We start from the raw sequence: 59148 nt of genomic DNA, 5'->3' as shown, positions 1-59148 counted from the left end.
AGTTTGTTAGGCTCTTTGTTTAAGTGAGCTTCGATGTCTTAAGTGAATGGTGCATGATTCCCGTTTCTGGGAAATTTGTAAGTGTCGTTCTGGCCTGTGATTATCAATGAAATCTTCATTTACTCAAAAAGCATTTGTTTCCGTTTTGTTTGTTTGAGTTTACTCACACAAGCCTCAAAAGCTTACCAAGTTTGTTTGTGGCAACTTAGTGCACTATTCAATGGTGTATTGGTTATCTTGCAGGTTAGGGTAAACGTGGTTGAAGCTGAGAGGTCCCTTGCTATTGCAATAGTAGGTTTAGAAACTTAATTGTTGATTCGCACTTGTTGGTCTTCTATTGTGTAGTGTGCGTGGTGGGTGTGTTTACCTATTGAATTGTTGTTTCAGTTTAATTTGTAAACTTGGTGGAATGTAATATGTGACTCTAAAGAATGAGTCTGTATTGACATTATGGATTTAGTGCATCATCTTATACTTATTTTAAAAGAATAAAAAATTCAAGTTCTTAGTGTTGATGTCTGAATCATCACTCCCAATGTATTTGTGTTTGTTTAACTTGTTTATTATTTGCGCTTGAAAATCGGGGCGTTACAAATTTATATTACAATAAAAATACTTATTTGAAAGCTGATAATTTCAAAAACCAAAATATCAAATTGGTAGAAATAATTATAGCAATTACCGATTTGTATTTATCTTGCTTGATACCACTTTCTAAAAAAAAAAAAAAAAAAAAAAAAAAAAAATAATAATAATAATAATAAAAGGTATCAAAGACAGAGAGACACTTCTTGGCTGGTATGCCGTTGAAATGTGACCTACGGTTATCCTGGTGGGTTGAGTTTAACCTGAGAACAGGTTAATAACTTTTGGTTCTCTAGTAGTAGCTTCTCAATTTATCAACAGTAGATTTTTGGTTCGTCGATAATTGCTTTTCGAAAGATGCAAATAACTTTTCAAAAGATTATCATGAATGACAGTAACTTTCTTGAAAAATAACAATAACTTTTCAATTAATCGACAACAGCTTTTCGAAAGATGGCAGTGACTTTTTCAATGAATGACAATAATTTTCGGAAAAATCACAATAGCTTTTTGGTTCATCTATGGTAGCTTTTTCGTTCTTAAAAAGTAGTTTGTTTGTTCATTAGCAGTATCTTTTCAATTAATGACAATAATTGTTTGAACGCAGTGCCATTTTCACAAATAATGAAATTTAAAATGTGGTGACATTTTTATAAATATTAATATTTCTTATATCACTACTAAAAACAATTGCATTTGCTTTGGAAATTTGCTATGGACTTTTGTCGCGAAAAGTCAGTTTTTGCAACGGCATGTGCTACGACTATTTTACCATCACACATCGGAAAGTTTTTGCAACAGACATAACATTACCGTCGCATAATTATACATCAATTGCGACGGTATGGTCATGCCGTCGCTTTTATAAATATCAAAAACTTTGGTTAGTAATTGACAACTCAATTTTAGAACCAAAAACTTTAGTTTTAAAGTTTTTTTTTTTTTTCCTTATCGAGATCACACGGTATCCACTGTTTAGCTCCAAAACTGGTCTGACTAGCAAACAGTCTCTTTTGTGTGCGCGACTGTGCCACCATCTTTCGGTGTAGTCGTCAGGGCGTCCCTTGACCTAACTTCTAAACCAAACGCTGTGGACGAGGAGAGCACTGATCTCGTCACCAGGTTCTTTTCTCTGCCTTTCGGAAAAGGACTTTCGCCTTGCGGGTAAGGACTTGTGGTGTGATCCCTTGCATCACTGAGTTGATACTTATTGTTGTAGACTAAGCAGAGCAATCACCGGGAAGTAGGAGAAAGCACGGGTTTTGCTAAAGCGTGACTTTAGCTTCGCTGGGTTGCGAGAGCATTACCCTTGCTTCGCTGGATTCAACTAGGTTGAAGGTTTGCTCCGGAGAGACTTTGGATAATCGTTGAGATTGATTGATTGAAGAGTTGTGTCTTGTTTACCCTTGAAACCTGGTGTTTATACTTTGGGTTTCGGCTGTTCCTTGCCATAGAAGGATTATTGATTGAAGATTCCTAATTGGTCTCTGCTACTCGAATCCTATAAGGGCTCGTTTTTCCTTATGGATTCCGGAATGGGCGAAGCTATAACCCAAAACCAAGTAGACTCATTTTTTGGGCCGCATGTATTGGCCCCCTATGCGCAATCCTCTTACAGGATATTGCCAAAAATAGTTTTGGGCTCAAACATCAGCGTCGGCGTAATTCGAACTGAAGTGTAGGGTTCCACACTTGGAATGTCTTACCAACTCAACCACCTGTTGTTCTTGTTTTTAAGGTGATAATGCCAATAACTATTCAAATCCTCGTAACTCTTTAGAGTAACTCCCTGATTGATGACATGGATGAAAGGAAAGGGAAGGGGACGTGGAACTGGATATATATACTTATGAAAATCTTTGAATTAACGTGATCCTCTGTTAGTATCTTGTTAGTTAATTATAATTAATTTAGATAGACTATCTTTGCTAGCTCCTATGTAGCAGAAGGATGGCCCAGACGGTTGTGCCAGAGAGAGGAATGAACGGTTGTGAGAGCATGAGGAATTGTTGGGTCGGACGACAAAAGAAGGGGATGTAGCCAATCTTTACAAGGGCCCTGAAAAAGGAGACAACTAGTGCGTAAGCAACGAATTTGATAAAAATCATGAGCAAATAAGAAAAAGACAAGATTATCCTTAGTGAAGCAAGCAACAGATAAGAGATTTTTACGAATGGAAGGTACACGCAAGACATTTGCTAAGGAGAATTTATAATTTCTTACAGAGAAGGGGAGGTTACCAGAATGAGTGACTGGAATAGAATCACCATTACCCATATAAACATTATAAGGACCACCATAAGGCTGAGAATTTTGAAGTGGCATTGCCGTCATGTGATGAGTAGCGCCAGTATCAGGATACCAATTGGGATCACCTAAATCATGTGCACCAGCTAAGGGAGGGGCAGTGGTTAGGCCAGCGAAACGATATGGACACTGAGAGAGAGGATGCTGAGTGGTGTGACAATTCGTACACCACTGTGGACCTGGGCCTAAAAGCCCACTCTACCAATTAGGACGTGTTGGCCATGAAGAAGAAGAAGACCCGTGTTGGGGAAACACGGGCAGCGATGGCACAGTGGGAAAAGGGCGAGACACACCTCCACGACGGTGCTGGTAGTGGTGACCGCCGGTGAAGGCTCGTCGGCCATCACGATATGGCGAAGGACCACGGGATTGGAAATCCGTGCCAGATCTGGGTTGGGCTTTGACAGTGGAGCCATGGGGCTGGGCTTCAACAGCAGAACCGTGATGAAACAAGACCGAAGCATGAGAAGCAGAGGAATGGACATTTTGCTGAGCTTTGAAGGCTAAAATCCTTGCAAGAAGATCAGAAAAATCCGAGAGCGTAGACTGGGCAAGGGTCGTACGCAGCATGAGATATTCTTGACCAAGGCCATGGAGTATAGCGACGACAAAATTGACATCAGAAACTGGTAGATTGATGGAGGTCAGAGAGTCAGCAATTGACTTTGCTTGTTGGAGATAAGCATCAACAGTTTGGGTGCCCTTTTGGAGATCGAATAGCTGAAGCTTAAGACTTGTAGCACTAGCAACAGACCACTGAGCAAAATGGCGAGACAAGCAGTCCCAGATGGATTTGGAAGTGTCGAATTGTCACGCCCCTGATTTTTAACAGAATAAAAATCGATATATAATCTCATACTTATATATGCGCGATTGTTTAGCCATCAATACAAAATACATGAAAACTTTTTCCTTTTAACCCAAGTACAAATTGATGACCTGAACCCACAATAATAACATATACTCGCCCTCCACAAAGTTATGAATACAACAGCTTACGAATTAAATTACCACAACAAAATAAAATGTAAATGCTCCTTAGAGCTCACTACAAGCGGAAGTCTTAATAATGGTAAAGTCACATGAATGGCATCCTACCATTAAGCTGCAAGCATGCTACCTCAGCATCAGGCACGATTATCCTGACCTGCAACAATAACCCCTACACCATTTGAATGGTGCACCGGGTTGCCACACAACAAACTCGGTAAGCTTTTGCAAGCTCGTATGAGTAACTCAAAACACACACGCACAACTCACCGAACAAGGAAACCCATCAACTCGTAAAAAGGGACACACACCCTGTTTTCCCAAAACAGCACATTCTTTTCCCAAAAGAAACAAATAAAAGTCACCCCGTGACCGAATCATGTTAATTGAAACTCTGACAATTTAAATATGGTACACAAGTCCTCCCCGGACATTTAAAAGAAAGCATCCCCAAAACTCCCTTTTAAAAACATGTACTTATGAGCATCAAATAGCTCCCCGCTACCCCCCATGATGTACCAACAACAAATCAGTCCAATCTAGACACACAGCAGATCAACACATCCTCAATCATATCTATCGTTAACCTAACAAATAGAATATGATTCACAAGTCCTCCCAGGACATTTAAAAGAAAGAATCCCCGAAACTCTCTTTTAAAAACACGTACTCATGAGCATCAAATAGCTCTCTGCTACCCCCCATGATGTACCAACAACAAATCAGTCCAATCTAGACACACAACACATCAACACATCCTCAATCACATCTATCATTAACCTAACAAATAGAATATGATTCACAAGTCCTCCTAGGACATTTAAAAGAAAGAATCCCCGAAACTCTCTTTTAAAAACACGTACTCATGAGCAGTAGATAGCTCCCTGCTACCCCCCATGATGTACCAACAACAAATCAGTCCAATCTAGACACACAACACATCAACACATCCTCAATCATATCTATCGTTAACCTAACAAATAGAATATGATTCATAAGTCCTCCCAGGACATTTAAAAGAAAGAATCCCCAAAACTCTCTTTTAAAAACACGTACTCATGAGCATCAGATAGCTCCCCGCTACCCCTCATGATGTACCAACAATAAATCAGTCCAATCTAGACACACAACACATCAACACATCCTCAATCATATCTATCGTTAACCTAACAAATAGAATATGATTCACAAGTCCTCCCAGGACATTTAAAAGAAAGAATCCTCGAAACTCTCTTTTAAAAACACGTACTCATTAGCATCAGATAGCTCCCCGCTACCCTTCATGATGTACCAACAACAAATCTTGACACTTCCTAAACAAGAGGAATTCCCAATACCTAATACTTTGTCTCCTGAAAAATCAAGCCTCAAGCAATAGAATGAAACCCATCAATCCCTATTGCAAAAATCACCCCTCTACCCATAAGAATATACATATTTCACTTAAATATATATATATATACACACACGTGGTAATTCACTCAGGAATGCTACTAATACCAACAATAGTTTGCAGTTAACTAAATAACTCTCAAAACAATAAAGGTATTCCGTTCATTAATGAACCTTGTGAGATTACTCACCTCGAAACTCCCGTTGCGTCTTCAATACAGAATATGATTCATAAGTCCTCCCAGGACATTTAAAAGAAATGTTAATGCTCAAGTCCGGCGGTAGCCGATTCCTTGCTTAACGCGGGTCCGGTGGGCGGACCGCTACTCCTAGGATTAGGTGATTCCTGTTACTACAACATGATAGACAGGGCGTCAGAGGGAGACAGCGTTGGGCGGTCTTCACTTCTCCGATGCCTAAGTCAGTCACTGTATATGCGCAGCATAACAATAAATGAGTAGTAATTGCGTAATTAATGAGGAGAGAGGAGAGAACCTTTTATAGGTGAGGAAGAGGTTGATCTTCTTCTTGTTTCCGATGTGGGACTGATGTGCTTCGATTCCCAGCATCTGGAGCTTCTGAAGCTATCTTGACGCGATGCGTCAGCGGTGATCTGGGGCCGATCCAGGGCTCGAGTGGTAGCCCGCCTGGCCGTGACTTCGCAGGTCATCCCCTTGGTGAGAGTCGGTACCTCTGGCGGTACAATGAGCGTGGCTCATTATATCTAATTATGCTCGTTCTAGTACATGTAGGTACAAGAAACAATCCCCAAAACTCTCTTTTAAAAACACGTACTCATGAGCATCATATAGCTCCCCTCTACCCCTCATGATGTACCAACAATAAATCAGTCCAATCTAGACACACTACACATCAACACATCCTCAATCATATCCATCGTTAACCTAACAAATAGAATATGATTCACAAGTCCTCCCAGGACATTTAAAAGAAAGAATCCTAGAAACTCTCTTTTAAAAACACGTACTCATGAGCATCAGATAGCTCCCCGCTACCATTTGTTGATATCTGAAAGTCCAGCGGTAGCTGGACCCTAGCTAACGCTGATCCGGTGGGCGGATTGGTACTTGTGTAGTTCTTGAAGCTCCCGTTACCTGTCAAGTGAAATACAACGGACGTCAGAGGGAGACCGCGCCGGGCGGTCTTCTGCTCTCCGATGCCTAAGTTAGTCAATGTATTTGTGTTGACAAAGTAACACAAGATAAGTATTGAATGCGTAATCAATGAGGAGAGAGGAGAGAACCTTTTATAGGTGAGGAAGAGGTTGATCTTCTCTTTGTTTTCAATGTGGGACTGATATGCTTCAGTTCCCAGTTTCAGAAGCTTCTGATGCCATCTCTGCGTGGCGAGTGGCGGCGCGTCGACGGTGATCTGGAGATGGTCCGACGCTGAGGCTGTAGTCTGCCTGGCGGTGTGTCTGCGTGTCATTCCTTTAGTTGGAATTAGTACCCTCGGCGGTACAATGAGCGTGGCCCATTATAGCTAATTATGTTTGCAAATGTACATGTATGTACACCATTCATAGTGTACCAACAACAAATCTTGACACTTCCTAAACAAGAGGAATTCCCAATACCTAACACTTTGTCTCCTGAAAAATCAAGCCTCAAGCAATAGAATGAAACCCATCAATCCCTATTGCAAAAATCATCCCTCTACCCACAAGAATATACATATTTCACTTAAATATATATATATATATACACACACGTGGTAATTCACTCAGGAATGCTACTAATACCAACAATAGTTTGCAGTTAACTAAATAACTCTCAAAACAATAAAGGTATTCCGTTCATTAATGAACCTTGTGAGATTACTCATCTCGAAACTCCCGCTGCGTCTTCAATACAGAACAAGACAGCCACACCACAAAACAACCGTCCAAGGATACCAAGTACCTAATCACATACGGTTTTAACTTAGCAACAATCCACAAACGATTTAAGTCCGAAACCACTGTTTAGAACTAAAATCCACAAAGTGACGCCAATCGAGGCTAAACCACATCCGAGACCACCCAATGTTTCCGGAATACTTCTACGATCGATATGCCAAAACCACAAGTCTATCGGAAGCTCGAATCCTCACGGATCGAAACTTCGAATGGTCTGAAACCGTAAAAACCCTAACATGTTCATACGATCTCCAAAAATTACAAACAAGATATCGAAATGCTCGCATTGACAAGTAGATCGAATTCAGGAACAAAAACTATCCCTGAGGTGGCCGAAAACCATCGGAAAACACCACCACAGTGGTGGCGCCGCCGCCGGCCCAAAGTTAGAATTTGACAAAACTCCCAACACCAAAGTTCTTCATCTCAACTCTAATTTAAACTTTCATAACTACACCAAAGTCCAATTATGAACCAATTGATCGAATTTTACCTTAGAACAAAACAGCTCGATGGAAACCCTAGAATTTCAAAGCTTCGATTTGTCCTCCACAAGTGAAATCGCTCCAAGCCACTTTGAGAGAAGCATCTACGTCCTCCGAGCTCCAAAAGCCCTCAAGAATTACCGACAGAGGTGGCCAGAATCAAAAGTTCCGATCTGGGTTCGAAGCATCGCTGCCGCCAAACTTCCTGGCCTTGTAGCGCCATCTACGGTGCTTCCCATGGCGAATCACCACCACAGACTTGTAGAGGGGACTGAGGCGAGCAGGATTCCCTTTGGAATCGGGCCGATTGGTGGCCGGACGGTGAAGAAATCGGCCGGCGAAGGGAGAGGCAAAACTGAGGTCGGGACCGAAGAGAGAGAATATTTCCCAAAATGGAAATCTGACTTTTTCTGATATTGTTCGAGAAAAATCTCATATATACCAAAATTGAAACTTTTTCCGATGGCCATAACTTCTTCATACGAACTCCAATTTCCGCGTTCCACATATCCACGAACTCGTATCGACGCACTCTACAACTTTTGTGAAGGAAGTTTTCGGAGAATCTCAAGAAATAAAAAGTCAACCCTTGCGCTCCCCCCCCCCCCTAAATGACGCTTCCTGAATAATTATTCCCCCGAAACACTTCCGCTCCATCCAAGAGCCACGAAACCATCCGATACCCACAATTTAAATTCCGGAAAATCCTCGGAAAATAAATATGAATTTCCGGGGCATCAAATTCTACCCCACTTAAGGAAATTTCGTCCCAATATTTAAACATACAAAACCAACTAGTACGAATAAACTCATCCCCACATCCAATTCTCATTCCTCAACAACCTGTTCCCACCTCGCTGCACAACACACCTAGCTCAATAATGGATACAGGTACCCTACCTAGTATCGCAACACTAGGAATCTTTACCACATCGCTTGGTGGTAAACCAATCATTTCATGGATCTCATCCATGCACACCACCCAACAAAGACTCTGTGACTGCAGCACTACACACAGACCACACACGAGTCCAGAATCCTGTCATCACAACAGTATCTGCATCATTTCCTCGATAATGCAACCCTTGCATTACAAGAATTGAAAATGAAACCTTCACCTCTACTCGAATCAACAAAAGCCCAAGCATCACAACTCAATAAGTGTCTACCCAACTTGAGACACAAATTAAGCTAAGGTCTTGCCCCGCCTGACCCATACATAAATCATCACTTGTCATTGTAATCACAATCAAGGTGGTATAGACCCTCTACTACCACAACAATGAAGGATGCACCACACAACATGCTACACTGGCTTTTCCTAGAATTGAAAATGACAACATCACTTCAACTCAAGCATGAATCATCACATATCAGCTTAAGGGAACCATGCAACCATGATTCCTTCTAACACTCCATAACTTTTCCATCGAAAGGACAACATAAATCACCGCTGTGACAATGTTCTATTTGCTAACTTAACCATCAAGAAGCAATTCAAGTCTCATCTAGACAATAAAAGTAGAATACTCTCGGAACTCTCCTTTAAACTACATACTTATGAGTCTCCAGCAACCTCGACCGTTACTCCCATAAGCTATAATGGTAGACAGACTAGAACTCTGACTAAAATCGCAACCACTCGTCCTGTCAAGGACGCGATTACCTATTTCCTACCTTGGTCACCATCTACGACCTGTCACTATCTGTGACACATGATCTTTAGACCCCGTTTGGTCTCAAAGTCAAACGTTAAGTAAGTCACACCTGACCTACAACATTACAAACATCTAGTTTTGGCTTTCCCCCTCCCTGCTCACCATCTGTGACTCTTGGTACAAGGACCAATACATTTAAAATGAGTCACGCTTGACTCAAAAATGTAACATCAAACTCAATACTTTTCAAACAATAGAAAACATCTTTTTCCACAATATTGTTTCCTGAAAAGTCTCCTTCAACAATAATATGAACTCATCATGCATATTATTCATAACACATCATCCACACTCAAAGTCTAACTCTAGACAACAGGGAAAACCCAACACAACACACGGAAAGAAGTACACAACTATCCCACATCATTCTAGCACACAAGCAGAATTAGATAAGGTACCTTCTTACCCTCACACAGAGCACAATCACCAAACTAATCATCACACAGATTCGCCGGTTGTCACACAAATCACGGCGGACAGACTAGTCCTCTAACTTATCGTAACCACTCACCCGGCCAAAGGTGTGGTTCCCGATAACATGCCTTTGTCATCATCTGTGACCAAATCTCGATCACCATCTGTGATCCGTCACCCTCTGTGATTCAATATCGATCACCATCTATGATCATTCACCATCTGTGACTAATATAGATCACCATCTGTGATCCATCACCATCTGTGACTCAATATCGATCACCATCTGTGATCCATCACCATTTGTGATCAGTCACCATCTGTGACTCAATATCGATCACCATCTGTGATCAGTCACCATCTGTGACTCAATATCAATCACCATCTGTGATCAGTCACCATCTGTGACTCAATATCGATCACTATCTGTGATCCATCACCATCTGTGATTCAACATCGATCACCATCTGTGATCAGTCACCATCTGTGACTCAATATCGATCATCATCTGTGGTCCATAACCATCTGTCATCAGTCACCATCTGTGACTTAATATCGATCACCATCTGTGATCCATCACCATCTGTGATCAGTCACCATCTGTGACTCAATATCGATCACTATCTGTAATCAGTCACCATCTGTGACTCAATATCGATCACCATCTGTGATCAATCACCATCTGTGATTCAATATCGATCACCATCTGTGATCAGTACTTCCCTTGAAAAAGACTGCTCCCAGCCTCGAAATCTCCCTTACCAACTTCGACAAACGAGTAGCATCAGCAACATTGACAACCTCCACAACAGGTGGAACGGGCAGCTCAACATTCGATGTCTCAACCTCATTCTCGAATATCTCTTCAACAGGAGGAGGAATCCTGCCCCTACCTCGAGCTCTACTCCTACCCCTGGGTCTCCCTCGACCCCTAGCTCTACCTCCTTGTGAATCCATCACCTACGGAGCATAACACTATGTCCTTAATACTTGTACAACTCCCAACCACAAGTATAAGTCAAACAACATGACTTCAACAATCTAACAACTAAGCTCGTATGAAAGGAAACAGTTTTCCCCGAAAACAATTCTCATCACCCCACCAGAGTTCAATCCAGAGGTTCCCATTCCTTAAATGACTGCAACTCAAAGAACCAACACCTAGGTTCACAACTTCACTAACAGAGCAAACCAATGCTCTGATAATTCTACACTCTAACTCACAACTAGCACTCCTACATACCCAGTGATTATATCAATACTGAAAAGCATCATATGGGGATCCGCTGCAGACATGCCATCACTCGGGTAGTGCTGATTATCACCAAATATGTACCTTAGGCTCTGCTACCAAACTATCACGCACGCCCCTGATTTTTAACAGAATAAAAATCGATATATAATCCCATACTTATATATGCGCGATCTTTCAGCCATCAATACAAAATACCTGGAAACTTTTTCCTTTTAACCCAAGTACAAATTGATGCCCTGAACCCACAATAATAACATATACTCGCTCTCCACAGAGTTATGTAATACAACAGCTTACGAATTAAATTGCCACAACAAAATAAAACGTAAATACTCCTTAGAGCTCAGTACAAGCGGAAGTCTTGATAACGGTAAAGTCACATGAATGGCTTCCTACCGTTAAGCTGCAAGCACTCTACCTCAGCATCAGCCACGATTATCCTGACCTGCAACAATAACCCCTACACCGTTTGAATAGTGCACCAGGTTGCCACACAACAAACCCGGTAAGCTTTTGCATGCTCGTATGAGTATCTCAAAACACACACGCACAACTCACCCAACGAGGAAACCCATCAACTCGTAAAAAGGGACACACATGCACCCTGTTTTCCCAAAACAGCACATTCTTTTCCCAAAAGAAACAAATACAAGTCACCCTGTGACCGAATCATATTAATTGAAACTCTGAGAATTTAAATATGGTACACAAGTCCTCCCAGGACATTTAAAAGAAACCATCCTCAAAACTCCCTTTTAAAAACACGTACTCATGAGCATCAGATAGCTCCCCTGCTACCCCCCATGATGTACCAACAACAAATCAGTCCAATCTAGACACACAACACATCAACACATCCTCAATCATATCTATCGTTAACCTAACAAATAGAATATGATTCACAAGTCCTCCCAGGACATTTAAAAGAAAGAATCTCTGAAACTCTCTTTTAAAAACACGTACTCATGAGCATCAGATAGCTCCCCGCTACCCCCTATGATGTACCAACAACAAATCAGTCCAATCTAGACACACAACACATCAACATATCCTCAATCATATCTATCGTTAACCTAACAAATAGAATATGATTCACAAGTCCTCCTAGGACATTTAAAAGAAAGAATCCCCAAAACTCTCTTTTAAAAACACGTACTCATGAGCATCAGATAGCTCCCTGCTACCCCCCATGATGTACCAACAACAAATCAGTCCAATCTAGACACACAACACATCAACACATCCTTAATCATATCTATCGTTAACCTAACAAATAGAATATGATTCATAAGTCCTCCCAGGACATTTAAAAGAAAGAATCCCTGAAACTCTCTTTTAAAAAAACGTACTAGTGAGCATCAAATAGCTCCCCACTACCCCCTATGATGTACCAACAACAAATCAGTCCAATCTAGACACACAACACATCCTCAATCATATCTATCGTTAACCTAACAAATAGAATATGATTCACAAGTCCTCCCAGGACATTTAAAAGAAAGAATCCTCGAAACTCTCTTTTAAAAACACGTACTCATGAGCATCAGATAGCTCCCCGCTACCCTTCATGATGTACCAACAACAAATCTTGACACTTCCTAAACAAGAGGAATTCCTAATACCTAACACTTTGTCTCCTGAAAAGTCAAGCCTCAAGCAATAGAATGAAACCCATCAATCCCTATTGCATAAATCACCCTTCTACCCACAAGAATATACATATTTCACGTAAATATATATATACACACACGTGGTCATTCACACAGAAATTCTACTAATACCAACAATAGTTTGCAGTTAACTAAATAACTCTCAAAACAATAAAGGTATTCCGTTCATTAATGAACCTTGTGAGATTACTCACCTCGAAACTCCCGCTGCGTCTCCAATACAGAACAAGACAGCCACACCACAAAACAACTGTCCAAGGATACCTCGTCAAGTACCTAATCACATACGGTTTCAACTTAGCAACAATCCACAAACAATTTAAGCCCGAAACCCCTGTTTTGAACTAAAATCCCCAAAGTGACGCCAATCGAGGCGAAACCACATCCGAGACCACCCAATGTCTCCGGAATACTTCTACGATCGATATGCCAAAACCACAAGTCGATCGGAAGCTCGAATCCTCACGGATCGAAACATCAAACGGTTCGAAACCGTAAAACCCCTAACATGTTCATACGATCTCCAAAAATTACAAACAATATATCGAAATATTCGTATCGAAGAGTAGATCGAACTCAGGAACAGAAACTATCCCTGAGGTGGCCGGAAACCGCAGGAAAACACCACCACAGTGGCTGCGCTGCCGCCGGCCCAAAGTCAAAATTTGACCAAACTCCCAACACCAAAGTTCTTCATCTCAACCCCAATTTAAACTTTCATAACTACACCAAAGTCCAATTATGAACCAATTGATCGAATTTTACCTTAGAACAAAACAGCTCGATGGAAACCCTAGAATTTCAAAGCTTCGATTTGTCCTTCACAAGTGAAATCGCTCCAAGCCACTTTGAGAGAAGCATCTACGTCCTCTGAGCTCCAAAAGCCCTCAAGAATCACCGGCAAAGGTGGCCGGAATTGGAAGTTCCGATCTGGGTTCGAAGCATCGCCGCTGCCAAACTTCCCGGCCTTGTAGCGCCGTCTATGGTGCTTCCCACGACGAATCACCACCACAGACGTGTAGAGGGGACTGAGGTGAGCTGGATTCCTTTTGGAATCACGCTGATTGGTGGCCGGACGGTGAAGAAATCGGCTGGAAAAGGGAGAGGCGAAACTGAGGTCGGGACCGAAGAGAGAGAAAATATTTCCCAAAATGGAAATCTGACTTTTTCTGATATTTTTTCCGGAAAAATCCCATATATACCAAAATAGAAACTTTTTCCGACGACCATAACTTCTTCATACGAACTCCGATTTCCACATTCCACATATCCACGAACTCGTATCGACGCGCTCTACAACTTTCATGAATGAAGTTTTCAGAGAATCTCAATGGATAAAAAGTCAACCCTTGCACCCCCCCTAAATGACGCTTCCTGAATAATTATTCGCCCGAAACACTTCCGCTCCATCCACGAGCCACGAAACCGTCCAATACCCACAATTTAAATTCCGGAAAATCCTCTGAAAATAAATACGAATTTCCAGGGCATCACATGAATCCAACGGTATGACGGGCAATGTTTTCAGTTAAGGAAGTATTGAGAATGCTCACAATTTGTTGATCAACTGTTACCGATTTGGCATGCTCAGGATTGGAAACAGTCTTAGCCGGAGTGTCGTTGGTGGCAGGAGTGGTGATGGTGGCGTCGGGCTCTTGAATGGTTCCATCCATATAGCCCCAGAGATTTGCACCACGGAGGTAAGGTTTGATCTGTTGTAGCCATACTAAGTAATTGGTTTCATTAAGTTTGATGGACTGGGAAGTGTTTTGGGTGGGGGTAGGGGTGTTGGAAGAGCATGAAGTAGCCATGGATGACAAGAAAGAAGACACAAAATGAAGAAGAGGAAAGGAAATACAGGTTAGGATCCGAGACCTAGTCTGATACCATGAAAAAATTGATTTTCATTTATTTGTCCAATTGCACTCTTTACAATATATAGCTGTATACATGGTTACATTTACAGAAACCATTCAACTGTAATTATAACAATATGAAGCTGCTCAATCCTAGCCTTGTAACCGATACTAAACTCTAGCCATAACAGAACCTTGACAATAGCAATATCAAGCTGAAGATAAATCAATTAATGGCGGAGACTTGATTGTTGTAACTGAAGCTTGATTGGAGAAAGAATCTGTGGTTCTAACAAGTGAGCATGTACAAGCCATGAACAATGATAATGCAAACGCATAACAAAACAAATTGCGAGAAGCCAGAATTAGTGACATTATTTGTTTCAAAATAGATTTCATGTGACATATGGATCAGCAAACACAAAAAATAACAGAATTCTGACAAAGTCAGAAGGATTACCTGATACCAAACACAGGCTGCAATCACATGTATAAATATGATGAAAACCTGCCATGCCACCTGAGACATCACTGCAATAATTCCTAAAAGCTGTATCATTGAGAAGGCAAAGGCCCCAATTTGATTTGAAATGTTCATGTCCACTGCATTTTGGTCTGTAGAAGCCTGCAAGAAAATTATAACAGTCAGTTTACTACATTAAAAGGGCATGAAATTGGGGTTGAAAAAAAAATGTAGACTATATAAAGTTCAATAGATCCTCTTTTCATCACCCAATCAAGCAATATATTAAATATGTTTTGCTTACTCTGTTTAAGATTCGTCTACTTGGAGTGGCATCGGAGAATGACATGGGAGCACGGAATATGCACAAGTGCATTTTATAAAAGATTATAGTGGCTGTCTTGTACCCAGCTGTTGCAAGAAGCAGAGATCTAAAAAGGATACAAAAAGAACTTCCAACAGCCAAAGCCACATAGACAATTATAAGCGTAGAGCTTGTAACAGTTGGTTTCACATCTGCAGACACAAGAGTTGTCCAAGCCATCCAGGAATTGCTTCCAATTTGAAGGAGTTGAAAGAGAATCTGTGCAAGTAATATAAAAGGCAAGAGAGCTCCTCCATGCGCTGTGGTAATGTATTTCCAGTACACTGAAAACCCAACCTTACCTTTCTCTCTCTCTTCTTCTTGAACAAGCTGCCCTTTTGGCACGCCTAAATCATCTATTTTACTATCTTGAACATCTCTGTTGTCTACTTTTTGGACAGCCCCAGTAGTACTAGCCGAATTGTTATCTTCTTTGCTGATGCTTGTTTTTTCAACCGGCCCTACCCCAACAGAATCAAGCGCAGACAAAGCTTCATTGTGTGCTCCCACAAGATCCATAAAATCAGTTCCTAAATTAAGAATGTCATTGAACTTTCCAGCTTGAGTGAACTTTCCGTCTTTCATGACCTAATAACAAGGAATAAGTTTGAGTAGACACAAACCAAACAGAGGAAAACACATCTTATCAGTTGAAATCATAAGAAAAACACTACAAAATTACTCACGAAGACAATATCAGCAACATGTAAGAACTCCACTTGATGAGTGACATAGATTACTATTTTGGAACTCAAGAGGCCCATCAAGCATTCCTGCAATGCAAGTAGGAAGTAAAGTTTTTATTATGAAGTTTCAACTTGTCCAAATTTGAAAAGAAGCATTTAAATTGAGTTGCATAAGTCAGTAGTTCAATGAAGTGAATAATTTTGAAGGCTTAATTTAGATTGAAATGTAGTGGCCCCAAAATAGAGAAAGGAAATACCTTGAAAATGTGAGATCATGTATGAGCATCAACAGCACTAAAAGGATCATCAAACAGATAGATATTAGCATCTTGGTACAAAGCTCGTGCAATTTGTATTCTTTGCTTCTGACCTCCACTTAAATTGATTCCCCTTTCCCCTATAACCATCTGATCACCAAATGAAAGAATTTCCAGGTCCTTCTTCAACGAACATGCTTCAAGAACCACCTCGTACCTTTCTCTGTCCATCTCTTTACCAAACAAAATGTTTTGTTCTATCTTACCACTCTGTATCCATGGTGACTGAGAAACATAGGCCTTTGTCCCACACAACTTAAGAGTCCCATATATCTTGGGAACTTCTCCCATAATACAAGAAAGTAAGCTTGATTTGCTGGGCTTGATTTTCCTGAGCCAACAGTACCACAAACAGCAACCTTCATACCATGGCTAACTTTCAGATTTATATCCTTCAATGTAGGGTTAGGAAAGTGTTAATGCTTGGATCCGTGGGGATCTAATTAACGATAAGTAAAGAGAGAGAGAGAGATTGACACAAGGTGTATAGTGGTTCGCCTCCGCATGAGCGGGAGACTACGTCCACTTGAAAGCTTATACTAGTGTGTCGAGCCTTGCGGCCTAACAAGATTACAAGAGATGTAATGAATGTGTTGAGTTGTGGGAGGAGGCATTCCTTTTATAGATGAAGGAATGCTTCTCATTTACTTGTTCTTCGATGTGGGACAAGCAAAGCTACTATTCTAGTCTATTTAACATGTAGAAAGCTATGTTATGGGGGCATCTTGGCAAGGGCGGAAAGGTGGCTTCCCGGTGGCGGATTTGCGACTTCCGGATACCGCCGCGTAGCCTGAACATAGGGCTACACGATGCATGTCTCGGTTGGGCCTCACCATGGCTTGTGGGTGTCTCAAAGAGGGTGTTACTTATGCTTGGTGATGTAGAGAACTAGCTTGCTAGTGTAGGTATGAACAAGTCCCCGAAGTCCCCGAGTAAGAGTAGCTTCTTGGTTGGGGAGTTCAAATCATGAAGTCATCAAGCATAAGTAATATCCGAGAGGCGCACGGCCCCTACAAGTCCCCGAGCTCCGCAAGCAAGAAGGGACTCGCCATCCTGTATCACAAAAGACAAAAATTCGTATATGTAGTTACATCGGAGGTGCACTAATGTATGAAGTGCATGAGATAATGGGGCGTCGCCCTGCCGCATGGCGGTAGGTCGTAGACCATATACTCGTGGAGCCCGGAGGCTAGACCATACGTAAGAAAACGTGAAAAAATGTGGTGCCCGGAGGCTAGACCATATGTATGAAGCATTGTGAACCGAGAGCGTAACTAAAGCATGTTGGATAAGTGGAGCGAGTTAGGTGTTCGAGCAAGTTGGGTGTAGGCGCTATATGAGCGAGCGGGGCGTAGCCCAAGCGAGTCGCGGCCATGCTTTGATACCCAAGCGAGTCATAACCGTTTCGCAAGCATTTATCCGAGCATGTTTAATTGAGCGATAAGTGTCACAAGGTTCTAGATGAATGTCACATGAAAGTGATTTTAAGCATGTATGTGTGTAGCATGTACTTGTAGGAAAGTTGCTAATAACATGTTGTAGGCATGCTTAAGGGTTATAGAGACACGTATAGTCATGGCATCGGCGGTAGCTCAAATTGTAAGAGCGTAAAGATAAGAGGAAGGCACTTATCTTATGCCGATTTGAAGCGAGTTGGAGTTGGAAATGATCTAAGTACACAAATCATGTTGGAGTTGTCCAAGCATGACGCTCCATTGCTCCGGTGAAGTTCCTTAGTAGAAGGCTAATGATCTCGTTGATTGAAACGGTGCTTGTGCCTCGTCAACATTAAGATAAGGTAAATGATTAGCACTTTTGTCCATATGATGAACCGATCATATGTGATTGAATATGTGCAACGCAGAATTAGCGTACACATATTTGAGAATGTCATGGTGGCGATCATAGTGATATTATTGTTTCACATATATGCATGGCATTTAGTACATGGACATGTGCCGTGAGCTAATGCCATATCTCTAGAATGCTAGAATTGAAACGATACTGCCGCATGACCAAGTATTGGTCAACAAGTGTGCTAATGCCTAGTATATATTAATGGATGACAGAAGCATAATTGAGACAAGAAAGTTGGGCGTAGCATGTGATCTTGCAGGCTTTGATTATTACAAGCATGTAGGCATATACCCATAGCTACATAATGTGAATGCAATTGGATATGCATTTGTCATGGTCTCATGGACTTATCAGGGCACTAGCATGCTTAACAGATGGCATGTGCTTATAATATGTAGAGTTGTGGACATATGTATGCCATCATGAGTTGCCGACTTTTAAATGCATGGCATGTGTATGCTTTTGCAGCAATGAGAATATAATATATATATGCTTGGTCATGGACGTGTAGCAAAGTGATGAGAATATATTATACCATATATGCCTTGGATGATTATAATAGACATATACATGCCTTCGCAATTTAGCTTTGCAGCACCGAAAGAACAACTTATCTGTTTTCCAGCTTTTCAGAAAGAAAGTGCTGAGCTCCATCTCCGATCGACGCCTGGGTGAGGAGATGCATCAAGAAATCGAAAGCATGGGGCCGTCAGTGGTGCTCTTGGTCAGCGGAGGAAGTTGTGGCCGTCGGAGGAGATTGGCGGTGCTTGGCCAGCGGAGCGGAGTGGAGCTCTCGTTCAGCGGATAGTTTGAGTTTGGCGGAGCCCTAGAGCTCAGTCGATGAACAGTCCAGCGGAGGAAAAAAGTCCGGCGGAACTCGGAGCTACAGTTGGAGGAGGAGCGCAGCGGAGGTGGCTAGCGGCGGTCCCGGAACTCAGCGGGGGAGAAGCTATCTGGCGGTGCCAGTGAAGTTTTGGCGGTTCCTGGCGGAGTTTTTGCCGCTGAAGAATTGTGGCGGTGGAGGTGCAGGAACTTTGAAGTTGGGCGGAGCTCCGAAGTTGGGCGGAGCTTGGCCGCTGGTGGAGGGAGCTGCAGCGGAACAGTGCAGCGAGTGTGCAGCGGAGCAGCTTGCAGCGGAGACATGGATGGCAGGCCTAGCAGAGGATGACGCCCAGCGGTGATCGCTGTCAAGGGAGTGAGACGCCGGCGGTGCCCAGTGGTGCGTGCAGAGATTGGCGCGCAGCAGTGCAGCGGTGCTTCCCCGGCGGAGCCGTAACGAAGCCTTGTAGAGCGTGAAGAGGAGTTGCTGCAGTTCGCTGGGCGAAGCGGTGGAGCACCGGGCGGAGGATCTATGGCTAGCGGAGCGGAGGATTAGGTGCTCGGCGGAGGCCCCGAGTTCGGCGGTACTTGGAACTCAGCAGTTTGCAGTAGCGGGACCGCTGGAGGACAGGCCTAGCGGCGGCGTTGGTTTTTGCTCAGTGGTATGCAGGCGGTGTTTTGCTGCGATCGATCAAAGAAAAAAAGAAAGCAGTGGCCGCCGCTGATGCTGGCGGTGCCGGCTGATATGTGCTGGGTTGCTGCTGAGAGCTATGCGAGCAAGTGCCGTAGGGGTTGTCCGGCGGAGCGGAACGTGGTGCTCGGCCGAGTTGGCCTGGTCATGCCGCTGAGCGATGCAAAGAGGAAGACGAGGCCTTGAAGAGAATGGGTGTCCAGAGAAGATCTCTGGGTGTCCAGAGAAGATTTGCCGCCCAGAAATTTTTTTTTTTTTTTTTTTTTGTGTTCAGCGGAGACCAATTGAGCTAGCTTTGACTTTTTGAGTAGGGCGTTGACTGACTCCGCCGGGCGTTGACCAGCCATGTTGGGCGTTGACCAACCCCGCCGGGCGTTGACCGACTCCGCCGGGCGTTGACCAGCCATGTTGGGCGTTGACCGACCCCGCCGGGCGTTGACCGACTCCGCCGGGCGTTGACCGACTATGTTTTGATGTTGAATGAGAGTCGACTCGACATTTTCGGGTCAAAGTTCGTGGTAGGTGACGAAGCCTTTGTGTGTCGGCTTCCCACAGACGGCGCCAATGTTAATGCTTGGATCCGTGGGGATCTAATTAACGATAAGTAAAGAGAGAGAGAGAGATTGACACAAGGTGTATAGTGGTTCGCCTCCGCATGAGCGGGAGACTACGTCCACTTGAAAGCTTATACTAGTGTGTCGAGCCTTGCGGCCTAACAAGATTACAAGAGATGTAATGAATGTGTTGAGTTGTGGGAGGAGGCATTCCTTTTATAGATGAAGGAATGCTTCTCATTTACTTGTTCTTCGATGTGGGACAAGCAAAGCTACTATTCTAGTCTATTTAACATGTAGAAAGCTATGTTATGGGGGCATCTTGGCAAGGGCGGAAAGGTGGCTTCCCGGTGGCGGATTTGCGACTTCCGGATACCGCCGCGTAGCCTGAACATAGGGCTACACGATGCATGTCTCGGTTGGGCCTCACCATGGCTTGTGGGTGTCTCAAAGAGGGTGTTACTTATGCTTGGTGATGTAGAGAACTAGCTTGCTAGTGTAGGTATGAACAGAAAGATAATTCCCAAGAGAAATTTGCATCCAATATTTCAATTGCAGTATTAGAACTACCTCTAGGAAGGTTCTCTATAACATCAGGCTTCAACTCATCAAGAGAAAGGAAGGATGCAATTCTATCAAGGGATGCCTTTGTCTATGCTATCATTGAAATTGTGTCTGGACACTACTACAAAAATTGAATCAGACGACGGCTAAAAACTGCCATCTGATATGAAGGCAAACCGTCGTATATCGAGGCGCCGTCTGATGAAGGTCAATTGTAGGGAACCGTCGTGTGAAGGGCTCGGCAGCTTCTCGGCAGCATGTCGACAGCATGCTGGCAGTCTGTCGACACCATTAGCTGTTGTGTGACTATTATTCAGACAACGGGCAGATTTAGAAACTGTTGTGTGATTACGATTTACATGTCGCTTTATTTTGTACTCGTTATGTGAGTTTAAGTCACACAACTCTCTTTACAAGGCAGCTGTTATCTGTTTTGAATTCAGACGACGTTTTTGGTATTTTTGTGCGCGTTGTGGGACTCTTATTCATACCACTCTTTTTGTTTGTAAGCATCCATTGTGTGTTTTGAATTCAGATGACGATTGTTTATTTTTGTGCGCGTTGTGGGACTCTTATTCACACCACTCTTTTTGTTTGTAAGCATTCATTGTGTGTTTTGAATTCAGACGACGTTTTTGGTATTTTTGTGCGCATTGTGGGACTCTTATTCACACCACTCTTTTTGTTTGTAAGCATCCATTGTCTGTTTTGAACTAAGATGACAGAAAATTAGCTAGATGTAGGCTTTCACACGACAGTTCCAAAATCAGTAATTACCAAATGAACAGTAAATCGATATATCTTAATATAGATCAATCTAATATTGTTATAACCCACATAAATTGTACCTAAATGGATTACACAATACAAAATAAGGAGCATCTATATATGCTACTCCAATAGCAAAATAAGGAGCACATCTATATATGCTACTCCAATAGCAAAATAAGTGAAGAAATGTACTTTAAATCATCACTTCAGACCACAAAAACACATTTCTTGCCTATTTCACTTCAGAGATTCTAGGCCATAAGCAACTGCAGACTTTACAAATTGAGGATGTTCTTGAGCACATAACTTGCGAGCTCATTACGCACTTCATCAATTTCCACTTGACTATAAACATAGTTAGCTCTCCTACCCCACTGTAATAGTTTAAAAATCAAAAATTAAACTCATGCCATGCCATTTGATAAACTGAAACAATAGTACATACTACTTTGAAAACTAACAGCAAACCTGCAGACTTTGTCATTTCAAAATAGCAAACTAACAGCAAACTCAGTTACCTTTTCTGCAAAACCCAAGTTTGTATCATGTATGATGTCCCTCATATATCTCATCACAAAATACCCACACTGTTTGTCGTTTGGCTGTGATGGAATACCCTACAAAAATACACAACGTGCACCATCAATCAACAACATACATATACTACTCCTTATTGACTGAATTATTATTCAAAAGAAAATGAATATATCAAACACATACTGCCATGTTCTTCCATTGAGGAAAACCTCGTCCTTTCTTGTTGCGGTCTGCTCTAAACATTGATATGGCACTATATATATTTAAGCAGATCAACATTAGAAAAGACCAACAATGTATAAGGTGACTAACAATAGAAAAGGACCAGCATAGTTGAACAAACTTCCAGTGAAAAGTCAGTTTTGAGCAACTTACGTGTCAACAATATCTTTCCATTCTCCGTTATCCCCAAGGCGTCTTTTTAACGGATCCATGTAATAGACAGTGTCATTGTCCGGATCGATCACAGTCAATATCCAATGAGCACTATAGTTCATTAAAATCATTTCAGGAAAATATTCATGTGCATGTAAAAGTGGCAAATATATGAATAATAAAGCTTTGGTTTAAGCATATACATACGATGCATTCACTACAAAAAAAATTCAAATTGCCACAGCGCTGTGCCGTCGCGGAAAGTGAAATTGCGGTCGCAAAAGACCAATGGCGACGGCTAGGCGACAGCAATTGCGCCGATGTCGTTGGGGGCGTCGCCATTGATATTAGCGACGGCTAATGCACTGTCGCAAGCTTATTAGCGACGGCAAGACATTGCCGTCGCAAGCATTTTGCGACTAAAAAATGCCGTCGCAAATATCTATAGCGATGCCACCGACGGCTACCAAAGCTTTGCGATGGTGAAATTGCCGTCGCAAAATTTTATTTATGAATAAAAAAAAATCTGGCATGCAAATATGCAATGCCAGATTTTTTTTTTTATAATAAAAGCTGTACAAAAAGGAATTAAACATATTGAAAAGGGAATGTTACATTTTGATTTTTCTCATGAATGTTACAAAAGAAATGAAGCTCTTATACAAGAGTTTACAAGATAATACAAGGTACTTTTCTTCCTCTACTTCAAGAAAAGCTTTGCAGGGATCTTCCTCCAGATATGTGTCCGTTTTCTATCTACATAGATAAGTGAAGAGAGGGAGGATGAGCATGAGACTTGGGACTACACTTACTGATATGAAAGTTCAGGCAAATTGATATTGAAATCCTCTGATTAATTACTTTACGAAAGCATAGATCCTAGTGTGGAGAAGTGTACATTTAAGTGAAATTTAGAGTGAAATTTGGAAAAGTGTACATTTGAGTGTAAATTTAGATCAACCAAGTAGATCTACCAAAAGTTTCGACTCACATTTTGGGCAATTTTCAGAATAAACAGCATCCCATATCCTTCTTGCTGATGGACCAGCATAGCCAGTGTAACGTTCAGGGTTCAGTAGAAGGTTCACATATGTTATCTCATCTGCAGATTAGAAGTTAATAGAGTCAATCTCTGAACAACATGATTAAAAATCAGTTATTTACTCCAACAAGAAATTTTTCATTGAGAGAAACGAACACAGAACCACTGAGGCAGTTTTACATTCAGAATTTGTTTGCTACATGTACCATAAAACATGACCTACATTCAATAAATGGGAAGATCCAAAAAAGTTTAGCTCTGTCATTTAAAATGCAAGCCTATTGTCTTCATTGGTTTCTGATGTCTCTCATAATATATATAGCATATGCATTCCACACTAAATTATAAATAATGACTTTCGAATCTAAAATTACTTCAGCTAATCAATAAAATCTTTACTAAGGACTAAAACCACAGTTAATACTAGAAAGCATAAGATAAAAGATAATATTCAGTAAATTACCATTATCAGTCTCGTCATCATTTGTCCAAGGGTTATCTGTCTCAATCCAGCCTCTGAAAGCCCTACTGTCTAGAGTGCGGTCAACACACCCCTGCAGCTTGTCATCTTGACAAACCAAACTGTCGGATGGAAGGCCACGATGAAAGGGCCTCTTGAAAGGTTCCGAAAATTCATTTTCCGGGCATTCGTAGACGCTGCAGTCACGCAGGAGGCACATACCATCTTCAGTCTAGAAGGGACAGTCACACCACAGCTTGGCCTATCAAATGAACCAAGTACGTACATAAGCTCCCACAATGTAAACACAGAGACTGACAATTAGAAACATAGCATTATAGGCTTATAGCAAGGCAGTAAGCAAAGTCCAATCAACAAACAAGTCCAAAACACAATCACCACCATACACACTAGTCTACAACATAAGACCCCTAGTTGACCAAAAAGGAATATTTGCAATCTTTGATGCTAAATTGCCAGAACTACGAAACTGGGTCATCCCCATTTTTCTCCTACTTACTACTAAACACAGATTTAGCATCCAATATGCAAACAAATATTCAATTCCCATCCAAAACAGATGCAAAATCATCAAAAGTTCAAACAGATAAGTCAGATACAGAGCAAGGCAGTAAGCTAACTTCAAATTCCAAAACTGGAAAACATTCAAACAGCAAACTATCCAACCTGTCAACAGCTCAATAATACAATTTGATCATAGTAAAACTCGTACATTCATTATTCGAACCAAGAGAAACTGAGAAAGGCAGCGAACAACTTACCAAGCTTGAAGATTTTTGAATCGAACCAAGAGTCCAAGAGCAAGACCAGTTGACCAAAAGCTCGAGACTTCAATTGAAAACCCAGAAATCCATGATAGAGTGAGAACCCAGATAGATCGATTGAAAAAAATAAACCCAGAAATTCAACTTACCAAATTCCAATATCTTCAACCCAGAAATTCATGAGGGAGTGAGTCAGTCAAGGAGAGCGCCCAGCAGACCCACCCAGAACGCCTAGGCTCCGCCTAGCCTGACTAGCCGGCCGATTTTCAGCCCACTGCCTAGCTCCATCGACTACACCAAAATCCGAACGGAACTCAGCCGCCAAGGCCGATTTTTAGAACCTTACTTTGCACTGAGACTCCTTGCGAGGCAGGGATTTCTTCTCCCGCTACAAGGGATGCACGGTTTTGAGCAAACCCAAGATGTCCTTGACATTCATTCTGATTTTCCCCAAAAATCTAGGGTTTTCTTTTTTTGTTGTGAAATTGGATGCACAGAGAATAGTCGTGATAAAGGATGGGGGGTGGGGGAGATTGGAGGCTTCTCATTTGGCAAACCAGAGTGAAAGGGGAATTCGCAGTGAAACCCAGCCAACGAAATTGAAGCATGTTAGTTGACTAGAGTTCAATAATAATGGAAAAGGAACGATAGGAGATCAAGAAAATTAATTGAAATAGACAAACAAGAATAAGCCCTGGATCTGGATCCAGATCAACCCAATGGCAACCAAGTTCTCCGAAGCTCAATTTGGTGAGTTGGAACAAGAACGGAGAAAAGGATATAGAGGGTTGTGGGAGAGGATGAGGGTTGAAGAAAATGAGGCTTTTTTGATTCGAAATCAGATTTTCTTAAAAGAATCCCGTAGCATCGTAGCCTTCTTAAGTTCTTACGCGACGGCACTACTAGAATTATGCTCATAGACATCATGACAATTAAATCGGTGAGAAATACACGAGATGTAAAACAACGTTATTAACATCGATTCCTCAAAAACCGATTTGTATGCATATAACTGACATCGGTTTTGAAATTAGCCGATGACAAAACTTTCATTTGAATTTTCAGAAAAATGCGGAGCGGCTAAGTTAAAAAATTTTAAAGAGGCGCGAGAGAGGAAAAGTTCATTCTCACACTTAGACATATTTGGACTGACTTCAGATTGCCCTAACACTATTCGACCAAACCTCCCTTTCCTCCTTCGTTCTCCTCCTTCGACCAAACCTCCCTTTCCTCCTTCGTTCTCCTCCTCCGACCACAACCCTCCTCCTCGTCTTCGATCTCCGGCTACAATCACAACCCGACCCTCCTCGTCGTCCTCCTTTTCCGCCTCGGACCAACTCCTCTGCTCGAAGACGGTGAAGAGAATCAACCTCTTCGTTCTCCGCCTCCGACAAAAATCATCTTCCTCTTCATTCTCCGCCTCCGACCACAACCCTCCTCCTTGTCTTCGTTCTCCGGCTACAATCACAACCCGACCCGCCTCGTCCTCCTCTTTTTCTGCCTCGGACCAGCTCCTCTGCTCAAAGACGGTGAAGAGAATCAGAGATCGAGGCCGGCCTTTTGGAGAAAATTTGAGCTTTTTGTCATAGGTAATTGACGAATTTGTTCAATGCATGTCTTCGAAGGATTTGTGAGTCCTTAATTCACTGATCTGATTTTGTTTCTTATTTTGCTTCCAAGGATTTGTGTTTCATCTACCGAAGCTTTGTGGGCTACATTCGAGTTTTCTGGGCATTCATGTTATGAGCTTTCTGGGCATTCTCCATATCTGGTTTGCTCTCTCTCGATTCTTCTCATTGTTTGTGATTGATTTTGGGAAATTTTTGCGCTTTTGTTGAGTTATAGGTTTTGGGTTTTGCAGAGGAGACTTCAAACTGTGTTATCTAGTCATGAAGGTTTCTTTAGCTTGGAAGTTTTAAGCTTGGGCCAACAAGTGAAAACAGTAACTACTCATTCTGCTTGTTACTTCATTGTAATCAATTCATGGTTTCTGATGTTGCAACTGTTTGTGTGTGTGTTTGTGTGTGTGTGTCATTGTGGCAGTATGTATGTGTGTGTGTCTTTTTACTCCGAGTTTATGCACCTCCCGAGGAAGAGGTTCACTGATTTTGGTACATTTCTCTATCTTCTTTTTTTTTTCTTGCTATTGCAAATTGTTTCAGACTTGCAGTTTGCGTTTTACTTGTAGATGTTGATATTGTTTTCAATGTATAGCTGCTGTTAGACAGGAGATATCTGATGAGACTGATAGAGAGACCGGCAGGACCAAGGCGATTTCGAGTGTGCCAATCCATCTTAGCATCTACTCCCCTAATGGTGAGACAGAATTGTTGCTCATATTGTGCAATTTTTCCTAGGATTGTGCTGACTTGAATAACTTAACAAATCCGGTATATAGGATCACATGTTTATATAATTGGATGAATAGGACTTTCAGTACTAAAAATTTCGATCTAAAATTTGGATGAATAGTACTTTCAGTAGATCTAAATTAAATTTTAGATCATGAGCTATTTTAGACCACAACATTGGAGATGACTGTTTACATTATATGGTAATTGCACAATTTTTTTGTGGTTGTTGCTTGTACCTAGAGTTCATTATTTCAAGTACTTTCACAATGCTATAATTTTATCTGTTTTTTTTTTTTTTTCGTTTTTATGATTTGCTTGCACTTGGCAGTTGTGAACTTAGCACTAATAGATCTTCCTGGACTCACAAAGGTAGCTGTAGGGTGAGTTACATTCCTTAAGACCTTTGCAAACGCTATCATTGTCAAGCTCTCTGGGCACCTTATAGGAATTAAACTGACGTTGTGTTAATTTGGTGGTCTTGTAGAGGGTCAGGCAGAGAGCATAGTAGAGGACATTGAGAACATGGTTAGGGGCTTCATTGAGAAGGTAATTTAAGCAAACGGTTGAGAATATCTACAAGAAACTAGGTTATGAGATTTCATAATAATGAATGATGTTGATTAGATTCCTATGTGATTTTGTGCGATTTTGGTGTTTCATATGTATGATAAATATGCTAATGGGAAAGATGGAGATAAAAAGAAGTTAGACCAAAAGTTAAAATGAACAATAGAGTAAAAATGAACAGGTGATAGATTTTTACAGTAAAAATGTACAACGTAATATAAGCAGCTGCCTGGCTTGTCACTTATCTACGTGTTAAGGCAACTGACAGGTGATAGATTTTTGCTATATGGCTTCTCTTGCAGCCCAACTGTATCATTATGGCTATTTCCCCTGCCAACCAAGATCTTGCTACGTCTGATGCAATTAAGATCTCTTGTGAAGTAGATCCCAAAGGTAAGATTATGAACAATGTTCTTATAGACAATATGCTAGATTTTCAGATATGTGGTAGCTAAAAGAATATGGTGGGTGGAGTAATATACCTCCTCAGATTAACAGATTACAAAAACAAGATAATAGGGAGAAGTTAAGGAAACTGAAAAGTTGTAAATTGGAAGGTAAAAACTATCGAGGAAGTAAAAGGTTATCTTCAGCGGTGAGGTGAAAGCAAGCTGGACACTACAGAGTTGGAAAATATTGTAGCCGTTTCTAATAGCTAAATTAAATTGCTAATGTTGGGGATAATTTCTAAAACAGTTATTTGCATAAAGAAGTATTACGTGAAACGATGAAAGGTGATTACTACTGTAATCCTAGTTCTGGCGGTTCTCATTTTTATTGGTTTTATACATATTTCCCACTACATCACATTTGTCCTTGAGCTTGGTAAAAAGAAAAGTCAGAGTGAGTTATAATCTTATAACTTGTTACACGCTTTTGTTCAAATAATAGTGTGTATGTTATTTGAGAGTCGCAAGCTGCTCTTATTAGGACAAGTCTTCCATTTATGCACATTGACTTTAAGTTGTTTGTATACCAAATGATCAGGTGAGAGGACATTTGGAGTTCTCACAAAGATTGATCTTATGGACCAAGGTACAAATGCAGTCGATGTAAGTTTGCTTCGGTGATTTTCTGTTAGCTTAATTTTCATTTCCAAAAAGAATTGCGATTTTGAATGCAATTTCATAGCCATAAGGAGAGGGGGGAAGAGAAATACTGGTTGCTTTTAAAGGATGTGGAATTAATTAATTTAATGACTTGGGTGGCACTTTTTTGTTCATTTTGAGAGTGTTGTACAGGTATTCTGTTATGAGTCAATTATATTATAGGTATTATTGGATTATGATTTATGAATCATGCTTGTTTTTTCCTCGCTTTTTGAAGTTTTCAATTCTCGGTTTGATTTCACTGTTGCTTGACTTGTTAGATAGGTCAAAGTTGTTGGTAGCTTTACACCCTTCACCCTTGGTATTAGCTTAATTAATTATTGCATCCGATGGATCTTAGGTCTTGTGATGTGCATTGCTTGCAAATGAAACAGTTTAGTTCCTTTGGAGTTTCTCCTTTGGATATTAGCTTAATTATACTCCATATTCTCCTTACAGTATCATTTTGGTTGCCATCTTTGGAGTTTCTCATTTTTAATCAATCTCTTTACCTTTACTTTCTAGATTTTGGAAGGAAGATATAGACTTCAGTTCCCTTGGATTGGTGTTGTGAATCGCTCCCAAGCTGATATAAACAAGAGTGTTGATATGATTGCTGCTAGGCGCAGGGAGCGTGAATATTTTGCTAATAGCCCCGAGTAGAAGCATCTTGCAAGCAAGATGGGATCTGAGCATTTAGGAAGGTATATGCATTATAGTTGATATAAACTTTAATATAAATTTTAGTTTAATTATAAATAGCGCGTTTACCCGATGATTATGACTTACATTATGAAATACATTCCTAGTGGGCAGCAAAGACTCGAAAATGATACACCCAACAGCAACTTGACGAGGTGTGCATTGAGGTGGCTAACTATTTGCAAACTTTGCTATAGATGTTGACTAGCAAAGTGATTTTGAGTAAGGCTAGCTAGATTTTTCGTGAACCATTTTGGAGTAGTACGTTGTACTGTTGCAGCAACTGTGAACAAAACTACATGTACACTTATTGCAATGGTATGTTTTAGGCTAGCCTTGAAGTAGGTTGGGGTCTTTTTGCCTATTTTTTTAACTATTAACATCTTTGATGTTGGATACAAATTAATGCAATGCCCCATATTAAATTATTTGGGATTTCATGTTGTCAAATGTGGATTAGATCAATTTTGTAGCAGCAATTACAAAGTTAGTGGACATCATGCTCATGTAAAGGACATGATGTATATACGTCTATTTCAAATCAGTATTACACTTCAAAAACAATGTCATTAAAGAGATGATACATCAGATTGGAAACAAAAATCGATGTCTCTTTCTTCAGTGCACATCGAGTTATTAAGTAAGAAACGATGTAAAACAACTCAATGGACATCGACTTAATAAGTAAGAAACGATGTAAAACAATCCAATGGACATTGATTTATTACATGAAAAATGATGTCTAGTATAAGTATGAACATCGGTGCCAATCTCAAAAACTGATGTTTAATAGAAAAATGGACATCGCTTCATAAAAGGAAACGATATTTAATAGATTAATTAACATCGGTCGCGTAATACAAAAGAATGTAGATTCAATATTAAATAGTGTGATATATGGCAAGTACCCGTAAAACTTATAAACAGCAGGCAAACTTCAAAAACATCGATGTGTAAGAGAATATAACACATCATTTCTAGAATGAGTAACGATGTTAAAATTCTTACTAGTGCTGTTGGACCTATATTTCGTTAAGCAATAAATGCATAAATATGAAGGTTTAACAATATCTAAAAACACCAATTTGTGATCATAATAGCAGTTTAACATCGATTCTGGAACATAATCCGATGTTTATTATTATATGAGACATCGGTTTTTATTTTTTTCCGATCTTTTACATCACCCACTAACACATGTGTACAAATTTTTTTTTACATCGGTTTTTGGCCGATGTATATGAGGAAAATTCTAGTAGTGCGGCATGTATGTTGCAGTGGCAAACTTTTCATACCTTGCGACAGCTGATCTTTGCCGAAGCCATGTTCTAATCTTTAGCTACCCCCATGCGACGGCATATCTACTCGGTCGTAAGACGTGCGACGGTGTAGCTTTGCCAAAGCGAAATGCCAGTCTTTGGCGACGGCAAAAGTGTGCCGACGCAAACTTCCGAAGCCAATGTAATTCTTTTTTGTAGTGATTGTAAGGCACTAAGAAAATCTGATTTGGAGAAGCACTTATCAGGCGATCTTTTATACTTCGGGACCTCGTTGTTGCACTCCCACATCCTATCTCACCAGTCAATGCTGGGTCAACGAAACCAACCATGTCTAGCATTTTGGACTCTTTTAGCACATCATGTAAATACCTAAAGCATAGAGAACATGCATATATCACATACTAATGAATAACCAAAATAGGTTCTAAACTTCATGTTAATAACATAAATTTACCTCATGTACAGCACTATGAGGGTTCCTGTTACTTCTGCCATGTTTGCAAGCCTTTTAACATCCAAGCCAAGTAGATAGCTTTTAGCATTAATACCAAATACATGCTCTTCTTTATAAAAGCAAACAGCTTTCCAATCTTTGAATCCTTCTTTTCCCCACTCATATAACTTCTGCAATGCTGCTGGCAAGCTTGATTCGAGTGGCTGCAAGTCAAACTCTTCTTCTACATCTTGCGCAAAATGATTCCTTTTCTGCTTCCTACTTGCTTTACCACTTGTTTTTTTCTAAATGAACAAACAAGTTAGTTACCAATGGGAAAATCCTCAAAATACCAAAATAAAAACTTGCTGTTCATATACAAAGATATGTATACCTTTTCATCAAATATTATCAATTTTTTTGGCCACATTACCCAGCTCCCCATAGCTTGCTTTACTATTGTTATCTCATCTTCTACAACAAATGGAATCACAGCCTTTTCCTCCAAAGCAGCATAAACGGAAACACGTAATTTGTCATCTCCCAAAGGAGTCACATGACAAACTTCTAATGGACCATCGCTTGTCATAACCGTAGCAAGAGCAACAATATGGTCAATTGAATCCAATGCTAACTTGCATTTCTTCTCCATAGGGTTTACCTATACCAACAATAAGTAAATAATAATACACATAATAAGATAAGCACACTGATATGCAGAAACTCATGCAACAATAAAAGAACAATCTGTTTTGACCATCAGTGGTCAATCTACAGATTTTGGGCAGCTGCACAATTCAACATATCAAGTATAATCAAAACCCAGCCTATAAATTATTGAATTCTAGAATTGAATCACACACAGATGCAATTAGAACAATATGTAAATAATAATGCAGCTAAATGTACCTTTGTTCTTTGATCAAGCAAGGTCAAATCCACCGATTCTATTTCCTCTTTATCATTTATCACCCCATCAATATGCACCTGATTCTTCCCGGCATTATGTTCATGGGCAACTTCTTCAATTGCTGCTTCAAAATCAATGTTTGACTTCTTGACCTTTGAAGTCTTCTTCCTCTGCTTTTCCAGCAACTCTTTCTCCATCACAGCCAAAACATTTTTCACTACACCATCTTCTATAACATTGTCTTGTTTGTTAGCAGTCTTAAGACATGAATCTATCACATGTGAACAACTTGCTTGGCCAGATGTGTGGTCAGTGGCCACAACTTTTCCTACTCCAACAGCTGGAACTGCCTCACGGCTCCTTACATCAATTCTTGCTTCCAATTGTTCAATCCTAGAAAGTAAGAATGCCCTTTCAATTGCCATTATCTTTTCCCTCTCTTCAGCCGCTATCTTTTCCCTCTCTTCAGCCCCTATCTTTTCCCTCTCCTCGGCCACTATCTTTTCCCTCTCCTCGGCCACTATCTTTCCCTCTCTTCAGCATATATCTTCTCCCTCAACTCATCCTCCAATTTCTGTTTCTCTTCTTCAAGTATCTTCCTCACACTTTGTCTCATTGACTCATTAACGCTCTCCTTTCTGTGTTTTCGAAGGTGGAAGTATCCATTTGGGTTACAAACATAACCCCCTATGCCTCTAACTCTTCCCGTGTGCCCCGGAGTCCCCAAATCTAATGTCAGCACATCATTACTTCTATTTACGGTCAGCTCACCATCACGTTCCTTACATTTCAGTGTCTCCTACCATATGCAATATGGGTTTCAGGTTAAATTTCAGAAATGCAATAATGACACCAAACTGGAATTGCAAAATGAAACAAGTATAAGATACATACAATTTTTTCAGCAGTTTCTTTAATCGCATCATGTTTAAAAGTTCCTTGTTTGGTTTGGCGTCCTTTGACCCAAAGCGTTGCTCTATCAATTTCCTCCTGCGGCACCGTTTTAGACTATATCTCAAAAAAGCTCCATCAGATTTACATTAAAATGATATATGATGTAGCCTAACAACTAAAAATATCTGACATTTGTACTTACCAGCTCTTCTCTCAATCCCGCGTATCCCTTACGCGACATATGGTGATCATACACATTTTTGCGACGCCTTGCCTTTTGTTCTTCATGCATTTTCTGCATTTCATTTACATAAATAAGCACACATCAATACAATCTGCATTTCTGAAATGTAGTTAAAAATTTGATCAAGAAACGTACCAAAAATGAATCGCTTGTCCTTTCCTTTACAAAAGCATTCCAGTCATCAACCGTTATAAACCTATAGTCATCTGGGGGAAATTGTAAAGATTCAGGAGCATCCAAATATGGCAACACATACAATGTTGTGCATCTTGACTTAAATTCTCCCATTTCGTTCCAGCAGATTTTATAACCATCTTCTTGCATTCAGGTCCCAATACGAATGACGTCTGCATAAAAACAAGCATCGGTGGCCTAAATAATATTAGAACATGCTTCTAACATGAATATGAATTAATAAAAAGAAACTTCAGTAAAGATAAATAATATCCAAACATGCCTCTAACATGAATGTGAATTAACAAAGAAAGCTGCAGTTGCATAAATAATATGGTTACATGCTCTAACATTAAAAACTCACTAATAATTAATCAACACTTACCAAAACAGTCTCCCACAAACTGTTTTTTTTTGTCTTGGATACATGAGGCCAAGACGCTATTGAAATTGGGATATTGGTTCTTGCCAAAACGCCGATGTAGGATTGCAATGCATCTGCATTATTCCCTATTGGATCCCCATTCTTATCAAATTGGACTATAAGTTTCTTCTTTAGAATCCTGCTCGTTGTCATCCTTGACATTGTAACACGGTGACACTTGAGCAGCTTGAGCCCTCCAGTACATCCATCCTCCTCCTCCTGCGTCTTCTTCTTCCCGCGCTTCTTTCTTTTAGTCACACTTGCAGCAGAATCCCTTTGTGAAACTGATTCCCTATCCTTGGTCTTTGAAGACTTCGACTTCCTTACTTTATGTGATTTTGAAGTCTTCTTTGTTAGTGTTGAGACGGCCTTTGAATGCACCATTATCTATACCAAACAAAAACCAATAAGTTGAAACTTTAGTACTTATACTTTGTACAACATATATATAAAAATAAATAAATAAATAAATAAAAAATTCAGTTCAACGTACAATCCATTTTATATGCTGCCACAAAGTTTAAGCATTCAACTTAATATCTTATCAACCCCATTAAATTAAGCAAGTTCAGAGAATCAATTGTAGAGTTTAATTGACTAACCTTTTTTTGCAATTAAAATTTTCCAGCAGCTTGTTAAGCTCTCTTTCTCTCTCACCCTTTAATCACCACAACTTTCCTGCCAAAATGTAACAAAAGAGGTACTTTAGTACACAAACAAAGCAAAACGGACGCTTACCTACAAGTACAATCAACTTAAATCAAATCAGCCATAATCCAAGTCAGATTCCAACTTCCACATAAACATGAACAAACAACCATATAAGGCACAGTAATATGAAATTCATTACATTAACAAACATAATCATTCTTCAAGTAACATTACAATGAGCAGTTACATTATTCATTAACTAAAATGGTCTCAATTTCTGCTCTAATGTAACCTATTTCTCCCTCTCCACTCTCAATAGATGGCATTCTATCAGTCAAGGGCTGGTGATCAATTATAGTGTCTCCAAGCTCATCATCATGAGCCAAGTCAAGGTAATCCCCTTGTGGGACTCTTAGAACAACTGACCACCTAGGATCCACAGGATCTTGAACATAAAAAATTTGATAGATAGATGTAGCCAAAGCAAATATGTCATTTAGATGGCCTATCCTTTTCAAATTCACCAACGTGAAACCAAGGTCATCGACCTTGACACCCTTTGAACTCTCAACCCAATCACACTTAAAGAGGGGCAGCCTAAACTTAGCATAATCTAGCTCCCAAATTTCATCTATCACCCCATAGAAGCTCATATCGTCATCTAAAGGATTTCTGTCCCTAGCACTAGCAACAACCATAGCTTCAGCCTCTAGGTAGATGCCACTATTCTAACACATTTGAACATTGTCAAGTGACTTTGTGTAAAACTGAACTCCGTCAATTTTGTAACTGTTGAATCTTGCTACTTCATGGCTTGGTCCTTCTGCAATCCACCTAAGTGTTTCAGATACGTTGCTTTCAGGATCTTCCTATTGTTGCCCCACCTGTAAAGATGAATTATTGCCAAGTCAAGTCTACATAAACAAGCATCATTTAACTAATTGAAAGTAGCTAACAAGATGATATAGAACTTGATACATCCCATGACTTATCCTTATCTTCACCCAATCTGCAAATGAATTGTTTTGTTTGTCCTTAAGCCACTTCTTATTCTTTTTGAACCTCGGAAAAGCTGCCTTCAAATATTCCATATGCTCGCTGCAAAAAAAAAAAACCAAACAAAGTTGCAGGGTTAATAATATCTCATGAAGAAATTAATATTAAATATATAGAAGAGAAAAGCTAAACAAAAAGTTGGACTTATAGAAAGTAGGTTCTGAACTCTTCGGTGTTTTGTAGAACACAAAGATGCGCTTGGTTGAACTCACTGCCATAGATAGAGGACACTTTAGCACCAGAAGTAGGCTTGCACTCTTTAGAACGCTGTTTTGGAATTCCAATAGTTTGGTCGGACAATAAGCGTTCGGCTAAAAACTCCACAGCTTCTTCTGCGATGTAATTCTCTGCTATACAACCCTCAGGACGATTTCTATTGCAAACATAACCCTTGCAAACCTTCATGTATCTTTCAAACGGATACATCCACCGATAGAAAACTGGTCCACATAATTCAACTTCTCTCACTAGGTGAACCGTCAAATGTACCATTATGTCGAAGAATGAAGGAGGAAAATACTTCTCAAGCAAGCACAATGTCTCAACAATATCACTTTGAATTTTGGGCAGCTTAGATACCTCAAATGATTTGCTGCAAATCTTGGTAAACAAAAGACATAACCTGATAATAGCAACTCTAACCGATTTGTCTAATATAGCCCTTAATGCAACGGGAAGGAGTTGTTGCATTAACACATGACAATCATGAGACTTCATCCCACTAAGCCTTAGGTCATCCATTGAAACCAGATTGTGAATGTTCGAACAGTAGTTATGAGGCACCTTCATACAACAAAAACAACCACAAACTGATTTCTTCTCATCTAAGGTCAGATTCCAACTCGCCAATGGCAAGCGATTTTTTTTTGGACCATCAAGATTAGGTGCAAGTTCAGTTCTAATGCTCATCTCAACCAGATCTAAACGGGTCTTGATGCCATCTTTTGTTTTTCTCAGAATGTTTAACAATGTGCCTAAAAGACTATCACAAACATTTTTATCAATATGCATCACATCTAGGCAGTGGCAAACCGGAAGAAATTTCCAGTATTCAAATTTGAAAAAGATGGACTTCTTCTTCCAACAAGGTCTATTTTCATCCTCATCACCTTTGAACGGAGGAGGAGGATGTTTCTTCCCAAACGGCCAACTTAACACTTCTTCTTCCATCCTTTTCAGAACTTCTTCTCCACTCAATGGAACAGGAGCAGCTTCAAGTTCTTGCTGGTTATCAAAAGCAGCCCGTTGCTTTCTGTAAGGATGGTTTCTACCTTCCACCTTCTATGCCTCATATAAGCCATATTCCCTCCATGGACCAGCCTCTTTGGTAATGTCTTTTCAAGACATATTGGGCATGCATTATATCCTTTAACAATGCTCCCGGACAAGTTACCGTAGGCTGGGAAGTCATTGATTGTCCAAAAAAGTGCAGCCTTCAGAGTAAAATACTCATTGCTGCAAGCATCATAAACTCCTGTTACTCCCTTCCAAAGAACTTTCAAATCTTCGATTAATGGTTCTAAATAGACATCGATGTCATTTCCAGGTTGTTTATTCCCGGAAATCAACAACGTTAACATCATGTATTTTCTTTTCATACAAAACCAAGGAGGGAGATTGTAGTTGACAAGAATGACTGGCCAACAACTGTATTTGTTGCTTAGGGAACTATGAGGATTAAAGCCATCTGATGATAGCGCAAGCCTAAGGTTTCTTGACTCCAAACCAAACTCGGGCCACTTCTCATCAACTGATTTCCAGGTCAACGCATCTGCCGGGTGACGTATTAACCCATCTTTTGGTCTATCAGTGGCATGCCAAGTCAAACTACTAGATGTTTTTGTACACTGAAACATTATCTTAAACCTAGGAATGGGTGGAAAATACCAGAGTACCTTAGCGGGTACACCCTCTCTCTCCTTGGAATTTTTTCCCACTTTCCACCTAGAGACACCACATGTAGGACAATTGACATTATCTGTGTACTGTTTTCTATACAAAATGCAATCATTAGGACATGCATGTATCTTCCTATAATCCATCCCTAGTGGCCCCAAAGTCTTCTTGGCCTCATAAACAGATGTAGGAATTTCATTACCTTCGGGAAGATGCTCACCGAAAGCAATCAGTCAATCAGAAAAAGCTGCATCGCTCATTCTATGTTTAGCTTTTAAATTATACAACTTCACCAGCACACTCAACTTTGTGAATCGTACACAGCCAGGGTATAATGGCTTATTTGCATCCTCAACAAACTCCTTAAAATCATTGCACTCTGATGAAAACTCATCCTCCTCATCAGACCCATCCATTGTACAATCTACCCCAACATTCCCACCCACTGATTCAGATTCAATTGAACCTGAAGCTGAATCTTCACTACTACCCGAAGACGTATCTTCTTTCTCCCCATGCCACTTCCACACCTTATAAGTTTCATCAACCCCATTATAATACAGATGAGTCTTAATAACAGAGATAGGAAAGAAATCCATATTCCCACATTTTGAACATGGACAAGCAACATTGTTTGGATTTTTCGTATTTTCTATAGCAAACTTCAAGAAACTTCCCACCCCTAACTCATAAGCTAAAGATCTTTTATCTGCATGCATCCAAGACCTATCTTCCATCTAAATAAAGAAGACAACAAACAGCAAACTATATCATCACGCTGTTCCTCAACACATATACAAATACACAACATTCAAAATCCAAATCCATCATTAACCAAGCAAAAAAACAATAAGTTGTAATTACAGTACTAAAACTTTGCACAACATATATATAAAGAATTCTTATCAACAACCCATATTATATCCTGCCACAAAGTTTAAGTATTCAACAAAACAACTTATCAACTTGTTTAAATTAACCAAGTTCAAAGAACCAATTGTAGGGTTGAATTGACTAACCTACTCCTGCTATTAAAATTTTCCAACAGCTTTTTTAGCTCCCTTTCTCTCTCACCCTTGCAATCACCACAAGTTTCCTGCCAAAATGTAACAAAAGAGGTGCTTTAGTACATAACCAATGGCAAAACAGATGCTTACAGGATCTTAGCATTTAAATAAACCACACTTAGTGGACTGGAAGACAGTAATGACACTCATATATCAACAAAATCTCTAAACTTCTTGAGTTTACTTATCATAAAATCATTACTTAGTAAGAGCAGTATGCAAAACTGATGCAAATCACTAGAAAATTGAACCAATATCAAGATTTAATAAGCAATTTCTACCAATAAGTGCAATGAATACATAGGGTTGGTGTATCATCATCAACTTCTCATTGTTTAATCATTAACCAACCAAATGAAAATAGAACATCATGAAGTGAGTAAAGTTACCGTGTTTAATCCCAAGCCCAAGGTATCAATACTCCATCTAAGCCTCCAACTCTTGCTGCATTTGAGAAAACCTTCAAATAGAACAACAATCAAGTATCTTAGTTAGATACCATTATAAATGAGATACCATTATTAAAAAAAAAAAAGACATATTCTCAAATAAATATTAATAATACTCCAGAAAATAAGAACTATATGCTTAGAGAGAGCTACTAGATTCACAAAAGTAATTAAGCTCCATGATTAAAGTAATGTATCCCAACATCAGTGGACTGTTCACATTGCAAATTCGAGCAGAATAGCTTAAATAACCCAATATTCATACCAAGAACAACAGCATCCATCGTATATAACCAAAATCAAGCACACAACAGACCCACAATCAAACAGCAGAAAGAATCTATTCTATTCTGTTATCATCAATTGGCTGGGTATTCCAGAAAACCAAACTTTCTGTCTTGGGTTGAATTTACCTTCTCTAAACCAAACTTTTTGGCCGAATTTGATTTCTACTCAAGACTACCACAAAAATGAGCCATCTCACTGAAAAAGCAACCTCTGGCTTAAGTCTGTATCCTCCCCAGTTCTTTGGTTTAGGAATTAAACTTCTGCAGATAGAAACAAATAACTGGAATTACATAGAATTCCATTTTATGGCATGGTTGCTAAGACAAAGGTAGATACATTGCAAATAGTTACATCAATAATCCATATCATTAAGATGATTGATAGAGGATTGGGCCAAGGATAATTACATTGTAATTTGAAAATAAAACCATTAGATATAGTAACTGCTTACCCATCTGCGTATTTTTCTTCTCTAGTTCTTTATATTGGTCACAAAGAACATGCCTTCCAGGAACTATTGTGCTCTGAAGGAACAAGATATATACGAGTTATTCATATTCCGTTGAGAAAATTAATAGTATCAGTAAAACAGAACACCAAAATATGGCATTATAGTAAAAATGATGAATTTAAATAACTGCAGATGCTTCTGTAACGTTACATTTACCCACCGAACCACTCAATAATGCCCTGTTCTTCACATTGACATTGTAATACCCTTGTTTTATATTTATACATCCATACATGCATTACACATTCCCAGATATATTGAAATTACAACAAAATATCGAAACTTGAGAGGACCCAAGTGCAAACAAGACGTAATAGCAAAACCCAGTTACTGAATCGAAGAGAATCAACAAAAAGAAATGATTTTCATACCAGAAATTTGATCTTCCAGCTGGGTGCGACGGGAAAAAGAAGCAATTTGGTCTTGACCTGCAGTTGGGTGCGACGAGAACCAGTCGGAGCAGCTAACAGTGCTTCGTTCCAAGGGAATCGACTAGATCTGGAAAGGCTAAACTGGCGTCATCTCAGTTCACCGGCTCAATCTCAGTTCACCTGCTCAATCTCATTCTCAGAGAGATGAGATTGGTTAGAGAGAAGAATGAGGGTTTCGGAGAGTGAGGTTTAGGCTAGAGAGTAAGGATTTTCGTTTTGGTTTGGGTATGTTGAGATAGAGAGAAGAATGAGGCTATGGGAGAGTGAGGAATCTAGTTTTGGTTTAGGTCTGTCGAGAGTGAGGCCACCACGCACAAGAGAGAGGTTTTGTTTAGGTTTGGGTCTGTCGATCGACAGTGAGATGGTCAACATAGAGCAAGGGCTAGCTGTCGAAAGAGGGTTTTGCTATTGTACGTTATGTTTGGTTTTGCTATTTAGTTATTTTTATTATGTTTTTTTCACCAAGTGTTAGGGTTTCAGCCGGATTTGCGAGGCCCTATGAATTTGGACGAGGAATCACACAACAGATTTATGTAAGAACGTGGTCTGAATGCAGCCATTTAAATTTGAGGCTCGTCTCCTATTAATTGGACTTCCCTCCTTAAGGAGTTGGAGAAAGATGGTGGAGGGAAATTTCCCTCCTTTCAGTCAGACATATTTATTACACCACAGGTTTATTGCTTATCGTCGTCTGACTGGGGAAAATTTAGGGCTTTAGATGGGTTTGGAACCATATAACATGGTGGGAAACTTGGCGCTCAATTTTTTTTAGGGTCATACAACGGTTTTGTGCTTACACGTCTTCTGAACTAATTTCTAATTCCATATCAGACGACAGATTTTTTTAAAACAACGTCCAAAAAAATAAAAAACAATCAGACAACAGAATACTATAATGCATCGTCTGATAGGTGTCATCTGATTCAATTTTTGTAGTAGTGGGAGGACCGTAGATGGGCTCTTGAAAAATTATGAACGTTGCAAGTGCAGATAAAATCTTCCCTGATTCCAGTGGGATCCCCAAAAGCATGCAAGCAAGAAAAGTGACCACAGACACAAATATGGGGGCACCCCAAAAGACAAATGTTGTGGTGACCCGAGAGAGGGGTCCCACAGTGCCGCGACCCCGTGCCAATGAGAAACCGACATCTCAGGAATGACATCCCGATAACTCATCAACCCGAAATCGCAAGGCCTTTTGGGTTCAAACTGTTGGTTTACAAAACACTTTCTTAGACAAGTCGTTCTAGCAACCAAACAACACATTTTCAAAAGCGGAATTTGAAATGGGCTAAGAGTTTTGGGCTTGCGATCGGAGCCCAATTTGGAAAATAAAACAAATCACCAAGTAATTACAAGCATGGGAGACGCGCCCCAGGGTTACGGGTCTCCCGAAATTTTTGGTAAACGAGTAACAAATAAATAAATAAAAAAGTAACCAAACAAGTGATTTCAAAACCCAACAAGGGGCCAAAACCTTCTTTTAACAGAGTCAAAGAGAAGTGCGCCAAGCCGGACCATGTGCCTCCCATGTACGCTTCTCGACCACATGCTCGAAACCTGCACACTATTGTAAGGGTGAGCTTTCGTCCTCGCATGCCCAATAAGGGCCGACCCAACCATGCTAGGTTTGAAAGATAATAATAATAATCGAAAATATTTACTACATAATATTGTGCACGTTTATCGAAAATACTTTAAAAAGAGGCAACCACAAACATTTATCTCTTCTATAAAACATATGCAATATGTTTCACACAGTTTGGAGCTCTGAGATACTTACCTGCCGGCTAAACTCAAACAAATCGGTGACTGACCTGGTTCGTCATCCTTCGAGAACCGGCCAACTACTTTGTAGTCCTTGTAACTACAAGTAGCAAAAGTGTCCATTTCCTGGCCCTGAGTCTCCTATGACTAGTTCATTGTCTGTACTCACTTTTCCTCGACAAACATAGGAGCATGGCCCCCTCCGGAGGTTCACAGTTATCAACACCGTGGGATCCCTAGGAATCTACGCGTCTAGGTCCCATTCACTTTCAGGTCACAAGTACAAACATACAATGGGGTACAGTATCTCAACATACAAGTCTAGCCTCAGTTTTCGTAATCAACAAGTATTAGAGATGAAAACACAGGTATCCCGAGGCATCGACTAATGAACAACCAAAAACGTATTTACATGCAACATACTATTTTACTAGTGCATTCCACACATAGAAAAGCCTCTAACAAGGAAGGGACAGCTCACCCTACCTGGATATGGAGTGCTCGTCCACATTCGGGTTCGTTCCCAACTTTCGATCATTTGTCCAAATCCATGTGCACACGCTCGAGTCCTTTGAAATAAAATTAAATCAATGAGTACATTGACTACACTATAACTCAATTAACCGAGCAACCAAAGCATTTATTTAACTTCCTTGAAGTCCATCAAATTTTCCTTTAGTCGTTAAAACCTATTATCCATTCCCAAATAATCCAAACTATGTAGCATTTGAATCATTTAGGATATGGTTATTATACTTGGCACTTTGACCCAAAAATTGTTTAGCACTACTGCTATAAGAAAACAAATTACGATTACCATTGCAGAACGATTCGCTTAACATAGTAACGCTCATTCGGGATATGGTGATCACACTTCTTTCCATGTTAAAGTTTCGGTCAACCTGTTTGACCTCATCTCATTTAGCTTTTAAACCTTAAGCAAATTAAATAGCAACAACCACCATTCCCAAATGATTTCTTCCCTCAGTAATTTAGGGATATGGTAGGTTTAGAATACTTCAAGTGTTTCACGAACTTTAAATTGAATCCCCAATAAATTAATTCACTTGTCAAAATCGGTCCTTTCTTATTTATAATTTTTCTCATGCATTTAACCAAATCACCGCTTTCACTCCTAAGTCACACTTAACATTGGAAACAAGCTTACTAATAAAATTCACAAGACCAATTTTCTACACAAATGACCAAACCAAACTTGTCCAATTAACACCATCTATAACTAGAGCAACAAATACCAATTTCATTATCATTTTCTCAAGCAATTGTGATTACTTAATCTCCTTGACTTCATTCAACACATCGCTTTAGTTCTCAATTACCACCAAATTAGACTCGTCTGCAAAATGACATTTCCAAACCAGATACATCTTCTTAATTGACAAAACCAACTCTGTCCATACAATCAACCAACTTCATCTCAAGTAACCCACAAAGCCATAACTTCACTATGTACAAACATTTCACCGCATAACAAATTTCCAAGTACCAAGACCCTTACCACAACTTCTTTTCCATAGAGATTCGATTCAGCATGGCTGCATTTCTACCATCATCAACCATATGAATCCCTAGCAGAAATTATACCATCAATAAACAATTCCCGCAACCAATTCCAAATCCAAAACATAGTTCAAGGTTCTTACCCTTCTGTCGATATCAATCAAAACTATCTCAGGAGCTTCTCCTCTCCAAAAATCACAAAATCACAAACTCCACAAAACCTCATATCTCATATTAAACAATTAAGTTAGGGCTTTGATTCGTAATAGCCAAAAGGCTTTATCCAAAGAGAGGTGACGAATTTACCTAGTAGAGAAGGTCTGGAAGTTCGGCTGTAGAGCACGGCGGCGCTAGTTCAGCTCACACGCCAGCAGCGACGCGTGTGGTGGTTCTGATCGGAGTCGGAGGTCGGAGCCATGGGATTATGGTCAAAGGAGAGGTGCTGATTCCAACTACGGAGATGGTTTAGCTCAATTCGAGCTGGAGACAGGAGAACGTAGGCAGGTAGAGCTACGGGTTCCAGCGAAGCTCGTACGTCGTTTTCCGGCTTTGGTGGGTGTCGAGACTTCTGGGTTTTGCTCCTTGTTGCTTGCTGAGTAGAGCTATGGTGGCGGAAGGGCGAGGAAATCGCCGAAAATTGAAGATAGTGGAGGAGCAGTGGTGTCGCGGCTGTGGTGGTCGTGTACAGTGGCTGTGGGCAATGCATGTCGAAAGGTGAGGCTCCAGTTTGGTCGGTTTTGGGTGCCGGATTGAGTGGTAGTGGCGGTGACAAGAGGTGGTGGACGGAGATGGGATTTCCGGTGGTGGCAGAGGGAAGAAGAAGAGAGAGGGAACGAGAGGTCGGGAGAGAGAGACAACGCGGCTGAGAGTGAGGGAGAAAAGGTTCTCCTAACCTATTTTAACTTATCACAAGTGAAATGTCTGTTTCGCCCTTGCAACAAATTACCCAATTCTCCTAGCTAATTACTTCTGATGTTTTGGGCTTGTAAGTCATAACCGACTAACCGGTAATCGTCACAAATAAAATTCTCGAACTTCCAACGTAAACTCAATTTATCGTCTTCGAAACTTCAACGAACGGTCGCCTCAATAGACTTTTGTAACCTTCTAGGCCGAAAACAAAAAGGGCTCTGGCCCACACTTAAATTATAAGGCCCACTAGCGATCTCGATACCAAAATTGATTTCTTCACTTAAATCACCTTGCGAAAATCTTATTGGTGAAAAATTACTTTCAGAAATTAACTAAAATTTTCAGGGGCTCACAAATGTGGTCATGGCCCAAGTATAAACAAACTTTCGTAACCATCCTGTCTCAGTCTTCCTGAGGTCAATAATCTTAGACATAAAGTTCATCTCCCATGCCTGCAGCTTGAGAATCCACATGTTCCTTAAAATCTCGATGTTGCCTTCATCCTTCTGTCCTTTGACACCATTAACTTGTCCTGAAACTTCTCTTGCAATTTCCCCAAAGGAACATTTGCCAACATAACAACTATTGTTGCAACTAAAGTTGCAATTGCAGCAAGGCCAAGATTTTAATACAAAATTAAGAGGGCTAAAGCAACTTGAAGAACAATCATCCATGGGTCATGCATGTACCAAGTGAAGTCACCAATCCTCTCAACATCAACAGTCATAAAATTGATAATCTCACCACTAGTGTGGCACTGCTTCGACTGGCAAGACAGGGTCAACCCCTTATTATAGATCATGGCAACCAGTACAGCTCTTATTCTTACTCCTATCTGCTGCACCCTAAAGAACCAATGCCTCTGAGAGAGGCACTCCATGAGCTTTGCCACCAAAAAGGCAGAAACTAAAGCATAGCCCCTCATATTCAAACTCACGTCGCCCATAAAGGTATTGCACAAATGTGTCAATTAGATATGGGCCAACATAAGAAGCCATTGTGTAAAGAAGCACAAAGAAAGCTATCCAAAGAATTGTTGGGAAAATTAATAGAATGGAAATAATAACTGCAACCATAAAAAGGATAATATGTAAAGAAATAAAGGGGTAAAGGAAAGAGAACACTGGATATAACGTGGTTTGGCAAACGTCCACAGGGCAGCAACAACAAGAACTTCCATTATGATAAGGTGGGTACAAGAGATACACAACTTCAAAAATACTACTTGAAGGAAACTCTCTCTCTCACACTTATTTTGCTACCTAACAACTACAACACTCTCAACTTGGAGTGGACACTCTTCACTCTCTACTTGGATGAAGATGAAATTGGATTGGATCTGATGAGATTGGATATTGGATGATTAGAATGAGCAAATGAGCTCTCCTTATATAGACCAAGGAGGAACCCTCTAGATGACTTCATTAATGCTCCATTCAACCATCTTCAATTAATGCTCCTTCATGAATCTTCCACATTCATCTTGGTCCATGCACTTCAAACTCTAGAACCAAGAGATGTTTGACCCTCATAAATTCCTTGTGGGAAACTAGAATACATTATTCTAGAACCAATGGATCATTCATGAACATTCTTTGAATTTGGTCTGGATATTTAACAATCTCCCCCTCCAGACCAATCTGGGGAAATGCGAAGTGAGACTTCTACTTGAAGTCCATCCTAGCAGACTTACTGCAATACTCTAACTTCAGCTGTGGAACCACTTTAGTCAACATATCAGAAATATTTTTGTTGGTGTGAATTTTCCTCAACTGGAAAAACTTCTTTGACACTACATCTCGAATCCAATGATAACGATGATCAATGTGCTTAGTGCGAGGGTGATACACTGAATTTTTACTTAAGTGAATAGCACTCTGACTATCACAATGCACCACATAATTTTCTTGCTTCACACTCAACTCTTGAACGAACTTTTGCAGCCATATCATTTCCTTGCCAGCTTCATTTGCTGCTATATACTTAGATTCTGTGGTGGATAAGGCAACACACTTCTGTAACTTGGACTGCCATGACACAGCTCCCCCAGAAAATGTAAATAAGTATCCAGAAGTGGACTTTCTATTATCAAGGTCTCCTGCCAAATCTGCATCTGTGAAACCTTCCAAGATTGGCCCTAATCCACCAAAGCACAAACACAACTTTGAGGTGCCCCTCAATATTTGAGTATCCATTTGACAGCTTCCCAATGCTCTCTGCTAAGATTAGAAAAATATCTACTAACAACACCAATTGCATGTGCAATATCAGGGTGGGTGCATACCATGGCATACATAAGACTACCAACAGCTGATGAATAAGGGATACCTGCCATCTTGTCTTTCTCCACTTGTGTAGTTGGGCATAATCTTCTGCTTAACTTGAAATGATTTCCTAGAGGTGAGCTTACTGGCTTAGCTTCTTTCATGTTGAACCTTTCAAGCACCTGTTCCACATACCTCTCTTGTGACAGCCATAATTTCTTCGCCTTCCTGTCATGAGCAATCTCCATGCCCAAAATCTGCTTAGCTGGCCCTAAGTCTTTCATATCAAATGACTTTGACAAATCTACTTTCAACTTGCGAATCATAGAAACATCTTGGCCTACAATCAACATATCATCAACATAGAGCAACAAAATTATGAAATTACCTCCAGTAAACCGTTGGATATACACACATGGATATGCATAAGTTCTCTTGTACCCATGACCCACCATGAATGAGTCAAATTTCTTGCACCATTGCCTTGGCGCTTGCTTAAGCCCGTATAAACTTTTCTTCAACTTGCAAACCATGTGCTCCTTCCCCTCGACCTCGAAACCTTTCGGTTGCTCCATGTATATTTCTTCTTCCAAATCACCATGAAGAAATGCCGTTTTCACATCTAACTGCTCCACCTCAAGATCCATGCTAACTGCCATGCCCAAAATAACTTTGATAGAAGTCATCTTGACAACTGGTGAGAAGATCTCGTCAAAATCTACTCCTTCCTTCTGCCCAAAACCTTTCACAACCAAGCGAGCCTTGAACTTTGTCAACTGTTCATTCTCGTCTCTCTTCAACTTAAACACCCATTTATTTTTGAGTGCTTTTCTGCCTTTAGGAAGCTCCACCAACTCATAGGTGTCATTCTTTAATAAGAACTCCATTTCAGACTTCATTGCCAACATCCACTTATCACTGTCTGCATGAGTCTTTGCCTCCTTAAAGCATTCAGGCTCCTCATCATTGGTCAATAGAATGTATCTGGAATATGGATCATCTCCATCACTAGTGACCAAAATATATTGTGAAGAAGGATACTTGGTACTTGGCTTTGGTACTCTGTTAGATCTTCGAACTGGTACTTGGGCATTTTCTAGCTGCTCCCCCTGATTAGGCTCCCCCTGATCATGATTCTCCTGATCATCATCTGCAGGTTCTACTGATTCTGCTTCTGCCATATCAGGAACATTGTCATTTACCATATCTTGAGCTTCGTCACTAGGTTCTTCTTGAAGCGGTGATGAATCGTAGGTGAAGCAGTCTGCATGTTCTACTTCATTTTTGTCAAAATCCACAATGGTTTGACCGTCATGGAACACCACATCTCTACTTCTAAATAACTACCTGGTCTTTGGATTTCACAATCGATAGCCCATCTCTTCATTGCCATACCCAAGAAAGATGCATGGCATGGCCTTGTCATCTAGCTTTGATCTTTGCTCCTTTGGTACATGTGCTAATGCTTTGCACCCAAACACCCTCAAGTGGGAATATGAAGTGCTTTTACCGGTCCACACGCCTTCAAGAGTCTCCAAGTCCAACGGTACACATGGTGTTCGGTTGATAAGGTAACATGCGGTTGTCACTGCTTCACCCCAAAACTCTTTTGCCAGGTTGGCCGTCTTCAGCATGCTTCTCACTTTTTCTAGAATGGTGCGGTTCATCCTTTCTGCTACACCATTATGCTATGGGGTGCCAGGAATTGTCTTCTTGTGTTTGATGCCATGCTTCGAACAATAATCTCTAAATTCGTTCGAAGTGTACCCTCCGCCATTGTCACTACGGAGACATTTAAGGGTTCTTCCTGTCTCCCTCTACACCATGGCATGGAACTCCTTCAAGGTTTGGAACACCTGGTCTTTTGATCTCAACAAATAAACCCACACCTTTCGTGAAGCATCATCAATATAAGTGACAAAATATTTATTATGGACTAGTGATTCAACTTCCATGGGGCCACATACATCAGAGTGTACTAGGTCTAAAACATTTTCTTTCCTTGTGAATGTTCTTGTGAAACTAACTTTATGTTGCTTACCAAATAAACAATAATCACAAGGGTCAAGTGAGGTACCTTTGGCAAAGGAAATTAGATACTTCTTTGCCAAAACTTGCAATCCCTTCTCACTCATGTGGCCTAGCCGCTTGTGCCATAGACTTGGAGAAGAATCATCTACAACATTCAACTCTCCTTTGAATATCTTGCCATATGTCTTGTAGAGGGTGCAACACATCTTCCCTCTAGCAACCACTAGTGATCCCTTGGTAAGCCTCCATTTTTGATCACCTCCATGATGATGAAACCCTTATCAATCAAGCACACCGGTTGACATCAAATTGAGACGTAGACCTGGAACATGTCTAACATCTTTCAACATAAGCTTATTGCCCAAATCGGTCTCAAAACAAATATCTCCAATTCTTGAAATCTTGGAGTAGCCATCGTTGCCCATCTTCACAATCCCAAAGTCACCACTTTTGTATGTAGTGAAGTACTCCAAGTGTGGAGTGGGATGGAAAGAGGCTCTGGAATCAACAACCCATGCAACACCGGGACAATCATCAACATGTAGACATTCACCTTCAAGATAAAGGAACTCACACTCATCATGAGACACTGAAGCTGCAGTGTTTTTCTTATCATCCTTGGGTTGATGAGTATTGCCATCTCGACCCTCCTTTGGATCCTTCTTCAACTTGTTGCAATTCTTCTTCATGTGGCCAAAAATACCACAATGATGGCATTTTCCATTGAATCTTGTCCTCGATCTTCTCACACTCCTTCCATGGCCTTTGGGACCTCTGCTTTTGCTCCTTCCTCTATTCTCCACCACAAAGACTTGGCTATTGTCGGAGCTTGAAGATTTTCTTCTAGTTTCTTCATTCAACAAGTTACTTTTAACATTATCCATAGACAATACACCATTTGGAGCAGAATTACTTACAGTTACAACGAAGGTCTCCCAATTGTCCAGCAACGATCCCAATAGCAACAAGGCTTGTAACTCATAATCAATCTTCATGTCTATCGTGGCCAATTGATTGATTGTACTTTGGAAGTTATTAAGGTGCTCGGTCGCTCTAACACCATCTTTGTACTTCATGTTTACGAGCTCCTTGATTAAAAATGCTTTCTTGGCAGCGATCTTCTTCTCAAACAAGGACTCCAACTTCAACCACAATTCATGTGTGTTGGTTTCATTGGACACATGGTGGAATACACTATCATCCACCCATTCGCGGATATGACCGATGACTTTGCGATCATCTTCGTCCAATTTGCATCCAATGTCCCTTCCAGCTTGGCCTCCTCTCCTTTGATTGGCTCATGCAAATCTTTGCAATATAGAATATCCTCAATTCTTGGCTTCCATGTAATCCAATTTGAGTGGTTGAGCCGGATCATGGTACTCCTTGAACCTTCCATTCTAACGCTTCATGAACCAAGGGCTCTGATACCACTGTTGGGAAAATTAATAGAATGGAAATAATAACTCCAACCACAAAAATGATAATATGCAAAGAAATAAAGGGGTAAAGGAAAGAGAACACCAGATATAACGTGGTTTGGCAAGGTGCCTACGTCCACGGAGCAGCAACAACAAGAACTTCCACCATGATAAGGTGGGTACAAGAGATACACAACTTCAAGAATACTACTTGAAGGAAACTCTCTCTCTCACACTTGTTTTGCTACCTAACAACTACAACACTTTCAACTTGGAGTGGACACTCTTCACTCTCTACTTGGAAGAAGATGAAATTGGATTGGATCGGATGAGATCGGATATCGGATGATTAGAATGAGCAAATGACCTCTCTTTATATAGACCAATGAGGAACCCTCTAGATGACTTCATTAATGCTCCATTCAACCACCTTCAATTAATGCCTCCTTCATGAATCTTCAACATTCATCTTGGTCCATGCACTTCAAACTCTAGAACCAAGAGATGTTTGACCCTCATAAATTTCTTGTGGGAAACTAGAATACATTATTCTAGAACCAATGGATCATTCATGAACATTCTTTGAATTTAGTCTGGATATTTAACAAGAATCTCTCTCCAGGCCGAGAAGATTAACACCTTCACCAGATGAAGTGTGGTCAATCTGCTAAGAGTACCACACTCCGGCTCGAGCTTATTTCTAAAAACTGGAAATGACCCAACTACACTATCACCCTTGTCTAGTTCAGGAACATCTTCAAGGTCTAATGTTTTCTTATTACCCACCGCGATTAAAGGACTCATCCAAGAAAAGGTGAGGATGCTGAAAATCCTAGCATTTGAATAAGGGGTTTTCACAGTTGCATCCCCTTTGGACTTATTTGATTCTGCAGTGTTACCTATACTAGAATTTCTACTACCATTCAAAAGGGGTTCCTCAAGAAGGGTATCTCTACCCTCTTTCGTCCCAATAAACACCACATATATAAAGAACAAAACAGAGACAAGGAAGGCAGCATCACAAACTAGAGATTGAACGGGTAAGGCAACGTGTTTTTGGTAAAGAACAATGTCTATGACAAGGCAATAGCAAGATAAAGAAAAGTAGAAACCCCACCAAACTCTGAGTAAGAATGGAAACTTTGGTTCATCACAACTAGAGAAGTGGGTATGCAAGTAAACAAAAACTACACCCCAACTAAGTGTTCTAATTGTTAAATCAAAAAGGGTCACTAGCTTTTCTTCAGACCAGACATGTTTATACCAGGAAAAGTAGTTGAATAAACAAAAGTCAACACTAACAGCAGAAACAGCAAGACAACATATTAGAGTGTGCCTGTAGTACAGAGTTGTCATATTCCTAAACCCCTCTTTTGGTGCCCCTCCCCCATCACCCACCTTGAATTTCTTCCACAACCAAGAGATAAGCAACACAAATAACAGAAGGAGATGTAGTGATCCAGAAAACCTACGAATGAAAAGGGGTTTAGAAAGGAAATCGGTACCTGGAGACATGAAGGACGAGTGGTGTGAGAGCAGGTGCATTAATGAATGAAAAAGCTCCATGGTTTGTGGAGCTTTTTCTCCCAAAATTTCAGAAATGGGGCGTACGTTGGCTGCTTTTTGTGTGGTGGCTTATTTATAAGTGAAGTGAGAGATGACTCTGAGAGTTGGGTTTTGGCCAATGAAGTGTTTGCTATTTTTCCTTGGGGGTCGGATAACGTGGTGCGCAAGACTCACATGACTCGAAGAAAGCTATGAGATTACATATGGCGTCATTCCTGGAAAAACCATTTGGTCATTCACGTAGACTGTATCTCTCCAACTTGGTTCAATGGTTTTTTGACCAAAAGAAAAAAACAAAACAAAACAAGTATTTTTTTAGCTAGTGTTAAATATGTATTTGTTGAACCAACAAAGAATTGTTATAAATGTTTTTATATTATAGATAACAAATTAAATGAATTTTTTTAAATTAATAAAAATAAAATAAAACATCATATCTCTCTTTAAATTTAGAAGCCAAATATCAGAAGTTTAAAATGTAGAGGTACTTAAGAGTCTGAAACAATTGTTAAATTAAAGAAAATATTAACGTGCTCTCTAAAATAACTGCAGAGCAAAGATAAAAGGTCTTATAAAGATGCTCTTATGAATAATGTTAACAAGAATGCAATTTTTTGGAAATTACCAACAATTTTCCTTAAAATGAAACAAGAGCTGAAGCAAATGTCTTCACATATTCTTTATTGATATAGAAAGAATAAGTTCTTTCGGCCATAGTTACTTATGGTGGCTTTGGTGGCCTTGATACCTTCACAAAAAAACAAAAATGGGAGGAAGAATGCATATTGTAATATGCTATTCAATTGTGGTGGACACTAGACGTATTGATTTCGATGGACGTGATATAGAGGCAAACGTCGGCTACCGTACGGACCATTTTCCCTTAATCTTTATTTGTAGTATAACCTTTTGTCACCACAATTGGAAGCACAAAAAGTTGATGGAAATTAAAAATCAAAATAGATGTCGAGCATACGAGATCGAAGTCAAGACCCAGGAGGATTTTTGCTTAATGATATATCTATTTATTTGGAATCGTAGCCTCAATTTTATTAACACGTACAGAGAAGCCTTATAACAATGAAACAAGACCAAAAATTGAACTCTAGAGAAATTGTGAGTCGTCTGTCACGATGGCTTGTCTAGATAGCCCGCAGCCAAACTGGTAATCACGAACACCATGAATATCACAACACGGAGAATTTTGTTCAAGACCAAGATTAATCCGTTGTGACCTCATCCTGAGTAAGGATACACTAAGGAACATGCTCAGAATATCCTTCATTATATTTGTTGCCCAAAACGTTTCTATAGATTGCAAAGAGCAGTCCCCACTAATTCACTAATTCCAATCACATGTTTTGACTAAGCAGACAAGCAGTATTCCAAGTGCTACTTTCAGTTATTGCAAGTTCCAATCATAGTATTTAATTTGATGATGCTATAATTTTGTTTGGATAAAATCCTTATCTTGACTGCTTTAAGGCAATTACACCAATCTTAATTATTGTCACGGTGAACAAATATTAGTAGTGCATGCTCATATCAAAATTCATAATCCAGTTTTGTCTTGAAGCCTGCTCATAGTCTCTTCCCCAATGACAACTCACAATCGCTCTGTTACATCCTACTCGGAAATCCTGCAGGTGAGCACCTCTGAGCTCAAGTTGATTTGCCATACTGCATATGCTTTATAAAAGAAAATAAATGTTTGTGGTTGCCGCATTTTCAAATATTTTCGATAAACGTGCACAATACTATGTAGTAAATATTTTTAAGTATATTACTTTCAAACCTAGCATGGTAGGGTCGGCTCTTATTAGGCATGCGAGGACGAAAGTTCACCCTTACATTAGTGTGCAGGTTCCAAGTATGTGGTCGAGGAGCAGGAAATGGAGGCACGTGGTTGGCTTGGCATACTTTGTTTAACTTTATGAAACAAAGGTCTTAGTATTTTAGTTCGGATTTTGAAGTTGTCCAATTTATTTACTTTTTGTTTGTTTGTTATTTAATTAGAGAGACCCACAACCATGGGGCGTGTCTCTTATGTTTATTGTAGTTTAGTTGTAAATAATTCAAGTTGGGCTCCGATTGTGAGCCCAAGGCCCATAGCTCCTTTTAGCCTCCGCTCAAGTCTTTGGGTTGCTAGAATGATTTGCTCAAAGAAAATGTTTTGTAAACCAACAACCTTAACCCAAAAGGCTTAGCGGTTTCAGATTAATGAGTTATCGGGATGTCATTAGTGACATGTCGGTTTCTCTTTGACTTGGGGTCGCAGCGCTGTGGGACCCCTCCCACAAGGTGCCACAAAAATTTTAAGAGCCAAAAAAATATTTCTGGCACTAGAGATTTTATATCGTTGAAAATCAAAATTTTTGAAATCGATGCTTTGATAACACATTTTGTAACGCTCCAAACTGCACCTCACCAACTTGTACACGTCATAGTGCCACGAGGCCCTAAAACATAAACCAAAAAGTTTGATTTACATTTTAGAGAATCACAAGGTAATTTTTTGAGTAGTTTTCTTAAATGCACAGTAGAAACTTACAAATAATTTTGAGGTGAAATTACTAAAACTCAATTTGTTCGTCCAAAACTTGACATGAAAGACTTCTTGAGAAGTAACAAACTTTGAGAAATAAGAGTTCAGCAAAGTTCCGAGACAAAACTAAATTCCGACAAGTTCCGGAGAAGGAATTTCAAGAATTAGAAATCGAGATTAAACCTAGAACCTGATTTTCTGTTACGTCAGTTGATCGAACTCGTTTCCACACACCCGGCTCTATCCGCTACTATCCAGTCACTAGTGCATAGTACCTGCATCCACACTATTGTAAGGGGTGAGCTTTTGTCGTCGCTGCTTATTAGGGATTTTACCCTAATTTGATTTAAATACCGACAAATAAGGACTAATTTCAGTTTACCCCCCTGAGGTTAGGGGTCGTCATCATGTTAGTCCCTCTAGTTTCAATTTAATCAGTAACACCCTTGTACTCTCCAAATTCATCAGCCGTGTCCAATTTTTGGACCTCCATCCAAATTGGACGTTAAATCTGTTATGTGGGCCCTACTTAGGGGGTAAAATGGTATTTTTGAGCTCCAAATTATTTTAAAAAAAATCTGTTTTTTCCTTCTTCTTTTTCTTGTTTCTTCGCTTTTTTATTTTTTTTTATTATAAATTTTGTCTTCAACCTATACACCACAAGTTATAATAGGTTTATAAAAAAAAAAAAAAAACTCTAGGTGTTTTTTTTTTCTCCTATTTCTTCTTTTTTTATATATATTTTTATTTTTATAAATTTTGTCTTCAACCTATACACCACAAGTTATAATAGGTTTATAAAAACAAAAACAAAAAAAAACTCTAGGTAGTTAAAAAGCCGCTCACTGGTCTACGATATTTGTGATATATCTCCGATAAAGTGAAAAATTTTAGGATATATCTGTAAAATATATCTATTGTAAAAGTAAAATTGAGATTGGAATTGGTCTACTCATTTCATTTCATAGACCCTTTATATAGGGAGAGAATTACAACGGAAATATCAATTACAATGATGACATTAACTACTGATTGGTCCTTGATCCATGCTGATTGATGGTGATTGCTAATTACTTGATTCTCTCTCCGTCAATCACTTTGACGAAGGCACATATGTGTTTTTCTTTTAACACTCCCCCTTGTGCCAAGTCAAAGATGAAATGGTGCATGAGTTGTTGCCTCACCAAAAACCTTGCCAAGTAACAATAAAAACCTTGTGGGACAAAAAATACACCTTGGTTGAAGGAAAAGAGCACAACGCACCTTTTACATTTGAGGATGACATGTGTGTGTTAGACTCCCCCTAACATCTACACCTCCCCCTAATCCTTACATTAATCAAGGGAGCTTGGAAAGTCTTCACATTCCTATATTTTTCACATGTTTCTCAAATATGGCCTTAGGCAATGATTTGGTGAACAAATCTGCCACATTCTCCTCAGACCTTACTTGATTCACTTGAATCTTAAGGAGGGCCTGTTGTTGCTGATTGTAGGAAAACTTTGGTGATATGTGTTTTGTATTATCACCCTTGATATGCCCTAGCTTCATCTGTTCGATGCAAGCTGCATTATCTTTATTAATGCAAGTAGGCTCTTCAGTGGTAGAAGTCAAACCACCGGTCCCTCGAATATGTGTGATGATAGCTCTTAACCATACACACTCACAAACCGCCTCATGTAGAGTAATGATCTCTGAGTGGTTCGAGGAGGTAGCCACAAGGGTTTTCTTGGTTGATCTCCAAGATATCGTCGTGTTCCCACTGGTAAATACATAACTAGTTTGGGAACGACCTTTATGTGGGTCAAAGAGATACCCAGTATAAGCAAAACCAACCAAAACGTCATTTGGCGTTTCGGTGTAGTGAGTGGCTCTTTCGCCATCAACATTTCCTTTAGGGATTGCAGTTCCATCTGCGGTCCCTCTTGTCTCTCTGTAGGGAAAGAACAGTCCCAAGTCAATGGTTCATTTTAGGTATTGAAAATGTTCTTGATACCATTCCAGTAATGCTGCGTTGGCGCTGAGCTAAATCTAGCTAACAAGTTTACTGAGAATGCAATGTCTGGTCGAGTATATTGGGCTAAGTACAATAATGCGTCTATTGCACTTAGATAGGGAATTTCCGCTCCCAACACCTCTTCGTCATCTTCCTTTGGACGAAATTGATATTTCCTTGCATCCAAGCTTCGACTGATCATGGGAGTGTTAGTAGGATGCGCTTTGTCCATGTTAAATTGCCTGACTTTTGGACATACGCAGACTGGTGGATTGGTATTCCACAAACTCGGTGTTCTAGTTCTAGGCCTAGACAGAATCGAGTTTTCCCAAGATCCTTCATCTCAAATTCGGATTTCAAGTAGCTCGCGGTTTCTCTTATTTCATCAAGAGTACCTATTATGTTCATATCATCAACATATACTGCTACAATTGCAAATCCAGAACTTGTTTTCTTTATGAATACGCAGGGGCATAATTCATTGTTCTTATATCCCTTCCCAATCAAGTAGTCACTTAGATGGGTATACCACATCCGCCTTGTTTCAATCCGTAAAGTGAGCGTTTCAACCTAATTGCAAACGCACTCCGTGGTTTATAGTCACTTGACTTGGGTAATGTAAGGCCATCAGGCACTTTCATATATATCTCTGAATCTAGATCCCCATAGAGATATGTAGTAACTACATCCATGAGCTGCATTTTCAGTCCTTCCGAAACTACCAAGCTAACTAAGTAGCGGAGCGTTATAACGTCCATTACGGGAGAGTTTGTCTCCTCGTAGTCAATTCCAGGGCGTTGTGAGAAACCTTGCGCCACAAGGCGAGCCTTGTACCTCAGGACTTCATTCTTCTCATTACGCTTTCTGACAAAGACCCATTTATGTCCTACAGGCTTTACACTTGGTGGGGTTAGCACTACCGGACCAAATACCTGTCTCTTTGTCAGAGAATCTAATTCTGCCTGGATTGCTTCTTGCCATTTAGGCCAATCTGCTCTTTGTTGACATTTTGCAACAGAGCGTGGTTCGATATCATCGTGCTCTATGATTCCTTGAGCAACAGTATATATCATCAATGTGTATGGAAGATCTTTCTATCAACTCATACGCACTCTCATAATCCTTTGAGATTTCTTCGTTTTCTGGAATCATTTTAAACATCGGAGCGTCCTCCAGTATTGATTCATGGACATAACTATAATCAAAGACAATCTCATGAGAGGGATTCTATACATTGATGATTGGTTTGTGCCTTACTCGCCCTCTTCTTCCTTGGGTGAGTGTCAATCGAACCAAGTGGCCTCCCCCTCTTCCTTTGGGGAGCCACGGCCTCAACCACACCTCCAATAAGTATGGTTGCAGTGCCTCTATCTGCAGCACCATGCCCTTTGTTGGGGACTTCTAACCTTGCAGGGATATTTGCAGCTGGTATATGTGATCTCGTCACTTTTGCTATATCAGTAAACGCATCAGGCATCAAATCTGCTACGTTCTGAAGATCGATTATTCTTTTCACTTCACTTTCACATTGTGAAGTACGGGGATCAAAATGAGACAGAGTGGGGACAAACCATGACAATTCATGTCGTTCCCTTAGAAAATCCTTTTTCCTATCTCCTCGTAACGACAAAAAAACTGTCTCATCAAAGTGACAATCCGCAAATCTAGCGGTAGAGAGATCGCCTGTCAAGGGTTCCAAATAGCGGATAATTGTTGGGGATTCATATTCAACATAAATACTTAATTGTCTCTGAGGACCCATTTTGGTGCGTTGTGGGGGCGCAATAGGCACATATACTGCGCAACCAAATATGCGTAAGTGTGAAATGTCAGGCTCATATCCAGTTACCAACTGGTACTCAAAAAATGGTTGGCTAGCTGTGGGTCTGAAACGAATAAGTAAAGCTGCATGCAATATTGCATAACCCCATGCAGATATAGGCAGGTTGGTGCGCATAACCAATGCCCTAGCCACCATTTGTAGCCTTTTGATGGTGACTTCTGAGAGACCATTTTTGTATGCAGATGGGGTATAGGATGCTCTACATTGATGGGCAATAATCATCAAATGCTTTTGATATAAACTCTAGCGTTGTCAAGCCTTATAGACTTGATAAGGTGATCAGGGTGGTGAGCCCTTAAACGTATAATCTGTGCTAGGAGTTTTGCAGCATTTCTTGTGGACAATAAAGCGACATGTGACCAGTGTGTCAAAGCATCCACCAAAACCATAAAGTACTTGAATGGTCCACATTCTGGATGGAAAGGTCCACAGATATCTCTTTGTATCCTTTGTAAGAATGGAATGTTTTGTTTTGTATCTTTAGCATAGGAAGGTCTCGATCCTGTTTTTGCTAAAGAGCAGGCTTTACAAAACGAGTGATTAGTCTTTGAAATAGTCAATGAGGCATAATGGGAGAGAGGTAGTGCTTTTGGTACTTCAGAAGGCAATGACTGTGTTTGAGCAGTACTAGGACCGACACCTTGCAGTGTGACGGATTTTTGTCCCATTTTATTTTTCACTCGAAAGAAGGGATGTCCATATGAGTTCTTTAAAATACGAATCATCATATCAAGACCGGGGTGCCCTAGGCAGTCATGCCAAAGCCTGTATGAGTCAGTGTCCCATATTTCATTGTTGGTGACAGCATAGGATTCAATGATCTGAATCATAGTGAGGTATAGTCCACTAGATCGACCCATAAGTTTCTCTAAAATGCATTTCCTTCCTCATTTATTAGAGGTAATATAAATGTATTCAAGTCCATTCTCACAGTATGTTTTTACATGATAACCGTTGGCACAAATATCTTTGAAACTTTAACAAGGTT

General features: G+C 40.1%; 1 protein-coding gene, 2 long non-coding RNA genes and 1 pseudogene across 3 annotated transcripts; 1 reads left to right on the top strand and 3 right to left on the bottom strand.

Moving 5' to 3' along the window:
• Positions 1-3090: 3090 nt before the first annotated feature.
• LOC112203641 lies at positions 3091-16688 on the bottom strand (annotated as a pseudogene).
• Positions 16689-22194: 5506 nt separating this feature from the next.
• Positions 22195-22699, bottom strand: LOC121049048. The gene is made up of 3 exons (XR_005799213.1): positions 22589-22699; positions 22397-22466; positions 22195-22293 (listed from the first exon to the last, which is right to left on the bottom strand). It is a non-coding gene; the product is annotated as an uncharacterized LOC121049048 (long non-coding RNA).
• Positions 22700-27696: 4997 nt separating this feature from the next.
• On the top strand, positions 27697-29424 carry LOC121049047. Its single transcript, XR_005799212.1, has 4 exons — positions 27697-27775; positions 28099-28189; positions 28784-28848; positions 29410-29424. It is a non-coding gene; the product is annotated as an uncharacterized LOC121049047 (long non-coding RNA).
• Positions 29425-35796: 6372 nt separating this feature from the next.
• Positions 35797-37232, bottom strand: LOC112203640. The gene is made up of 2 exons (XM_024344572.1): positions 36924-37232; positions 35797-36876 (listed from the first exon to the last, which is right to left on the bottom strand). The coding sequence occupies exons 1-2, from the start codon at positions 37230-37232 to the stop codon at positions 35797-35799; spliced, it is 1389 nt and encodes a 462-aa protein (XP_024200340.1).
• Positions 37233-59148: the final 21916 nt, after the last annotated feature.

The sequence above is a fragment of the Rosa chinensis genome, chromosome 5 (genome assembly GCF_002994745.2).
Source record: "Rosa chinensis cultivar Old Blush chromosome 5, RchiOBHm-V2, whole genome shotgun sequence".
NCBI classification, from domain to species: domain Eukaryota; kingdom Viridiplantae; phylum Streptophyta; class Magnoliopsida; order Rosales; family Rosaceae; genus Rosa; species Rosa chinensis.
This window is presented reverse-complemented; position numbering and strand designations above follow the sequence as displayed.

What these genes read in the sequence shown, in the direction of transcription:
- LOC112203640 (XM_024344572.1), bottom strand. Translation starts at nt 37,232, where the DNA reads ATGTTAACGTTGTTGATTTCCGGGAATAAACAACCTGGAAATGACATC. An exon ending in TGAGGCATAGAAGGTGGAAG is followed by an intron (nt 36,877 to 36,923) that starts GTAGAAACCATC and finishes TTTGATAACCAG; the next exon opens with CAAGAACTTGAAGCTGCTCC.